The 72089-nt window shown below is 39.0% G+C and overlaps 1 pseudogene; it reads left to right on the plus strand.

Annotated features, from left to right (window-relative positions):
- The first annotated feature begins 43309 nt into the window (after positions 1 to 43309).
- LOC124507524 (60S acidic ribosomal protein P1-like) lies at positions 43310 to 43633 on the plus strand (annotated as a pseudogene).
- Positions 43634 to 72089: the final 28456 nt, after the last annotated feature.

The raw sequence follows: 72089 nt of genomic DNA on the forward strand, positions 1-72089 counted from the left end.
AGTGGTCAAAAAAGCTTGAACTTGTCGGTGTCAGCCGGGGCTGCTCAGTGCTTGACATTAGAAAAACTCTAAACGCATATCGCTGCAATACTAATTATGGTAATAGCAACAACAGGATCAGTGTTGTTAGACACTGAGGAGTACGATAGATAAATATTAATTGAGGCTTATTTTTAACCCAAACAGAAATAACAAAGATGGCGCTTGGCTATAAAACTAGTCATTACCAACATTTCTTGAGGCAAAATATACCAAGGAATTTCCTTACTCTCTCTCTTTCGTAATTCTGGCATCCTCCAGGCTCTCCCGTGTCCTTTAAAACTCCCACACCACATAACCATCTCCCACTGTTTTCTCACCTCACCTCCCTTGGGGGATCACTTTTAAATGCTATGATGTAAAGCGCTCACAATAGCAAGAAGTATCTGTCTCCTTAGGGAGAAAAGGAATAGTGAAATTATGACTGCCGCCTCTCCCCTTGCCCCCAACACTCTGGGGTATTCATTGCTATGCACAGCAGGAATCACCACTTCTAACGCAACAGGCATCGGGCAGCACACGGGTGTACTGAAGGCTCCAAGCCATGCTTCAAACACTCCACATGTGTGTTTCCCACTTTTGCTCCATTGTAAACCTGATCTTTGCTCTAACTGAGCAGCCATACTGTTAGTACAGTGTCTATCAGGTAACCATGAAGGTCAGCCAGTTGTAGGAGGGGGTATAGAAGATTGTAATTTGCTCGCTCCAAGAAGGTGCCAAAGGAGGGGCCCGGCATCAAGCAGGTGCTAGAGGAAAAGCACACATCTAGGGGCACATTTAGGAACTTTTCTCAGTGAATATAGAGAAATGCTTGAACATACTATACTTTATTTCGCTCAAACAAAAATGCCAAATTAGAAGCCTTCAAAAAACAAAGTGCAGTAGTTAAGGAGGAACTTTAATTCCTTCAAGCTCTTGTCTCCATTCCTAGTACACTTGACTCTCAACATGGGTTTCAACTGTGCAGATCCACTTGTACGTGGATTCTTTATAGTACAGTACTGTCAATGTATTTTCTCCTCCTTATGATTTCCTTAATGACATTTTATTTCTCTAGATTACTTTATTCTAAGAATATAGTATAAAATACATATAACATGCAAAATATGTGTTTACCGACTGTTTCTGTTATCATTAAGGCTTCTGATGAACAGTGGGCTATTAAGAGTCAAAAGTTATACTTGGGGCACCTGGGTGGCTCAGTCGGTTAAGCATCTGACTCTTGATTTCAGCTCAGTTCATGGTCTCATGGTTCCATGAGATTGAGCCCTGCATTGGGCTCTGTGCTGACAGCATGAGTCCTGCTTGAGATTCTCTTACCCTCTGTCTCTCCCTCAAAAATGAATAAATAAGCTTCAAAAAAGTTATACTTGGATTTTTGACTGCATGAGGGGTCAGGGCCCCAACCCTCATGTTGCTTGAGGGTCAATTGTATTTGACAGTCCTATGAAATCTACAAATCTGCATTTCTGGGTCTGGTCTTTAGATGTGCTCTCTCCCACCCAGGCCTCTTACTCTTGGTATAGACAGTTTGATTTTCTCTGGACTTTAAGGGAGATGGGACTAGAATCTTTCAAAAGGAATTTTACTAGGGGCACCTGGCTGGCTCAGTCAGAAGAGCATGCAACTCTTGATCTGGGGGTCATCTGTTTGAGCCCCACATTGGGTGTAGAGATTACTTAAGTAAATAAAAAAAAACATTAAAAAAAGGAATTTTACTAAGAAACTGAGAAATAAAAAAAGGAAAAAAAAACATAGACTAGAATGTCCTGTATGCATGTATATACACATATGTTTAGTACTTACTATATACTACATTTATATGTGTGTGTGTGTGTGTGTGTGTGTGTGTGTGTGTGTACACTATGTGGGAAGTAGGATGCTAAAAATGTGATTATTAAAAATTAACATTATTTTTGGCTGGAGGAGACAGGAAATTATAAAGTAAACCAATCACTGGGGTTTTGTTTGTTGGTTTTGTTTTAGAGAGAGAGAGAGAGAGAGAGAGAGAGAAAGAGCTAGTGTGCGTGGGAGAAGGGGAGAGGGAGAGGGAGAGAATCCTGAGCATGCTCCATGCTTAGTGTGAGACCAACACAGGGCTTGTTCTCAGGGCCTGAGTCCTAATCAAGAGTAGGTGGCTCAGCTGACAGAGCCCCTCAAGCACCCCCGAGTCACTGTTTTGAATGAAAAGACAGTGAAGGAGTGACATGAGTGTTATTTCAGACAGTGTAGTCAGTGAGGCCTCTCTGGGACCTGACACGAGGCTGAGACCTGCGTGAGGCCAGGGTGCAAAACACATGTGGATAGAAGATAAAGAACAACCTAAGGCTTAGTCCTGTGGGGCAAGTCATACCATCATACCCACATTACATAGGCGAGCTAGACGGAGGGAAGCAAAGTGACTTCTCTGAGATTCTGCAGCCAGGAAGTGGCATAACCAACCACACGTTGCATCCGCTGCTCTACTTAGATTATTTCCTCGTCAGCTGATTTTGGGAAAATCCAAAATCCTCTCTAAGCCCCACCGTTTCCATTGTTGTCATTTTCTACTCTCTTCTCCCCTCCCCCCCAAGAGACAGGTAATTCTTTTAAATTTTTTCTTTTTTTTTTATTAAAAAAATTTTTTACATTTATTTATTTTTGAGAAACAGAGTGAGACAAAGCGTGAGCAGGGGAGGGGCAGAGAGAGAAGGAGACACAGAATCTGAAGCAGGATCCAGGCTCTGAGCAAGAGGTCAGCACAGAGCCTGATGTGGGGCTCGAACCCATGAACTGTGAGATCATGACCTGAGCGGAAGTCGGACACTCAGCCGACTGAGCCACCCAGGCATCCCTACAGGTAATTCTTTTAAACCTCCCTCACCAGGCAGAAAGAAAACTCAGTGAAAGCACTCAGTGCTGACCTTTCTCAGAGTGGGCTGCTACTTCATTGACTCAGCTGCTCTCCCTCCCCCTACCAAGCCCTCAAAGGGAGGGAGTATAGCATTTACCTTTGCAAACCTGGCAACTAGTATGGCCCTTGGCATAAAAAGCAATGTAGAAATGAAGCAAGTAAGACATATTTGAGGGTGGGATTGAGGAAAGAAGGAAACCCAGGAAGGTAAGGAGAAAGATTTTTAGTTCATGATGCAGTTCAGTTTAGACAATGAGAATAAGAGACTGCAGAGACAAATAAAGGTGGCTTCACACAATTTCTAGACTTGTTACTAGCAGTGTCTTATCTTTGCTTCTTCCCTCTTTCTCTCTTTGAAAGCCAAATGCATTTTCAACATCTTAAGTGATTCAAGGAAGAAACTCCAATCTAAGTCCATCAGTAGAGGGGGCAGTGGGAAAGGGAAAGGTACAGGAAGACTGTCCTGGTCCCCTGAAATGACACCACAAGGGTGGCACTGACTATGGAGGTAGGATTAATGCAAATTACTGTACCTACTTCCCAGAGAGCAGTTGGCCCCAGAGCAGGTGTTACTTGGGTCCTAAGTTTCAAAGGCAGCAGTGAATGTGTAAATCAAGGAGATCTTGTGTCTGATTTCCTGGCTTTGCATTTCTCTTCATCGGTTGAGAGATGAGATTCCCTGTTCCCATCTCCACCTCTTTTGACTGGGGAGGTTCAAGGTGGTGCACCGATCTCTTAGGCCATTGTGAGGAGTAAATAAGTGAATATACACAAAGCATTGAGACTGGTGCCTAACAAGGACACAATGCATGTTAGCTGCAAATTTCATACTTCCTAAATTAGTAAATAAAAAATGATGGTGAGAAAACGTATATTGGGGCAAACACAGGTAATGTGGAGAGGAGGAGCGTCATTATGTTTATTATCATCATCCATCACAGTCACTGGTAGTGAAGAGGCTATGATTATTTCTGGAAGTTGTAGGTAGACTTGTTCATGTCCCCTCCCCCTTCATTTGCTTCCTACAGATTTCAGACACATTGATGCCTGAAACTTTTTGCATTGTCCTCTACTATCTGCTAAATTATTAATTTGTCGGGCTCCATTTTCCCCTATTTTCATTCATCATAAATCATGATGGTTGTGTTTATTGTGCATAGAAGTGTGCCCTCATAATCCCGGATCGCTTGATGTCTTAAACCCTGGGTCAACAACAACAACAAAGGCTTCTGACTCCCATTTTTCCCTCTTCCAAAATAACGGACAGAGGTGGAACCTAAACAATGAATGTTTTTGACCATTTAATTAACCCAGATCCCGAGGTTATTCGCGTGTCCCTACTAGAATTTCAAAGTGACCACGCAAGGATTTTTCCTGGGAGCTGTAACTGTACTCAGTTAAAAACATAGGTTCTGGAGGAACGGTTCAGAAAAAAGGCAGTTAATTGCAAAAGAAAACAAACACCCCCCCCCCCCCCCGCCCAACAAGCAAACCAACCAAACCCCACAACTCCCTTTAATGCCTGAAAGAATGACCTGCGCACAGTTTCCACGTGTAGGGGGAATGTTTTAAAAATGCAAAGAGCTCTCCCTTTCCTGCTAACCTAGCACCGGGGGCCCAGGAGGGCAGCGGTAGGTTAGAAACGGGGTTTCTGTGCCAAGTTCTGAAGAAAGCCTCTTCTGTGACAAATGGCCCTGAGGCTTGCTGTCTGCTTCTCCACTGTGCTCCAGCTATTTGCGTAGTAACAGCAGGTACAACTAACGTGCCCATGACATTGGGCCCCGATGAAACCTGGTCCTCGCAGACCTCCTCCGCGCTAGTCTATTAGGTGAGCCAGAGCGAGCGGTGCTCCTTGGGATTCGTGGAGAGTTAGACCTCCGGGACGAGGTCTTCTTTCTTTCCAAGCTCTTCTCAAACAATTTAATTTTCTCTGAAAAGAAATCGTCTCCTCATCCCGGAAATAGTCTCCATTTCTAGAAAAAGCCACTCATTGTCTTCTTTCTCTCCTGGTCCTCTCTCCTCCCAGGCGACAATTGCAAAGAGCCTTTAGTGGGAAAAGCTACGCCGCGTCTCCTCGCGGAGTCCGGGGTTCACCCCGGCGCTCCGAGCCCGCGCTGCCCTCCGCCGCCGCTTCGCCTCTAACCAAACCAACTCGCTCCAACTTTCCGCTCCCGGGCTCCAGCAGGGGTGCCCTCTGGGCTACCGACTGCGGAGCAGGAGCGACCCTGGCCCCGGGACCCCAGAGCTGCGCGCCCAGCTTTGGGCCGAGCAGACGCGCCCGCTACCCCCGGCCTCCCGAGCTCGCAGCACCGCCGTCTCCAAGCTCCGCCCGGCGCTGCGCCGCGCCCGCCCTTGGCTGCTAGCCTCTGGGACCCGCGTCTCCGGACACCAAGCCCTCTCAACTCCCACCCTCTCCACCCCTGGGGCAGCTCAGTAAAACCCAGTCCCCTCCTTTGCGCACGCCTCCGACCGCCCTCCCACCCCCTAGCACGAGCCCCGGAGAGAAAGCGCTGCGCGGGTCTCCCCATTACACCGGCCGCCGAGGGTCTCCACCACCACCAGCCGCCCTAATTCACGCTCATTCATATTCATCCTCGTTCTCATTCTCTCTCTTCCTCTGCCTCTCTCTCCAAAGACTCCTAACAAGACAGGCCGGGCCTCCTCGGTGGCACTCCCTTTCATTCATCGCCTCCCGCCACACGCACACACAGGCACACACACACACACACACACACACACACACACACACACACACGCACACACCCCAACCCAGACAGCCCACTCCACTTTTCAGACGCCCACCTCCTCCATACTCCCCTCCCCTAAACAGACTTCCACCCACTCACCATCTGTAGCCTCCCTTCCGCCCCCCGCCCCGCCCGCCCGGCTCCCCCTCCCCAAGAAGCAGACCTGCACAGTGGGAGGCAGGGACCCCGCCAGACGCTCGGGTCGAGCGCGCCGGACTGACCTCTGCCCGCCCGGGAAACTAACAAAGGCGGTGCGCTCGCCCGGACCCCGAGAGCCGCGAGCGGCGGCTGCGCGGCGGGGCGAGCCCGGGCCGGGCCGGGCGAGAGCCGGGCGGGGGCCGCTCCGGAGCGGGGAGCAGCGGCGCCGGAGGACGCGGATCGCTCCCCGCGCGCGCCGCTCGGACGCCGCCGGCACCATGGGCTGCTGCACCGGGCGCTGCTCGCTCATCTGCCTCTGCGCGCTGCAGCTGGTGAGTGCCCCGCGCGCCCCAGTCCCGGGATCCGCGCCTGCCCTGGGACTGGCCTCCACGGCCCCCGCCGCGGACCTGCACCTCCCGGCGCGGCGCGTGAGTGCCAGCCGGGGGCTCCCGCCGGCCCCCGCCTCCCCGCAGCCCCGACCCGCACTGCCCTCCGGCCCCGGGCGCTCAGCGGGAGGGCGCGGTCTCCCTCTGGGCCCCGAGCTCTCGGGGTCACCGCGCACCCAGCGGACGTCGCGCCGAGGTCCCGGGGCCGCTGCCAAGGCGCTGGAGAGCGAGCGATTTCCCCGCCCCTCTGTCGGACCACTGGCTTTAGCACAGTCTGCTTTCCTGCTGAAGTTTCCCCGGGGCTTGTGGGCTCTTTCTTCTCGGGATGATTTTTGTTCACATTGTTTAATTAGAAGGCGCGTAAGAGTGCTCAGGTTCTGAGGACACAGAAACGGCCTTAACTCCTAGCTCAGACTGGGGTGATTCTTACCTTCCGCAGTTTGAAAGGTGGTGGTCGAGGAGTCTCGGATCTCCAGGAAGGAGGTCTGGCTGTGTGGTTTTAAACAGAGTATTCCAGTCCCCGCGCTTCCAATTTCCCTTTAGATTTTGTTGAAGTGTTGCACGTTCAGACAGCGACAGACTGACAGTTGTCATCAGGGAGAGAACGAGTGAAAGGCTCCTTTGGTACAGTGGCTTGCCAGGGGAGTGCATGTACTGGGCGGTGAGAGATCCAGAGGGAAGAGGAAAAAGGCTTTCATTTCAGCGCGCGCGCGCGTGTGTGTGTGTGTGTGTGTGTGTGTGTGTGTGTGTGTGTGTGTTGGGAGGCTGCTTTTCTTAACATATGTCTATTAGGGACACAGACGGGCCCTGCGGTCTCTCTTCCACAGTCACTTGAGGTCAAGGCTACAGACCCATTGTGTCAGACTTTTGTATGTGAGAGATTAATAGACATCTCCTTCTCTTACACTTAAATTCTGTAGATGCTCTGCCGAGCCTTCTTCAAAGTGTTTGTTTTTGAAAGTTACATACATTAACTAGCAAGTTTTTCCTAGCAAGGGGAAAAGACTTCCAGCGAACTTTACTGACTAATATCAGCCCTTCCAAGACTCATTAACTGAGAGATGAAATAATGCTCTTTCTCTAATAGTCCTTGTTCCTGTAAATGTATTGAAAGGTCTCACTCTTGCCTCAGTGTTCCACTCTCCCATTAAAACCTCCCTCTAGATGTGCTCTTCCTTGTTTACATAATACATGCATAGTTTACGTATTTATAGAGTTGCAGTCAGTGACGACTTTTCTTTAAGTCCATGGGATAGTCCCTTCTGTCCTGTTAAGTAGCACAGGACATAGTACATAGTTTCTTGAAAAAATAATTTTAAAATTCATTTGGACATGAATGTTTCCTTTCACTAAAGAAAGGCTGTAGGATAATTTACAGTTTGGTTATTAGAAATGGACATGGCTTATAAATAGGAAAAACCGAATAACTATTTAGTCAACTCTTGAATGTGCAAGATTGTAGTCAGGCACTGTGGATCGTATAATGGCATAATTCTTTCTGTTGTACATGGAAATTACATGTAGGAGTTTTGATGCAGTGGATTTATCCATACAATTGTGATTTCCTTAGTTGATATTATAGTATTTGTGATGAAAATATGTTTGGTGTTTCACCTATCAGCCTGGAGTGCCTCCACTTTCCACATATACCTCCTCAATTGATACAAAATGCAACGTACTCTTCAAACTTATCTCAAAATTCTGTCTTCTCTATGAAGGCTTTCCTGGTGCTCCAGGTAAAATCAATCACTTCTTTTGTTTGAATTGCATAGCACTTTGCCTTTTCCTCTGTTGGATCACATTTCATCGTCTTAAATTATTTTATTTACATATATCTCTCATCTCTCGACTGTAAGCTACCTGAAGATAAAGATGAAACATTATTCATCTTTGCAAACCTTGCAAGTGCTTAAGAGAGCTCATATCAGGAGCTGAAAAGTTATTTGCTGAATGTTTGACTCTTAAAATTATCTTTTGAGAAAGGCACCCATTTCACTAGTTTGCAGATAAGGAAGGTGATACTCACAGAGTTAAACAACTTTTCCAAATCAATAGTTTTTACATGGTAGAGACGGGGAGAGTAAACTTTTAATAATTGGATCTCAGACAAAACAAAGCATGTATGTGTTATATTACATGTATTATTACATCATGATATTGTATATAATACATTATATATATTTAAAGGATGTGTAGTGCTCGCTGGACAAATAATAATGATGATGATGTAATGTTCTTTATTGTAAAATTTATATAGCCCATTAATTCTGGCAGAATCTTTTTGTTGAATTTGGTATACTCTTGGTTATGTAGATCTGATATGAATGCTGGTTAATGTTTTTATTTACTTTGAGGAGTAATAGGAAAGTGACACAAGGAGCCAGTATTGGAATTTTACTCCTTCCGGGACCTGATGTTGGTTCACAGCCTCAGGGAACCTCCCTGGGTGAAATTCAAAATGGCTCTCATAGCAAACTGAGGGCTGTTGGGGGGTGGGAGGGAGGGGAGGGTGGGTGGTGGGTACTGAGGAGGACACCTGTTGGGATGAGCACTGGGTGTTGTATGGAAACCAATTTGACAATAAATTTCATATATTTACAAAAAATTAAAATAGACTTTTATATACACAGGTTGTTATATATGAACCTCACGGCAACCAAAAACCTAGATTAGATACACAATCTATATAGAGAAAATAATTCAAACATAACACTAAAATTAATTAAAAAACCAACAACAAACAAACAAAATGGCTCTCATACAGGGGAGGCAAGGAGAGACCAAAGAAAGAGGCAGGCCACTCCGGATTGGTAGGTGGCAGATCCCTAAGCAAGGTGACTTATGTACGAAGCGGCTACAAGATGAGTAGATCTCCACCCCTGCCTACCAGAATCTTAAAAGTTTAAATGGGGCCTTAAGTGGGTTCATCCATGTGTACCATCGTGAAGGTCTCAACAACACATTACTTTCTCAAGACTGTGTCCTTGAAGTGACTCCCACCATGGGCAAGATGTATATTCCAAGGACAGGAGAAGTAAGGAGCCTTGGATAGCCCTGGCCCAGCGTAAGGGGCAGCTGGCAGTCATGTCCTCTCAGTGACCTCCTCCTTCAGCAGATGCTTTGCTGAATTGGGTAATCATTTTCACATGCTGGGAAACTTCAGGTTTTTTGTGTGCTATTGACAGGATAATGGCATAGCACATTCTAGGTTTAATATGTATTATTAGAAAACCTGCTCCACGGCTTTCCTAAACATAGACAATCAACAGAACAGAGTTACACCCTGATTTGTTTAGCATTTGCCAATTTCTTTGGTGTAAATATTCCCACCTTGGCCAGTTTGAAATACCATTACATAGTATTGCTAGCATACAGCTAGAATAGGCATAAATAACCTCAAAAGCAGGTGAAAGTAAAATACAGTAAAATAAGAAAGGATGTGTTTTTAATATTTATTACCTCTATTTTAATATTATTTATTTAAAATTAAGTTTATATTATTTAATTGTTAATAATGGCTCCATTTAACGACAGGGTCACAAAATCCTAAAAATATAACTGACTCTCTGAGCCATTGTAAGCCTTGTCCAGCATACCAGCGGGTAGAACCGGTAAAAACCAGGGAAAAAGATCTAGTGTTCTTTCCACTGAAACCAGCTGTCATTTTTTCTCTTTCATGTTTTTTTTCTGCTCCCACCAACTGTTGGAAGTTGGAGGTTATGAAGCAGTAAATAAGAGTGGGTGTTGAGAGGGGAATGGCATTTGGAACACACATTTGCTGAAAAGAATCTACATGCTAATGACTAGGAGTAACTGTGCAGGTCATTAAAAGATGGCCCATTAGCTCTTTCTAAAAGTTAAAGAAACAAGGGAAGGTTTTTATTATCTCACTCACATTTCCTCCAAGCCCAGCTCCAGAGTGAAACATCAGACTGGGAATAAGAAGAATTGGAGAGAACTCACTTGCAGGCTAGTGTATTTGGGTGAGATTTGGTTTGCAAAATCTCAGTCCTTCTTTCTGCTTTCTTCATTCTGCTGCTCTGCCCATCTCCCGTCATTACTTTGTCTCCATAGTTCTACCCCTAAGCAAATTTGTGCACTGTGCCCCAGATTTTACATTCATGTTCTAAATTCTGCTGAACGAATTTAAAGGGAAATTGAGAAGCATGAATGCATGTCCATAGAAAACTATGCAAAGTAAATCTTTTCTGAAAAAGCAATTCACCACTGTGTAACAGATTCATCAAGTCACCCAAGAACATTTAAATTCATTTTGTTGTTGTTGTTGTTGTTGTTGTTGTTAAGAATACTTTTCATTTTGCTTGGCTTAGAATAATGTGTATTCTATTATCACGTATGTGTAATCTAGAAATAAAAAAGAAACACTTAATTATATGCTTTTAGTAAATTACTTACAGTTGCTACATTTAAAGAAGTCTTAATTGCATTTTTGAAAGCCAAAAATTGGCTCCACATATCACTTCAGAGCCATCTTCTTATAGTGGCCCCAGTGAAGTGTTGAACTTCGTGGTTGGCAGAGAGCTTTAGACTTTTTTTTTTAATATATATCAAATAGGTGACTCAAAGACACATTCAACAGGATTTCTGTCCCTGGTTGTTGGATTACCAGAGATTTATTGCTACTTGCATCACTTTATGGAAAGGTGACAGCCATAATGCCTATTAGGCCTAATAATCAGTGGAACAAAATTCAACTTTCCCTTTACATATCTGTAGTAACAGAAACCTTTAGAAGAGTTATAGAAACCACACAGCTTTCAACACACAGACAGGCTGTATGTTTTCATTTTAGAGGGCATCCTCTCAAATTAAAGAAAACTCGTTTTTGTTTTTTTTTTTAATTTCTCACAGAAAAAACCATGTTAACTTTCTCTCCATCCCACATTCAAACTATCTTGTCACCACCGGTGACTCTGTAAGGCTGAACTAAAATGTGTTGAGAGGTGTCTGAATGATGATGGTGTGGTTGTGGTAACATGTTCTAAACTAAGTTTTATGAACCGTAGCGCTCAGCTGGTCTACATATTTGGCAGTGGATACAGAGATACATTTATTTTACTGTGTAGATACAATGACACTTTTGCTTTAACATGTTTTTCGTTTTAATAGCCCTTTTCTCCTGTGAAGTATCCTTGTTAATCATTGTTTCCATTCTTTTTCTATATTGACAAACACTGGTTTATCTTGCGAAACCTAGGAAAATTTAGGGAAATTAAAATTATGGCTAATAATGAGACTTTAGTTATAACATGATTGTTGAAATCCTTACAACATTCTGCATCAGTGATTTTTTTTAAACACATCCAGATCTATTTATAGCTTTCTTGTTATTTAAGTATACATTCAGAGTATTGAATTTGCTGGGGAAATATTGTATTCTTATGGTTTTGTCACAGGTTGAATTGTGCCCCCCACCCCCCAAATTCTTATGTTGACGTCTTCATCTCTGGTAATTTAGAATCTGGTCTTATTTGGAAAAAGGGTCATTGCAGATGTACTTAGTTACGTGAGGCCATATTAGTATAGGGTGGACCCCTAATCCATATGACGGGTGTCCTTATATAAAGGGGAAACTTGGACACAGGTATGCACACAGGAAGCATGCCATGTGACGAAGAAGGCAGAGATCAGGGTGATGGTTCTACAAGCCAAAGTTTGCCAGTGAACCACCAGAAGCTCGGACAGAGGCATGGAACAGATTCTCTCTTACAGGCCTCAGAAGGAGAGAACTCTGCCAAAACCTTGATATTAGTCTAACCTCTAGACATCTGGCCTCCGGAACCATGAGACCGTATAATTTCTGTGGTATTGTGTCATGGCAGCCCTCACAAATGAACACTAGTGTTTATTTTTTATTTTCTTAGGACATGAATCACATGTTTCTTTGAGTTTATCTCTTTGTGTATGTGCTAGTTCTTTTACTGGATTTGAAGTGCACAAAGGGCAAAGACTTTGATCGACTCACAGAATCTTCCACTATACCCTACAAAGGGTAAGCACTCAGTAAATATTTGGAGAATAAAATGATGCATAAATGGATAGCTAAACTTCATTGAATTTTTTAATGTGCCAGACATTGTTCTAGGTACTCTACCTATGTCTATGAAATCATATAGATTTCACAGAAATCTTAATTTCACAGAAATTAAGGCAAAAAGAGTTTGAGTAACATGCCCAGAACCATATAGCTGGTAAATGATGGAACCAGGGTTCAGATTTGGAGTCTGCACTCTCTTTAGTGCTTCTTGCAATTGAAATGATCAACAAAGTTCAACCAATGTTCAGAGTCCCTAAGCACTGAGTGTACCAGTGTGAATTATGTCGAAGGGCTGAAGGGCTGTGAACAAATATGTAAACAAAGATTATCTAATCACAAATGTTGTCAAGTGTCATTAAGATGAACAATGTCCTTCGTAGATGGGGTGGTCTGGATGACTTCCCGGAATTTGGAAGCGGAGTCTGAAAGAATGACCAGGAGTTAGTCATGCAAAGACAAGGGAACCATTCTCAGCGGAGGAAACCAAATGGGCATAGTGTCTAGTTTGAGAAGAGCAGGGTATGTCCCCAGTTGTGACAGGTGTCTGGTGTGGCTAGGGTGCGGTATGAGAGCGTGCATGCAGCGAGATGACATTGGACACACGCCGTGACACCCGATTTCCGTTAGGGAGCAATGTGGATCCACTGAGCCAGGCTCTCATGTGAGTTATGTTTGGAAATACCCTCACCGCTGAGTGGAGAACAGATCAGTGGGAAACGAGAGGAAATGGGAGGCAGGATGCTCTTCTGTTATTCTGAGCAAGAGATAATGCAAGTCAGACACGTGTCAGACGAGAACAGGTGGGGGAGAGTATGGACTTGAGACACGATGGAGGAGGTAGAAAGTCTAGGACTCGCTGTGGGGATTACCTCCCCATCTTGCGCAACAATATAACAGAATATATTTTACTAAAAATGTGAGAACTGGGTGTTGTGGGGGATGGAGGTGGAGGAGGCGTGTTTGTCTGGGGACATAAGGGTTCTGGGTTGGACACTTTGAGATTCTGATACGTAAGGCCAAGTAACCGTCAGGTCTATGAGCCTGGAACTCAGACGGTAAGACTAGACTGAATACTCAGATCTGAGACTCGCAAGCAAGATTGGTATTTAAAACCCCGGAGGAGAGAGTGTAAGGATAGATGGGAGTAGTATCAGAAACAGGACTCAACGTTGTAAAACTGAGAAAATGGAAATGAGCCAAGTGTGCCAAAATGGAAATATTTGTATGAACCTGTTATTTTATTCTTCATAAAATGTGAAGTGCTCTTGATTTTTTTAGACATTTTCTCCAGTTATGATCAAATCACTTTAATTCTGGTCACTTTCGTGTAGATTTTTGTTTTGCCTAGTATTTTGTTTTGTTTGTTTTGTTTTGTTTTCCCCTAAGAGAATAGTCCTTATCATAATATTTTGAGAAATAAATTGCTTTCTATCCCTAGAACTTCATTAGTGTTTTCTATTTAAAAAAAATGAGCTACTTTGTTCATATTTTTCACCATCCTGTCACGAATTTCACAATGTACATTTTGGGCGTCTAGGAAAGATTTGAATAATTATCTATCTATCTATATACATATATATGTGTATATAAGGAAGAATTTCAAATACTTTCTTTTTTTTAAGTTTATTTATTTTGAGAGAGAGAGAGTGAGAATGCGAGTAGGGAAGCAGCAGAGAGAGAGAGAGGCAGAGAGAGAATCCCAGGCAGGCTCCACACTGCCAACACAGAGCCTGATGCAGGGCTCAAACTCACAAACCCATGAGATCATGACCTGAGCTGAAATCAAGAGCCAGACGCTGAGCCAACTGAGCCACCAAGGCACCCTCAAATACTTTCAACATAAGAAATATTTTTCAAGTTTTTATTCAAACTCTAGTTAGTTCATGTATAGCGTAATATTGGTTTTAGGAGTGGAATCCGGTGATTCATCACTTATGTACAACACCCAGTGCTCATCACAAGTACCCTCTTAATGCCCATCACCCATTTAGCCCACTCTCTGCCCACCTCTCCTCTCCTCTAGCAACCCTCAGGTATTTTTTCTATAGTTAAGAGTCTCTTATGGTTTGCTTCCCTTCTTTTTTTCCCCTTCCCTATGTTCATCTCTTTGGTTTGTTAAATTCCACATATGAGTGAAATCATACGGTATCTGTCTTTCTCTGACTGACTTACTTCGCTTAACTCTAGCTGCATCCATGCTGTTGCAAATGGCAAGATTTCACTCTTTTTGTGTACACACACACACACACACACACACACACACACCACATCTTTATCCATTCATCAGTTGATGGACATACGGGCTCTTTCCATAATTTGGCTCTTTTTCATAAGAAATTTTGACTTCATATTGTTTAAGATTTTGGTATTAGAGACAAAAGTGCACATCAATATAAACTTTGCATGGTTTCCTTGCAAGAGTTTGCATGAGTGGGCAGAAGAAGCAATAGATCTATATATGTGTATTTTGACTGTTTTCCTTAAGCATTTTTTTTATCAGGGGAGGTATATCTTGCTTAAAATAGCAGGATTTCAAGTACTTAATAGCAATTACTTATTAAAGATAAAAGCAAAACTCAGAACAGAAAACACAAAATCTGAGGGCTTTTAAAATAAGATGACAAACAGTAGACGAGTGTATCTCCCCTTTCTCCCAAGGCCCCAGTGTTCAAATGAAACAATAATTGTGCTAGGAAGAAAAAGATGGGGCAAACAGATGACCAGCAAAATTGCAGAGTCCAGTAAGATATGAAGCATAGCGTATTTGAGAGAACAGAGCCTTAATCTAAGGCCGTGTGCTTTGTGCACTGCATAGAGGTGTTCTTGTAAGAGCTGAAATCTGACATTATTCTGCTTATCACAAGGGGCACCCTGGAGTGGGGCTGGAGCATTGGGCACCTTTGAGGTTTGCGTCTTCAGAGTTAGCTGCCTCATGCCATTGTGGAGAAGATATGGAATAGGAGAATAAATTCATTAATTGTTTTGAAAGGAAAGTTGACCGATGTATAAGTTAGGATTTATAGTAGTTTAGACAACAATGAGGAGATTAAAAAGAAAACCGCAAATGGTTATGTTTTTAAAGTTTATTTATTTTGAGAGAGAGAGAGGGAGAGAGAGCGAGAGCACACACATGGGAGGGGCAGAGAGAGAGGGACGGAAAGAGAATCCCAAGCAGGCTCCATGCTGTCAGCGCAGAGCCCATTGTGGGGCTCAAACTCACAAACCATGAGATCATGATCTGAGCTGAAACCAAGAGTTGGATGCTAAACCGACTGAGCCAACCAGGTGCCCCACAAATGACTATTTTTAATTGCTTATTTTGATTTTCTTGTAATACTTTTTATGTTACACTCGAAAGTAATTTTGACACTATAAGGTGAGATTTTCAAACCTAATTTTGAAGGTGTTCTCTATGTCAATTTTAGGGAAACCATGTGGCAAATACTTGATAAGGTGAGTGGACCTTCTTTCATAGGTACTCAAATATTCATGCTTTTAATCCCCATTAACACTAATTGGTATTAATGTGTGTGAATCTTCATGCATTTACCACAGAGTATAACGTTAGACTAAAAGATAGCACTTTATCGATGATTAGTATTCAAAACACCGGTTAAATGGTAGTACAAGCAAATGCCACATGGCACAAACTAATTTACATTTTTAATTTGGTACATTTTGCAAAGATACCAACATAAAATGGGACACAGGCCCTAAATCCCTTTAATAGAACTTTTTTATCTTCTGGTGTTGGTAGAGAATTGGAGAACAGATAGTTTAAGATGGGCATAAACAGTTCTTGCGAAAGCATTTCATCTTACTCGATGCCATAAGGTGAGAAAGATGAAGCCTTTGAACTGCTGCATTGCTGTTGTGTTTGGTGCTGGTTAGAGAATCCCCAGTTCCTTGATTTGGAGGAAGAGCATCTTGTCTATTGGGAACAGGAGATAAGGGGGAAGGCCAGTGGGCAGCAGGGGGTACTGACAGAGGTTCTCAGGATCAGAATTAGATGGCCTGTTGTTAAGGGAAGCAGGGCAAGATCGTGGCAGTATTAATGATTTTGTTCTTTTTTTTCCAGTTTTTTTTTCTTTTCTGCATAGAGGGCCACTCTTTAGAATGGTTTTCCTGATTAATTGTACTCCTGAATTAAAAGTAGAATTAAACGTTTCAGTTTCTTCTCTCCACTCCCTTCACGGATACTTGCATTATGATTGCTTTCCTACAGACACCCAGTTCCTTTATTAACAAGAAGTATTGCATAGGATTTTAGCTATCAGATTCTCGTAAGAGATATGAGCTCAATGGATGTGATGATAAGTCGTAAATATATTTCTGACGGTTTCTCTCTATTCCAGTAATTAGAGACGTGGCTGTACTTTGCTATTGATTAATATGTAGTATAATAAGTGCTTGCATGTGGCAAGCCCCAGGCGATAGAGGTTGACTGGTTAAATTGGTTAATTAAATTGGTACAAAGAAGAATGTTCTATACGCGGGTGATGTTTCCTGTACCGATAACTAGCTGTAACTGATCATAATTAAGAAAATGGGAAACCTAAAATTCTCGTTAATGGCAGTTCTTTATCAATTTGTATTTCAAATATAAATTCTCGATGAGGGAGGTCTTTCAAATGACAGTTTATAAAAGGTAACCTATCTTAGAGTTGAGGGGTCCTCAAGAAATTATCTACCACTGTCTTTAGCACCATGGCAGGACTATGCATGACTCTTCAATACTGACGACTGTCCTGGTGATTCTCAAATATCTCTGAGAATGGAAACTTTTACTGTTAGCAAAGTCGTCCTTATGTTTAAATCGAATTTCTTGGGGCACCTGCGTGGGTCAGTCGGTTAAGTGTCTGGCTCTTGATTCTGCTCAGGTCGTGTGACCTCTAGACTGTCATGATCTCATGGTCCTGAGATTGAGCCCCAAGTCAGGCTCCAGGCTGGATGTGGAGGCTGCTTAAGATCCTCTCTCCGCCTCTGCCCCTCCACCGTGTGTGCACATGCGCACCCCCGCACCCCCCAAAATAGATAGAATTTCTCTTGCTTCAATTTCTAGCTTCTCTTCTACACATTTGCCTTTTATCTGGATGAGGAATAGCAGATACAGGCAGTGACGTTCTGGAGCTGGCTTGTTCTAGCTGGGGAGAGTTCGCTGGTATGTTTCTAGAAATTCTGCAAGCCGGTTGTTAAACCCAGCCTTTATTAAAAATTAATTGCATAAACTTTAAATTAAATTAAATTAAAAATGCAACGCTTCCTGATTCTGCATTGTACTGTTAAGCTGTGCTGTCCGTTGTTACTGCAAGGTAGAGATTCCATATAACAGGATGCTATTGAGCATCTCTTTCAAGCTCTGCATCCAGTGAGATCATACTGGTAGCTAAAAATCTATCATGGTGGAAGTATTTACATCATGAAGATACACAAAACCCACAAATCAGGCCCTCCTGCCACCCCTCAGAGCCAGTTATTAAACATTTACCAGCATGCAACTGGGTAGGGGCTTTCCTCAGAAGAAAGCCAGTTTTCTTGTACAAGGAGGGACTGACTTATAAGCCCTTGATGTAACTAATTAATGCATGAATAGAAAGTATATTTCCTAACCTAAATGTTTTATTTATTGCTTTAAGTGCATCTGTAAGATTGTTTACACGTGATGGAGTTTTTATTTTCAAAAGTTACAATATTAACTCCTTTTATATAACAGCTTTCAGATCTCCCTAAGCACTATAGTTGATAACTGATTTGTAACTAAATGATCCAAAATTGGTAATGGTTCCTAAATTTCATTTCAGGTAACGACTGTACTCTAGGATCTTTCACTATGAGGGAAAGTCATTTCTGCCTAATGTGCGTTAATTGATTCCCCTGAGTGATGGCACTCCAATGCCCCAGCCTGGCCACCTGGCCATGTTATCGGTTCTAATTTGCTCTATCCACAGGGATGTCAACTAATCAATGGCAAAAAGTTCAAAATATCTTCTTGAACCACACCAGGTTCTTCCAGGCTTGGGATGGGCTTCAGTTTTCTGTTTTCTGCACATTGAAATCCTAAGTAGTCATACTGAAGGAGGCTGTTGGAAGGTGATTTATTTGAGCACATACTAAAAACATGTATTTTTAAATTTTTGTTATTTTTCTTACTAAATGTTATTTTTTAAAAAGAAATCATTGTTACAATATGGAACAAAGTCCTTTTGTGCCTCAGTTTCCTTGTTTCATTCTTATAACATCTCCATAAGGCAGCTAGTTAATATATTCCCATTTCCAGATGAGAAAACCGAAATATGGAGAAATGAAGGAGTATATGAAGCGGTATGGCACAATATGGCTTAAACCATGAGAAATGCAGAAACATGGATAACAAAATTTTGTGTATTACCTTATGACTGGATTAAAAGAGTGGTTTCTCTGGGCTCAGGCTAAACCTGTTGGAAAGAGTATTTATTTAAGCAAGTATTTTCTTTCCATACAATGTCGTTTTTCAAATGTTACCCAGGTGACTTAAGTAATAAGTAGAGACACCGTAACTATAAGAAATAGCTTTTATTTCTCTTCTGCTTCTGTTAGTACAAGGCGGCTTCCTCAAGACTGATACCTATATTTGGAGTCCCTCAGGAGACACTCCGATTTATCCTAAAACAAAAGAATAAAATGCAAGTGTTCTGCAGACCAGATAGTCTGCAATTTTTGCATGCTCTATTTTCTTCAACAGATAAACCACTTCCAAGATGCTTTTACTGTTCAGTTGTAACTTACTAATACCATCGTGACATCTACTCACAAATATCCTTTCTCTCCGTGAGACTTTAAGGCATTTTTTTTTTCTTTCTCTGATGGGAAATCTTTTTTTGGCCTTGGAGTGTATGACTGTCAAAGATCTGAACGTTACAGCCACACCATTCACTGACTGAGCATCTTAAATGCAGGGCCAATTAGAGGAATCATTAGATGAAGCCACTGAACAATTAGGAAGCCTGCAAAGATCCCCTAACAGCCTTTTCATCTGAACAGAGAGCTGTGGTTGGCAATACAGATGGAGTCGTCCTCAGGGATCTGTCCTCCACACACATGGTTCTGTTGAAGCGTTTCACACGTAGGAGACTTAACATTCTGTAACATTTCACAGACTGCATCATGCAGAGCAGCATTGGTCATCTATTATTAATATGTTTGTTTGACTAGTCCTGAAGTGTCTTTACACATACTTTTTAACTTCTTCACCACTGATTATATTTTTTGTTAGAGGGCGGAGGTTTGGGGGAGTTTGATTTAAGATGTAAGTAGTGGCTTGATTTTCTTTTAAGATAACTTGAAATTCAGGATACTAATTTTCTTCATACATATTTTTCCTTATTGATGACAAACCTGTTTGGTAGTTGAAAAAACATGCGTGGAGTCTAATTCAAGATCATATTTTTGTCTTATGATATCGAAGAAATAATATTATTTCATACCCAAACCGAAGAGAGAATTATTTGTGAGCATACTTTCAGACATTTGAACTTTATATGTCTTATAATTTTTGCTCATTATAAAATTTGATTTGATTTTGAAGTGTTGATTAACTGCCATCCTACTCCTTAAGGAAAGGTTTAAATGCCCTTAGCAGAATGGTAGTTAAAGCCCTTTTTATAGAAAGAAATACGCTTCTTTGGTCAATATGTATTGTGCGTTATATTTAACTAAGAGGTAATCTGAATTTAGATTTGGGTCAAGCAACAACTGCAGTGCCTATGTGCTTTCCATGACTCAAAGCAAAAGGAAGAGCGGCGGAGAACCCTTATCCCACAGGCATCAGAATTGTGTAATGAATGGTTAGCTGCTCTCTAGCCAGGACTCTCTCCAAGGTGCTCTGAGACACTGGAGGTTGACCTCCTAGGAGGCGGATCACAACTAGGTGGTAGGATTAGCTCTGTAAGAGCACCATTTAATGTGCTATAACTTAACCCAAGATAGCAGCAGAGTCAGATGCCATTAGAAATAGGTTGTTCAGATTGAACTAAATGCGAGTAAAAAAGATAGTGCAGGAAATCATGGCAAATTTTATAAACTTTATCTATGTAAGTGTAAGGAATAAAATCATTGCACATTTCTGGGAGTTTCTGATCATCAGACTTCTATTACGTTCACGTATAGGGGAAATGGTGCTTTTGGTGGGATTAAGGAACATATTGGTATATAAACTCCATTATATGCAATGATAACAATGTGCAAGAAAGTTCTGAAGATAAAGATCTTAACAGTAATAAAGTACAGGCAAAAGATGAGTGAGCATCGCAAGTTGGAATGCACAAATATAAACATGATATGTAGCAACTCACTCTTGTTGGCATTTATCAGATATATTTAAACAAAATAATGTGATAGTTTTATGTTCCTCATAGTGAAGTACTTTGAGAAATGTGTAGTCAAATGTAAAGGGAATGCTAATTTGGAAACAGTTCAGGAGGAAAAATGAAGGAATTCAGATTATTTAGCCTAACGGTGGATTATTAGTATAACAGGGAGCTGTCACGGAACTTTGAAAGGAAAATATGAACCCCCAGCCCGCCGTTTTCTTCATCCCTGGAATCATTGTCCCACTGTGTGTATTCTGACCCATCCTAGTTACTGAGCCAATGCTGACAGCGTTAGAATAGTACATATGTCATCTTTAGCTGTTCAGTTTGTTGCCAATAAGACTTTAAATCATATACCTGAACATCTTTTTTTTCTTAGAAGCAGAAAGAATAAGACAACACTATAGCGAGATGATTTATCAGTCAAACCTTTCCCGAGGTGTCCCACTTTGCTCCTTACCCACTTGGTTCCTCAGCTTTCTTGGTGGTTCCTAAGTCTGGCAACCGATTCTACCCTGTATTGTTGGCTTGGGCCTGTCTATGTAATAAGATGCAATCGATGTTAACTTAGCACCATATTTAGTTACATCTTTTTCTTGTGCTTCCTGCATCAGTCTCTTACCATTGTGAAAGATGCAGACTCTGAGGTTTATATACCAATTGTCATTACAAACCACCCTCGCTCTGCAAATCCCAGCTGCAGCTTGATCTGTTCAGCTGTCCATTGTGATGATAAAATTACAATGTAACCGCGCCTGGGCCACTGCTTCTGTGACCACCGTCTGCTTGTGTCACACCATGAGTTCTCTCCTCAGTTGTATTTTTGTAAATGTGACACTCTTATGGAGACACTCAGAGGCCACCTGGAACAGTGTTTTATGATCAGGCTTTTCCAACCATATGGCTGAGAAAGGAGCCATGTGACATTTTCCAACATGGCCACTTCCGTGACAAAAGAGAAAAAGTGTTGTCAGAAACTCGTACATTATGGTAGCACATGGTGTATAAAACAGGTGGATGAAAGGTACTATTACAGAAAATGAGTTTGATGTTAATTTAGGTATGTAAGTAATCAATTCTTAACTGTCTACTTCTTGAATCATTGTTTAAAATTACAACCGGGACTTTGAGAGTAGATGTGTGTTTCTTTCTGCTACTCCATTTGCTTTTCCATATCTATCTATCTATCTATCTATCTATCTATCTATCTATCTCAATCTACATCTGTGTCCAAAGGCAGGAGAAGATGGATATCAAATGCAAAGAGACCACATTCTCTCTTCTGCCCATTTGTTTTATTTGGCCCTCAATAGAGTTGATAATGCCCACAGGCATTTGGGAGGTGATTTACTTTATTGATTGAAATGCTTACTGATTGAAATGCTAATCTTTTCCCAAAAAGACTATCCTCACAGGCACATTTAGAAATAATGTGGGTTTTCCCCCCAGTTTTGTTGAGAAATAATTGATATACATCATTATATAAATTTAAGGTATACAGCATGATGGTTTGATGTACATGTATTATGAAATGATTATCACTATAGGTTCAGCTAACATCCATCTTATCATATAGATACAATAAAAAGAGAAAAAACAGAAAAATTCTCCTTATGATTAGAACTCTTAGGATATACTCTTGCAACAACATGGATGGAACTAGAATGTATTATGCTAAGTGAAATAAGTCAGTCGGAGAAAGACAAATATCATATGATTTCACTCATATGTGGATTTTAAGAAACAAAACTGATGAACATAGGGGAAGGGGAGGAAAAATAAGATAAAAACAGAGAGGGGGCAAACCATAAGAGACTCTTAAATACAGAGAACCAACTGAGGGTTGTTGGTTGGGTGTTGTGTGGGGGATGGGCTAAATGGGTGAGGGGCATTAAGGAGAACGTTTGTTGGGATGAGCACTGGGTGTTGTATATAAGTGATGAACCACTAAATTCTACTCCTGAAAGCATTATGATGCTATATGTTAATTAACTTGGATTTAAATAAAATTAAAATATATATGTATGATCTACTCTCTTCACTTTTTCTATGTCACATAACAGGGTTAAGCTGAAGTCATCATGTTGTAACTTGCATCTCTCGTACTTATAACTGGAAATGTGTGTCTTTTGGCCCACTTCCTCCAATCCCCCCTCCTGCCACCCCCCACCTCCAGTAACCACATGTCTGATTTCTTTTTCTGTGACTTCTTTCTTTTTCACGGGTTCCACATGTAAGTGAGATCATACAGTGTTATATGTCTGACTTTTCTTACTTAGCCTAATGCCTTCAAGGTCCATCCATATTATTGCAAATGGTAGAATTTCCTCATTTTTTATGAAATAACATTCCATATTATTATATATAATACTATATATATGATACTGTATATACTATAATACAGTATATACTATAGCATATATATATCTCACAACTTCGTTATCCGTTCATCCATCAATGAACATTCAGGTTGTTTCCATGTCTTGGTTATTATGTATGTGCTGCTGTGAACATGGGGGTGCAGGTATCTTTCCCATTTCAGGTTTTTATTTTTCATTTCCTTTGCATATATTCCCCAAAACGGAATAGCTGGATCACATGATAGTTTTATTATTAACTTTTTAAGGATCTTCCATGCTGTTTTCTATAGTGGCTGTACCAATTTACAATCCTCCAACAGTGCACAAGGGTTCCCTTTACTCCACATCATGCCAGCATTTGTTATCACTTTATTTATTTATTTATCAATTTTTTAATGTTTATTTATTCTTGACACAGAGACACACACACACACACACACACACACACACACACACACACACACAGAGTGTGAGTGGGGGAGGGACAAAGAGAGAGGAGACACAGAATCCAAAGCAGGCTGTAGGTTCTGAGCTGTCAGCACAGAGCCCAACGTAGGGCTGGAACTCATGAACTGCGAGATCATGACCTGAGCTGAAGTGGGTTGCTTAACTGATTGAGCCACCCAGGCGCCCCAGTTATCTCTTTTATTTTTGATGATGACTATTCTAACAGGCATGAGATGATATCTCATTGCGATTTTAACTTGTACTATCCTAATGAGCAGTCATGTTGAGCATCTTTTCGTGTACTGTTAGCCTTTCCTATATCTTCTTTGGAGAAATGTGTATTCAATTCCTTTGTCCATTTCTAATTTGATTATTAGTTTTTTGTGTGTGTTTTTTTTGTTTTTTTTTGTTTTTTTTTGCTATTGAGTTGAGTTCTTTATATATTTTGGATATTAATCCCTTATCAGATACATGGTTTGCAAATATATTTTTTCACATTCTATTGGTTGTCTTTTCACTTTGCTAACGATTTTTCTTTTTCTTTTTTTTCTTTTTTTTTTTGATGTATAGACGCCCCATTGTTTGGTCCCATTTGTTTAGTTTTTCTTTTGTTGCTTGTGCTTTAGGTGTCATATCCCCAAAATCATTACCAAGACTCATATTAAAGAACTTTATATCTATGCTTTCTTCTAGGATTTACATGGCTTCAGGTCTTACATGTAGGTCTTTAATCTATTTCCAGTTAATTTTTGTGAGTGGTATAAGATAGGGTCTAGTTTCACATTTTACATGTGAATATCCAATTATTGAAGAGACTCTCTTTTCTCCATTGACAATTCTTGGCTTCCTTGTCAAATTTAGTTGACCATATGTGCTTGGGTTTATTTCTGTGCCCTTGATTCTGTTCCATTTATCTGATTGCTTTCATGCCAGTACCATACTATTTTGATGACTATAGCTTTATAGTATAGCATGAAATCAGGAAGTGTGATGCCTCCTTGTTTTTTCTTTTAGAATTTCTTTGGGTACTTAGGGTCTTCTGTGGTTCCATGAAAATTTTAGGAGTGTTTTTTCCTGCTTCTGTAAAAAATACTGTTGGAATTTTACTGAGGATTGCATTGAAACTATAGACGACTTTTGGCAATATTAACATTGTAACGATATCTATTCTTCCAATCTGTGAACACTAGATACCTTTCCATTTAATTGTGTCTTTCATCAATGGTTGTTGTTTTCTTTCTGAATACAGATATTTTACCTCCTTCACTGAATTTATTCTTAAGTATTTTATTATTTTATTGTTTTTGATGCTATTGTAAATGGGATTGATTTCTTTGTTTCTTTTTCAGACAATTTATTGTTAGTATATTAAAATGTTACTGATTTTTTATGTTAATTTTGTATCCTGCAAAAGGTTTGGTTGAACCTTTATGATTTTCTACATATAACATCATATCAACTGCAAATAGAGATCATTTTACTACTCCCATTTGAATTCTGATACCTTTTATTTCTTTTTCTTGCCTGATTGCTCTAGCTAGGGCTTCCAGTACTGTGTTGAATAGGAGTGGTGAGAATGGGCAGCCTTTTTTGTTCCTGATTTGAGAGGAAGGCTTTTGGTTTTTTACAGTTGAGTGTGTTAGTAGTGGACTTGTCATATATGGGCTTTATTATGTTAAGATATATTACTTCTTTGACTAATTTGTTAAGAATTTTTTAACATAAATGAATGTTGAATTTTGTCAAATGCTTTTTCTGCATTTATTGAAATGATCATTGGATTCTTTTCCTTCATTACATTACTGTGATTTATCATACTGATTAATTTACATGTTTTGAAATATCCTTGCATCTCAGGGATAAATCCTATTTGATCATGGTGAATAATCCTTTTAATGTGCTGCTGAATTGGTTTGCTAGCATTTTGCATCTGTAGTCATCAGGGATATTAGCCTGTAGTAGAAATCATGTTTTATCAACACTTTGGGCATCCCTTAGCCCAGTCAAGTTGACACATAAAAATTATCATCATACAGCCATTACTGAGGCAGAAAAATAAAATAAGAAGTTTTCAGTAAATGTTTATAGACATACAATTGGTACATTCCACCTGCAAAGCAAACATTTGACATTTTATTTTTTAAATTATGAATTTTAATTATGTGACTTCACTTAAATATGAAATAAAGCATGTTTTATATCTTAATGATGTCATTGAGTCAGTTCCCCTCTTTTTTCATTAACGCTTAAATTTTGCACTCTAAATTAGAGTTTCTGAGAAGCTCTACATTGGTGAAACTTCTTTGGTTGCATTTTTTCAGTTTACATTTTCAGTATGTGGCATCAAAACTGTAATTAGGTGGTTTCAGATTCGGAGGCACAAGGAAATTTGAAACAATTCCAAGCTTTTAATATTGCATACTTCTTTCCCAATCAGTTTGGTGTGAGATTTTAAGTATCTGAAAGTCGGTGTATTCAAATACGCAGGGTAATTCCTGCATTATCATGTATGACGGCGGTGAAAATTAACAGCACCCTGGGGACATATTTCTCAGGATAAATCAGTCCCACAAAACTGATTTAAATTGAGTTCTTTACTTCAACAGGAGCTTATTCTTTCTTTACCCCCCTCCTCCTTCTTTCTTCTTCTATTCTTCTTTCTCCTTGGCCTTCTTCTGCCTTTCCTATCCTGTATTTCTTTTCTACCTTCTATTAACTTTATGTAGAAGACAAGGAGTTTGAAAGGCTGATCATATATTTTATAATGGTGCATATTTTTCCTGAGTGCCAATTTACTTTTGAACACTATTATTCCCATTCGATATACTTGTGGTACTTAAAATTAACTCATTTCTACCAACAAGATTATTTCTGAGAGTTTTTAGAGCCTCATGTATGGGATCACAACAGCAAATATGATTAGGTAGATATGAACCGAATCTCAGACACCATTACATTCATTCATTCTTCCAAGCATCTATTGATTTATTCATGAATTTATTCAGGTATAATTACCGAGGGCTACCCATGTGCTCTGCACAGTGCCAGACAATGGCTAAATAGGGCACACATAGCTTTCCCCTCATGGAGTGTGGTGTTTAATGATAAACAGAGTTTAGTTACAGTACATGTCTGAAGCACAGAGGATTATAACTTGAGTAATTGCTATATGTCTGAGTGTTTTTGGCTAATGTTTATAGTAAGATTGTGGTCAATATTAACATTACCTAACAAAGTGTTTGAAATACTTTTTATTTACTACTTAATCATTTTTATTTACTACTTCACTATTACTACTGCTACATGACTGTCTATGAGAGGACTTATGGGTGCCTCCTGGTTCAGTTGGAAGACCATGATCTTGGGGTCATGAGTTCGAGTCCCATGTTGGGTATAGAGATTACTTAACTAAATAAAACTTTACAAAAAAAACCATCCTTGTCCTGAGGAGTTTATAGTCTTGTGACTGGAGACAGTTAAGTAAATAGATAATGTCAATGTAATGTGCTAGGACACAGAACTAAGCTTGGCGTTCTGAGTAGGCATCTAACCCAGGCTAAGAACACGGCACTCAAGGGAGGCTTCCAAGAGGAAATTATGCTGGAACAAAGTGTGCAGGCCGGTGGCTCAGTGGCAACCAATTTGGATAAGATTAACTGATAGATACGGTCATGAGTAAATAATTTATGCACAGTATCATTGTGAACAAAGCAGAAGGTCAAACCATATGGGACAGGGGTAATATCTAAAAGAATGAGAAATGTCAATAAGAAATGTAGTTTTCTGATACAAAAACAATCTACCATACCTTCTCCAATAGAGAGAAAAACAGGTGTGAAGATTAAAAAAAATGCTATTGCACCGATGTGCTCTTTCACACATATGCTAAAATGTCTTAAGGAGTCCTAGAGTCCCAGAAAGTGCCTCTTGGCTCCTCAGAGGGGAGGAATAAGGGGATCCCAGTCAACAGGCCCGGACTCTACTCCTGATCTCTTTCTGTAGAACATAAAGGCTAAGAACACTTTCAGCAGAGCAGTTAAGACTCTATGTTTTAGAAAACACTAAAGTCCAACTAAGACTTTATTTGGGAAAGTGGTTCTACCACTGAAAAGAATCTTAAAGCCACTAGTTTAGAAAGTATAAGTGGTTGATTTATTAAGATGTAGATTATTTATTTTTATTTATTAAAATTTTAAAAAGTTCCTTATTAAAATTCTTGCTAGGAAGTTTCCAGATTTAAAAAATTAAGATTTTTCTCTTCACGTGCATACCTTCACATGAAATGATGACAAATAGATTTAGAAATATACACACATATGAAATAAAATGTGTTATTTCAAATACATATTATCAAAACTTCAGACATGTTCAAAGGGGAACATTGCATGAAAGAGCTAATCTCATAGTGTGATTTTCTAAGGGGACTCTTGAGAATTGTATAAATATTCCATTGAAGAGATGAAGTAGCCATCACTGCCCATTGTATAATAATTGTATTTACAGCAAACATTTTTACTATGTTGTGTTTTTTTTCCAAAAGTATATAACACTATTTTCTGAGTTAGAACAAATAATAAATAGAACTCTCTGTTTGTGTTCCACCCTTGAATTTTGGCTTGTGTAGATTATTCAATATCGTAGCAATATAGCAAATGACTCAATTTTCTTGCACAGCATTTTCCCTTACATGGAACCCATTTGTTTAATTTTTAATAGATTACTAATTCAGTGAACCCTGGTGAAATTTCAATGGGATTTCAGTGTTTTTAGGTCAAGTATTGGCAGTTTTTTGTATTTCCCCCTAATTATTTGCCACACCTCTATTGGCAGATAATATGCTACATTAACATGAGTGGTTATCTTCTCTGAATTATGACTCTGTGCCAATGTTCCAGATTATCACTTTTTTATTTTCTATTATTTGTATATATTTCTCTCCTGTCTTAAGGATGGAAGGTTCCTGTTCTACTTGTTTTTATATTCCCCACAGTGCCTGCACCCTGATTTACACATAGGAGCTCCTCAATAGATACCTGTTGAATTCGGAATAAGTGAGTTATTTTTTCCTATAACATCAGGATGCTTTTGGTTCCGTAAAACAAAACACGTGGGTAAAAGTTGCTTCGGTTAGTGTTCCTCAAAGTGTGATCCCTAGACTGGTATCAGCACACAGACTTCATTTCTGATCTGTAAGGAGCTAAGTACTTAACTAAGCATTTATTTTTTTAACATATTTTTTTAATGTTTTATTTTATTTTATTTTATTTTCGAGACAGACAGAGCGTGAGCAGGGGAGGGCAGAGAGAGAGAAAGACACAGAATCAGAAGCAGGCTCCAGACACCGAGCGTGTCTGCACAGAGCCAGATGTGGGGCTCGAACCCACGAACCGTGAGATCATGACCTGAGCCGAAGTCGGACGCTTCACCAACTGAGCCACCTAGGCGCCCCTTAACTAAGCATTTAGAAACATTTATAGCAATTTGAATTTTTCATGACATTCAAGTGTCTGACTATTATCCTAAGAACTTAACTTTTATTTTATTTTACAACAGTTTTTGTCTTCAACTGATTGAAAATTGAAAAAAAAAGTTTCTTTATTACAGAGTGTTTGAGAAAGCACACATTTAGACCCCGAGTGTGTATATTAATAAATCTCACATAACAAGAAATCAAGAGGGAAATAGTTGCTGGGGTTGGATTACCAGTTCAGTAGTGTTAGGGCTCTATGTTGGTGTTCCTCGAATTCCCTTTCTTCTACCCTGGTTACAATATGCCATCAGGGGTTCCAAGTCTTCTGTTTTCCCATGAAAATATTCATCTCAGACGAGAAAGGGGTAGATGGAAAAAAGCCTTTCTCTCTTGTAGCTTTCTTTGCATTTAGAAGGAGAATCTTTGGGTGCCTGGGTGGCTCAGTCGGTTAAGTGTCTGACTCTTAATTTCAGCTCAGGTCATGATCTCACGATTGTGAGATTGAGCCCGGCATCAGGCTCCATGCTGTGCACGGAACCTACTTGGGATTCTCTCTCCCTTTCTGCCACTCCCCTGCTCACACTCTCCCTTTCTCTCTCCCTCTCAAAATAAATAAACTTAAAAAATACTAAAAAAAAAAAATAGAGAATCTTTTCCATATTTCTCCCCATATTTACTTGATGAGAATTGAGTCATTTGCCCTCCTTCAGTCAATCCCTGCAGAACTCTCAAGGTCAAGTCCAGCATGACCCAACCTCTAGGCAGGACACCTCGCTGCATGAATGGAGCTAGGGTTCTCTCAGCAAGAAGGACCGGAGAATGGCTGTCCTGCATATTTCTCTAAAGATCTAACATTATCAGAAATTGACATAGCCACTGAGAATATTTCAGTAAGTCGGAATGTATAATATGGCTCAAGTTTATAGACTGCCTATTATGCTAGCTATTTTATGTTATTCTTCATATTTTGTACAACTACCCCTACACATAGCCAGTGTTACACTGGGGGAAATGAAATAGAGAAAGGTAAAGTATCTTTGCCGTATTTGGTTAAGTATTTGGTGCCATAGGGTGAGCAGACAGTGTACATGATATCAGAAACCTAGGGAGGTCTGACCCAGGAGACTCTGACTTGAGCCATGTCCTCTGTTAAATAGGTAATGTGAACCATCTTAACATTTCCAAGTACAATTATTGGCTTTCTGGCACATGGGTCTATACTTTTTTCTTCTCTGGTCACTAAAATGTGAACCCGCTCTGCTGCTATCTGAAAAGCACCCCCTATAACTACATCTGTCACTGTCATTTGCTGCCACCAGTGTCAAAGGCCCCCTCTCTTGTCACAGGGTTGGACCTAATTTGTAGATAGATGTATTCTCTGTAATTCTGAAATCTAGAAGACTGTTGCCCAATAAAACCCTTGTGCGTGGTGGATGAGAATAGCTTGAAACTTTACTAATATGTCAGTATTTACTAATATCTCAGCAGCACTCTGGCTTACCTAGGCTTTCATGGGCTTTCAAAAACCATTTTGAACCCTAAAGTGTGCCAAACAACCAACTTTCAACATTTCTTTACAACAGAGCTCTTTGGTAAGCTGAAAATTGCTCAGTTTGTGGAGTTTTCTCTCAATCCTATAGTTTCTCATATTCCAATTCCCTAGAAAATTGCTTCTGAGATAAGTTAGGTGATATATCTCTGGAGCAGTCCATTTTTTTTTTTTTTCATTCTACTGCTGATCTGGGCATACAATACTAATTATCTTCGACCATGTTCCTTTCTTCAGGTGATACTCTGTTCTAGTTAATACATGCAGCATAGCAAAGTTTATAGGGCTGTGAAAATAAGCTTTGGAACATTCAAGTTTACTGCCCCAATATGTGGATTTTATTATCAGTGAACATTTTAGCATTTATCAAGCTATGTGTGTCCACCTTGAGGTCTGTCTTCCTATCACAGCCATATATTGTCAATTATACTCAATTGTAAGTTACTTCAGGCCAACAACTTTGACATGCGTGGCATCTGATGATGCTCATTAATGTTGTTGATATTGCCTTTGGATGGAAAACTCCAGCATGTACATAATGCGTAATTAAATATTCTTATCAGATTCACCATTTCGTGGGAAGTTATAAAAACAGCACTTGGGGTAAAATAAGTCCATCTATCTTCTAAAAATTTCCATGTAGTTTAGGTTAAGTAAAATAAAGTTAATAATTTATGTTGAAGTACAAATAATGAAAAAAAATTAACGAATTCATTTTATTTTAGCTCTGGACGTCTACATGTTTTTTCCATTGTTTGATAACTCAAATATTAAATGTTTACTTTGAAAACATGTTACAATGTTGGTATTGCAATAGTGAAGGATGGTTATGTCGAAATTTAGGGTGTCTTGTGAAATACTGAAAAATTAGTATTAAAAACATAATATTTTTAGATGTCATAAGAAAATATATATTCCTCATAGTTTCCTAGTGAGTGTTGCACATGAAACACATTTAGAGTGTTCTCTCTCTAGAAAAAAAATTTCAAAGTACTTACGAGGCTGCATTAATTTTACCTAAAAACCATACAGAAAGTCAAAGATTGAAATTATAAATCAAAGTGGATCCCTTTCTACCTGGATTGGAATGCAGCATCAGTAAGATTTACTGTGACCTGAACTTTCAACGGAATAGCTCATGACAACAAGATAGGACCACGAATGAGATTTTTTTTTATTGCAATAAACTCTATGGCTTGTCTGTTCTTACTATTTTCTTTATGCCTGAGATTTGTGGCAGGCCCCGAAATTGGGAATTTTAGAAAGAAAGCTCTACATGGGACTGACTCAGGGAGAGAATTGAGAATAGCTTGGTTCTGTTGTCTGTGATGAGATATCACGGTGTGCCTAAGAGCTGAAATATGGTAAATTAACCTCAAGTCTGGACTGGTAGTATTAGGAGGTTTGCAGGGTAATGTGAGCTAAGAATTTCAATTATACTTTCTCAAGCCACTAACGTAATGCTTTCTTAATGCTATATTTTCCATGTAGTAAAGACTATCTAGAGTTATATTTTAATTCTTCTAAGATACTAAGGGTTCCATTTGGTATGCTAGCCCTGGAAAGGACTTAGAATCTTTTTCCTTTTTGTTTCTTTAATTATGCTTTAGAGGTCATCTACCATAATCCCTTTCTTCTGAGATTCAGAACTGATTTGAGCTGTCATGTTTCCTCAGCAGACCTGCTAGGGTGCTGAGATCCTGTGGTTCTTCAGCTTTATTCTCCACAACACTTAGTGAAAGTCCGCAAGGATCTGTGGTGAGCCAGAGGCAATTTGCCTCTCCGCTGTGGTTCGAGGCAGGATTGCTGGGTGTAAGTGTTGCTCTGCTTGCGTAGTTCAGCTGAGCAATTCATAAAAAGATGTGACTAATGATAGAGGCAGGAACTGTTGGTTAAGCTATGGGAAAAAGTCTGCCCTCCAGCCAGCCTCAGATGAAGTAGTGGGATCATAGTGTCTTCCCTGTAAGAGGTGCTCCGTAAATATTTGTTGCACAAATGAATGAAGGGGGCAGCGAATGGAGAGTCTTGTGGAGTGGAAGGAGACCCCTCAATAATTTTCCATTGGGATTTCAACAACATATCATCTCAGCTTGGTTCTTAACCCAGGGCACTGTGGCCCCCTTCCTTCCGCTTACGTAGGGCATTTGGAGTTGTGTGAGGACATTTTAGCTGTCACAGCGTTGGGGGTGGTGACGTGTGTGAGGTGCTACCGGCACTTACAGCTTATCAAAGGGCAGAGATGTGAATGCCTTTCAATGGACAGGGAGTCCTGCACAATGAGGAATTCTTGCCTAAATGAGTAAAAAGCATCCCAGTGAGGAACACGGAGTCTCCATCAGAGTTCTTGGGTAGGAAGGTTAGAGACATGACAGCCACCACCTTATAAAGTATCCAAATACCTGTTGGACAGATAACATTCAGAAAAAATACTTTGGTTCGGGCAGGCCTTTCGGTCTCTGTTGCAACCACTCAACTAGCCATTGTAGCATGAAAGCAGCCAGAGAGATGATACGTAACTCACCAGGTGTGGTTTTGTTTCAGTTAAACTTTATTTACAAAAAACAGGAGGGGGTTAGATTTGGCTCACGGGCCACAGTTTGTCAACCCCTGTTCTGTACTTAAAGAATAATTTGATGAAAATCCAAACGTAGTACTTTCTTATTATGTCTCTTCATATAATTGTATTGGTTTCAGCCATTCATTCCAACCAGCTGAGAACCTCTTAAATTTTAGTTATTCCAGTTCTGGTTATCCAATTAAAAAATTAAACTCCTTTTCACTTTGTGTCACCTAATACATCCTTCTATACTTTTAGCTATTTATTCTTCAAACCAAAGCAAAGGCACCTTAAACAGACTAAAGCCTAAAAATGGCTCTGTACCACATCTCATTTTTTAGTTTAAGATGGTGAATGGTCTCAGTAACAAATATGTTTGATTACCATGGTTTAACCATCAATTAATTCATGAAACTGCACCAAAGTTACATTATGCACTACACTTGGTGCTTTTCTTTATAAGAATCATAAGGGCATTGTACTGTATTTTCTCCCTGAAATCAAGATATTATGCCTAGGACAAGCTCATGCATACCACTCTGTTAATGCCAACAAAATTAATATTGGCCATGTAAAACCGACTTTTAGTAAATCATCCTGTTTACTCATATATTCTTGCAATTTGCCAAGAAGAGATGTGAATCTTATCAGTCTGGCCCCTGCACCTGCCCCTTTTAAGATACTTGCCCCAATGGGGTTTCCATACATTGTAGCATGACTACAAATGTCTGACTGTGGTCCTGAGTTCATGGTTAGGGGTCCGGTAGTGCCCTAGTTGGGAAGGAAGGAGTTAACAGTGGTCCTAGCTTTCTCCTGCCCTTCTCAAGGACAGCAGGGCCAAGTACTGACCTCCACTAGACATCCTGTAAATATTTCAAGGAGATTTAGTAACAGATAGATTATCTAACAAGTTCATATCTAAGAATTTTTTTTAACAAGGTATTCTTTGTATATCTTGACTACCTATTATAAATAAACCTGGAATTTATGTGATACAGGTGGCTGGAGAATGGTAGTCACATGACCTCTTTATCTGTGTGAGGAATGAAAAACAAAACAAAACAAAGCAAAACTAAGAAGCCCTAAACTGTTTTTCCCGAGACAACTTGTACACGTACACCCAGTGAGCACTCATCTGTTACTCCGAGACCAAATTGCATCCCATTTGAAAAAAAAAAAAAAAAAAAAAAAAAAAACCCTTCGAGGCTATAACTTAGTGGTGTAGAAACTCAGGGTATCTTTTTCCTGGGTTTAAATAGGACCCGATAGGTTGGCAATGTAGGAAAAAAATTCAGATTGAAGAGCATGGAAGGTTACTGGTATAGGTCTATTATGTCAGTTGTGATTTTTATTTTTTAAGTTAGTAATTGAGAAGTATTTTAGAGTGGTAACAAAGCTCTACATTGCTAGGCAACATCACTAGACTTAACAAGAGAAAACTGGAAATAAAGCAGTAGTTGTACTTCTGATGACCTCAAGCTCTGTCCTAATGACCATTTATAAAAGTGAGAGATGATGTACTATGAAGTATGCATATGCTTCATATTAATTTTGCATACCTACATATTCAGTTTTGTCTATTAAAATCATGCTTTTTTGCTGTGTGTATTAGGTTGGCATATTTCCCAATTTATTAGTTCATCTATTTATTTCAGGCAGAGTGCTAAGGAAAGTTAAAATTAAAAGGCTAGGAATTTATAATTCTAAGCAGTCATGCTTAAATTAATGAGAATGGCAATTTTCAATGCTTTCTTCAGTTTTGATTTAAGTCAAACATCACAGTAAAACAATTATTTTCACTCTTTTTAGAATTCAACTGATATTTCTATGCTTTATTTTCAGTGGTAAATAAATGCATATTTTCTCACTGTTTTTCTGAATTTTATTCTTCCTAGTACTCCATCCTTTTACCACATAAGATTGTATTCCTTTGATCTTTGACTTGTATATTTTTTCTTTTGATTTGTATAATTTAATTGTTAGTAGTAGTTAAATTTTATTGATCACTGAGTTTCAATTTTAATAATGATGTATAGGATGCCCTTTTCAGAAACTGCCCCCAAACTAACTACTTTTGAAAATCAAGGATAAAGACTATTGAATAGAAGTTTGTTATTAAAGAATAAGTGTATTTCAGCTGATGAACCTGTCAGAACAGTATTGGATAGAGAATTGTATACCGAAGACATATTTTTAGTGTATTTTCTGAATATATGTAATTACTAGTTTGTAATTGAACAGAAAGAGGTTTGTAGTTTTGAGCATCTGGTTTTCTACAAAATTAATTTTAGCCCTGGGCAGGTTTGTGGCGATGCATAGAAGTGTAAGTGGACGAGTATTATTGATGGTGACCACGTCAGTCACTCACTGTGCTGACCCTCTGGGCAGTCGAGTGTTGCCAGCTCTCCCTCTGTGGGCTGTGGCTTGTGGGTGATGACTGGCCTCTCTCCCTAGAAAGGAAGATGAGTCATTATATCCTTTATGTGACATAGCTTGTGTGGTATTAACATTTATCATCTTTTCTGAAATCATATAATATATGGTCATCTTTAACGTTGAGATGAAATGTATTTATATAAAGCTATTTTCCCATTTAGAAATCCAAAACAAGGGAATTTAAATCTTTTTTTTGTTTGTTTTATGGAAAGGATTAAGGTAAGTTAACATGGGCTTAGGATATGTCCTTGAATAAAGTTCACTTTATTATTTTTAAAATCCTGCTTTAATTACTTGTAGACTTCTGCTTCTGGCAGATGAAATGACTGGTATTGAATTACTTTTTTGACATAAACAACAGAACTCTGGACAAAACAGATGAGGCAATGCTTTCAGATGGTGTCTAACCACTCAGTGCAGGACTGTGACCTTGAGAGAAGAGAGACACTGTAGAGTACTTTCTGAAGGTGAAACAGGGTTTGAAGCCTACCCAGATGGCAGTGGTCTTGCTGATATGAGGAGGCAGGTAATGGGGGTCAGGACAAATTTGTGGAGTAGAATAGAGGGAGAGACAGGGAGACTAAAGAGTTGGTGTGGTTATGTCTCAAGACACTGGCTGTGGGCTGGGCCGCACATGCTCAGAGGGAGGCTCTGTGAAGGCCACCTCAGAAAGTCTGTTGCAGGACCAACAGATGAACATAGAGGTGAAGTTCTGCAGTCCTGGGAGGCATGGGGTTTCTGGCAGAACAGAGTAAAGAAGCCTCCCTGACCACCCTTCAGGCAGTTGCTGCACCAAAAGCCATGGTGTAAGCCATGGAGGAAGAGTCATTACACTCTAAATTAAGGGTCATGTGCTAGAGCTGGAGAATGAAACAAAGCAGATCTACTATATACAGCATAAAACCATGCACGACAGAGATTCTGCCATTAGTGTAACAAATACCAATGCTCTTTAAAGGAGGAAAGTGCAATTCAGATTCCCCATGACTTGATTCCATGATGCCCAGAATAAAAAAATAAATAAATATATTTGATATTCAAAGAACCAGTGCAATAAGTAAAAAAGTGATGCAGAGTTTAGAGGAAATGTAGACAACAGAAACACACTTCCGGGTGATCAAGGTGTTGGAATGAACAGACAAGGACTTAAGAACTCTATTATAAATATGTTCAGGAATTTAAAGGAAACCATATAAATGATGCTTGAATAGAGAGGGGGACTCAGCAGAGACACTGAAAGTGAAAGAAGAACCAAACAGAAATGTTGAAACTTAAAAGTAATATATTGGAAATGAAAAATTCCTGTAATGGGTTTACCAGCAGATTGCTCATTATAGAAAAGAACCAGTGAACTTAAAGAGAAGCCAATAAAAACTGTAAAACCTTAAGGAAAGGGATAAAGTGTTATAAGAAAATGAACAGAACCTTTGTGACATGTGGAACAATATAAAATTGATAGAAGAGAATGGAAAAAGGAGTATTTGAAGAAGTAATGATAGAAGATTTCCCAATGTCATGAAGAAAAGTCAACTTAACAGATTCAAGAAATCTGTAAACCCCAAGAAAAACAAATATAAAGAGAGCCACATGTTATAATTAAACTATTGATTACCTTAGATAAAGTTTTCAAAGTTGTCAGAAAAAACAAAAAGATACGTTACATATAGGGAATATATGTATACTATATGAATTATGGCTAATATTTCATCAGTAACAGCGGAGGCCAGAAAGACAATGGATGTCATCTTTAAATTTTTGGAAGAGAAAAAAGTCATGTGGTAAGTTAGTATGCTGCACTAAGTTAAAAATGTCCTTCAAAAGTCGTGATAACATAAAGACAATTTTCAGATAAACCAGATCTAAAGCATCTGTTGCCAGCAGAACTGCACTACAAGAAATGCTAAAGGAAACCCTTCAAGCTTGAGAGAAATGATATCAGAGAGAAAATCGGATCCATAAATAGCATAGAATAGTATCAGAAATGATAAATATTTGGATAAATATTTTAATTTATTTCTTTAAAAGACAACAAATGTAAAAATTATGGCATTGCATTGTGTGTATTATATCACATAAGATGTAAAACATATGGACAAGAAAATGTATGAATAAATGAATCATATTGCTATAAGATTCTCATATTTTACATGAAGTAGTACAATATTAATTTTTTAAGTAGACTGCAATAAGTAAAGGACGTGTTTATAATCCCTACAAAAACTATGCAAGATAGCTCGAAGAGGTGTAGCTTTGAACCAGCAGAGAAAATAAAATAAAGTAAATAAAGTAAATAAAGTAAAATAAAATAAACTTTCTTTAGAAAGTAAAAGAGAAGAAATAATTGTATAAAAATAATAACTGACAAATTAGCAGATACATCATGATGCTATAGAAAATCCTAGAAAACCAATAATTATAAACATTCCAATTAAAAGCTATATATTGTTAGACTGGATTAAAAAAAATCAAAATCCTGATATATACAATTAAAGATCAAAGAAAGGAGAGGGGCCTGGCTGGCTTAGTCAAGAGAGCACGTGACTCTTGATCTTGGGGTCATGAATTTGAGCCCCATATTTTGGGTATAGAGCTTAGTTAAAAAAAATAAAGAGAGATACATGGATCGATAAAGAAGATGTACACACACACACACACACACACACACACACACACACGTGGAATTTATGCAGCCATAAAAAACAAGATGAGATCTTGCCTTTTGCGACAACATGGTTGGACCTAGAGAGTATTCTGCTAAGTGAAGTAAGTCAGACCGAGAAAGACAAGACAAATGCTGTGTGATTTCACTCATACGGAATTTAAAAACAAAACAAATGAATAAACAAACAATTAAAAAGCAGAATCAGAGCTGTAGATACAGAGAACAAACTGGTGGTTGCCAGAGGGTTGGGGGAGGGGGTTGGGCAAAATGGGTGAAGGGGAATGAGAGGTACAAGTGTCCAGTTAGGGAATGAATAACTCATAGGAATAAAAAGCACAGCCTAAGGAATACAGTCAGTGATAGTGTAATAGTGTTCTACGGTGACAGATGGTAGCTACATTTGTGGTGAGCCTGGCATAACAGCATAACATGTAGAGATGTTGAATCATTATGTTGGACACCTGAAACTAATGTAACGCTATGTGCCAACCACACTCAAAGAAAAAAAAATTAAATGTATGTATAAATTCACCATACTGCTCTATGGTGTATTTGAAAGCTACTAAGAGAGTAAATCCTAAAAGTTCTCATCATAAGAAAAAGAAACATCGTGTATGTGTGGGCATCTATATGAGATGATGGATGTTAACTAAACTTACTGTGATAATCATTTTACAATATATCAGGTCAAGGTATTATGCTTTACAGCTTAAACCTATACAATGCTGTATACCGATTATATTGCAATACAGTGAAAACAATTTTAAAAATATCAAAGATAGAGACATGTACTGTGCCAACAACAAACATCAAACATGCTATGAATATTAGACAAAATAGAAATCAGAGAAAGAGTATCGCCATTTACAAAGGGAAATGTTTTTAAAATGATAAAAGAGTCCATTCAAAAAAATCTGAATGTGCATTCCGTTATTAACAGTTTGAAGATATATGAAGCAAACCAATAGCCCTAGAGGGAAAAATGGGTAAATTCACAATCAGCAATTAAAATAAATTTTTTTAATGTTTATTTAGTTTTGGCAGAAAGAGACAGAGCATGAGTGGGGGGTGGGTAGAGAGAGAGGGAGACACAGAATCCAAAGCAAGCTCCAGGCTCTAAGCTGTCAGCACAGCTGACGTGACCTGAGCTGAAGTCGGACACTTAACCGACTAAGCCATCCAGGCGTCCCTCACAATCAGCAATTTTAACAACTCTTCGTAATCAGTAGGAAAATCAGACAAAAAGATGATTAGTAAGGGTGTAAAATAGTTAACACTTTAAGCCAAATCAACATGACTGTTACTTATAAAACAATATACTAAAAACCTGAAAAATACAGATTCAACACAATCTCAATTAAAAAAATCTTAATTTTTTAAAACAAATTGATAAGCCAAAATGTAAATAGAATGTAAAGGACCCATATATAGAAAGCAGTGATGGTCAAGAAGAACAAAGTTGGAAGACTCAACCTACCTGACTTTAAAATTTGCTATAAACCTATAGTAATCAGGGCAGTGTGGCTTGGCATAAAAATAGACACACAGATTAAAGGAATAAAAAGTACACGATAGATTCACATGTTGCTGGTCCATTAATTTTTTACCAAGGCATGAAGGCAATTCAAGGGACTAAAGAAAATCTTTCCCACAGATGGTATTGGAACACTGGATCGACATAGGGGAAAATAAGACTTTTGACCCCTATTTCACTCCATTCACAAAAATTAATTTGAAGTTGATCATAGACATAAACATAAAAGCTGAACTTGTAACTTTCTAGAAGAAAACATGGGAGAATAGCATTGTGACCTTGAAAGAGGTAAAGACAATATACAGAGGCATTAACCTGAAAGAAAAAAAAATGATAAATGGTAGTTCATCATATGAAAAAAATTCTGTTTATCAAAAGACAAATTTTGCAACTGAAAAGGCAAGACACACACTGCAGAAAATATTTGCCTTATATCTTCCTGACAAGGGACTTTTACTTAGAATATTTTAAGAACTAATATAAGCCGATAATTGAAAGACAAATAGTGCAATTTAAAAGTGGTACCTGGTTGGCTTAGTTGGTTGAATGTCTGACTTGATTTCAGATTGGGTCATGATCCCAGGATTGTGGGATCGAGCCCCATGACAGTATCTGCACTGAGTGTGGAGCCTACTTAAGATTCTCTCCCTCTCTCTCTCTCTCTCTCTCTCTCTCTTTCTCTCTGCCCCTCTCACCCCCCTTCTGTGCTTTGTTTCTCTCTAAAAGATAAAAATAAAATGGGCAAAGGACTTGAAGAGATACTCACACAAGAACATATGCAAATAACAGTAAACATATGAAAAATATTCTCAGTTATTGTTCATCAGGAAAACGGAAGCTAAGATCACAATGAAATCCTATTTTCTGCTCTTCAGAATAGCTAATGCTAGAAGACAGACATCGCAAATGGTGGCGAGATGTGGAGCAGCTGGTGCACTCACACGTTGTTGGCAGAATGTAAGACAGTACAAACGCTTAGAAAAAACTGGCAGTTTCTAGGAAATGTAAACATATATGTACTCCGCTCCAGAATTCCACTTCTTGGTATTTACACAATAAAAATGAAAATATATGTCAAACAAAAACTTGTTCACAGTTTTTCTAGTGACTTTTTTCATAATATTCCCAAACTGGACACAACCCAAATGTCCTTCGAGGGAAGAAGGAGAGAAGAATAGAGAGAGCATAAACTATGGATACATTAATTAATGTGAGTGAACTTCAGAAATGTTATATGGAGGGAAAGAAGCCAGATGTAAACTTCTAGAAGGAAACATGGAAGTTCTTACTTTTATAATATGTTTATTTGAAGTTCAACGACTCTTATTGTGGTAGAAATCAAAATGGCAGTTCCTTATGGCTGGGGGAGGTGGAAACGAAGTTGAGTAGAATGTGGCAAGTGAGAACTTTCTGGAATGGTGGAAGTTTCTGGATCTTTCCTGGGTTGTTGGCTAATGCAGTGTATACATTTATTATAAGTCATTGAATTGTATACGTAAGATCTTTGCATTTCACTGTGTGTAAATGTTTCTTTAATTAAAAAGATGTTTAGGTATTCAGTTGTAGATTCCTTTTCAATACATTAAAGGTCTGAATGGTTCTGGTGTTTCCCATTTAAGAAAAAAATGTTTTTATGTGTTGCAGAGTTACCTGCTAATTAGCTTTCCTAGTGCATTTTGATGGCTACCAACATTATATTATACTGTCAGAAGTCTTAAGTCAGCTCTGCATTTTGTCCTTTCATTAAAAGCTGTGTTAGTGCAGAGACCATTTCTTCCATCTTGTTAACCATTATGTCCATTCTCTGTAATGGCCAATTGATTGTTAATAAATTTCTCATGGACTCCTGAAAAACAGGTAATTAGACTATTTTCCTTTCAAGGTCTGACTTTCCTTATCTTTTGATCTGAGCATCCTGTTCTGAGGATTTCTGGCTATGGGGAACACACACACACGTAATCCCCTGCTAGAGGTTCAAATACTTTGTTTACCAGGCAGATAATTTGACAGAATAGTCACGGGGCACAGACCTGTGAGCGGAAGATGCTTGGGCTGCCTTCGTGGCTCTGCAGGTTGCAAGAATGGGAGGAGGGCCCATGATGGAGACAAAGCAGAGCTGTGGAAACTACACCAGACAGAAGCTGCACTCATTCTACACCTTCCTAAAAGCAATCATCTGGAATGCTCTTCTTTACTGAGTTTCCAAATCAACTGGCGGTCTTTATGCTTAAAACTTGCAAGTGTGGTTACAAATTGGAAAGTACTTAATTTCAAGCCATGACTTATAATAGTTTACATTCTTGGTGATCCATGCACGAACACGTTATTTTAAACCTTTTGTATCTGGCATACTTTAAAAATAAATATAACAGCCCCAGGAAGCTCTTTGACTCCTTTAGGGATACATTTCCGTATTTTTCATAACGGATTGATTTAAAGGGAAATCACACAATAGGCAGCACCCTAGTGGCAGTGATTATGACAGTGGTGTGTTAAAATTAAAAGGTGAAAGGCCTCCCTGCCTGCCCTTCAATGAACTATGAACTCCTTCAACTTCTCCTTTCTCAGACCTTGAGACCACACAGCCCAGAACCCCACCTGCCTCCTGTACGTCTGAATGTGCTCCTCATCAGAAAGGCAGCCCTGAAAGGGTATGGGAAGGGGGGGTCTCTCTGCTGGGGGGCAGGTGGGCCCATGTGGCAATGGTACTGGCTGGCTCAGAGAAATGTGGAACTCTGGGATGCTATTTTTTGGTCATTGTAACCCCTGTGACTAGGACTTAGGGGAACACAGTGGTGGCAGTGGTGGCCATTTCTCTTCTTCTGCTTCCTATAGTGCTTGCTGTCCTTGCTGTTCAGCTTGACGTGGTAGACCCTGTGGCACTTAGTTTCAGAGAGCATGGCTTGTTCATGATCCAGTCGTAATGAAGCACAGTGGATGGAATTTCAGTAGGAAGAAGGGGTAAAACACGGCATGAATGAGATGCAAAAGTAAACTCTGAAACTGGAAAATCTCACATGTAGTTACCTACATGTAAGCCAATCAGAATCCCTAGATAGGTAGGGTATTGATGGCCTCAGTGATATCCCAGTTTGGTGGTATAGACATACATCTGTGAGCAAGCTGGTGGGGAAAACTGACCTTTAGTTTCCAGATTCTGTGTGGTGAAAACTGGCAAAGCAGTATTTTACAGCATTGGTCCACGAATGCACTAGAATGACTCTATAATTTCAAGTATATGACTATTTCTGGAAGAACAAAAGTGCTCTTCTAGGACCCTTCAATACTCATTATAAAACCTCTCCTTTTATCTTTTCCCTGATATGTCCCAGGCTTCACCAATGTGAAAGTCCCCAAAATACAGGTAATTGCTGGAGAAGAAAAAGGCACTGTAAAATTGAGAATGTATGCCTTCTAAGCCATTGATCTGAAGTTGCCAGCTATAAAATCTTGGCAAAATATTTCTTCTGCTAAGTTGTATATTTTATGATGGAGAAAAATCAAGAGAATACACAAATGTCTATTCGGCTCACCTAAAAAGACACCGTGGCTTTCCTCAGCTGCCGCTAAGGTGCTGGTCCTTCCGAGGAAGCTAAGGCTGCCTTGGGGTGAGGCCCTCACTTCATCCGATCACTAGCACGGCTCCCGCACCCTGAAGCGCCAGCTCCGCACTTGACCACACCATGGCCTCCGTCTCCTCTCGGAGCTTACCTGCATCTACTTGGCCCTCATCCTGCACTACCCTGAGGTCCCAGAGGATAAGATCAACGCCTTCATTAAAGCAGCTGGCCGGGTTTGTTTGCGAAGGCCCTGGCCAACGTCCACATCACATCGGGAGCCTCGCCTGCAATGTAGGGGCTGGTGGACCCGCCCGGGTGGCAGCCTGTGCTGCACCAGGGAGTGGTCCTGCCCCCTTCACCACTGCTGTCCCCGCTGAGAAGAATGTGCAGCAAAGAAAGAGGAATCTGAGCAGTCTGATGATGACACGGGCTTTGGGCTTTTTGACTAAACCTCTTCCGTAACCTGTTCAATAAAAAGCTGGACTCTTAAAAATAAATTAAATAAATAAATAAATAAACATCGAAAAGCTGAAATCTAAACAAACAAATAAATAAAGATACTATTCGCCTCTTTTTGGAAATTATGGCTTTTGTATATGTCATTATGAGGAGCTCTGATTTCTTTTAAGGTATTCCTGGAATAAGAATTGCAGTTCAAGGGGCTGAACCTAAAACCAGTCGAGACTGCAGCTAATTATGTGGAGCCCAGTCTTCAGAGGTTACCCAAGCCCTGTCCTGGGCTCTGTCCTGTGCTCCAGTCTGTCCTCTCCTGTCCCCGGCTAGGCTGTGCCTTAGGATGAATTGCCCTCCGTGCGTGTCTCAGAGCTCTCAGTACCAGCGCAACTGTTATTAATCCCACTGCCCATGCTTGATGTCATTTCCTGAATTTTGGATGAACCTTGACACCCAAGGACCTTTAGATTCCATCCCTGTCCAGTCCCTTCTCTGGAGTCAATAGACCAAGCTAACACACATCCCTGCAGAAATATCTGGACCAGGAAGGCTGAAAGCAATCACAGTTTTTCTTTATATAGAGCTTTACATGATTTATCAACTCAATTTTCTATACTTGTATATTGAGGGGAAAAAAAGAAAAAGAAAGGCCAAATTAGATACTTTTCTCCTAGAAAATTGAATGTGTATTATGCATGTGGACATATTTATTTATGATGTACGTTCTTCCATTTACTGGACTTGTGGTAGCTTTCATATCTTTTTAAAGTGCCAGATAAGATATTTATATCTGCATCCCAAATGTCTAGCCTAGTGCTTGGTATATGGTAGATACTCAGTAAATGTTTGTTAAATCAAATTGAATTTTAAAATAGTGCAGAGATGGTTTATAGGAAGGAAGTGATCATACCAGATGTCTGAATGCAATAGAATCTTATCATTGGGCCATTAATTTGACTCTGAGCTTCCTAAATTCAGCACAGTATTCCCTTTGTAATAAATGGTCCAGGATTTAGTTTCTGACAGAAGAGCATATAAACCTTACTTTGAAAGTAAAAGAATATAAAATTTATCTTAGCAGGCCAAATATAAAGAAGTGGTAAAACATAGTGTCCAGTATCTTTGACTGTGTTTTTCTTTTCTACTTACATAAAAGAAGATGCAGAAATATTTTTAAAGTGAATAATTCTTATTTCCACACTCTCAATGGTAGAAGGCACAATACTACACCTCATTTCAATGATGGAATTCTCTGTAGACTGGAGATAATGCTGTCTAGGAATCCTCTATTTGTATTCCAATTTAATATAATAGGACTTGTATAATTTAAATGAATGGTTTCCTATTAAACTATCACTTTCAAATATTAGTATTCCTGGCAAGTTCCCAGTGCCAGTCAGTTCGCAATTCTCCAGCAAGTACCTGTAGCTCAGCTAGTCTTGGTTTCTGATTGACAGAAACGATCTCAACATGAGGAAGCACCACTGACAATCAGTGATGGGTGGATTAGGAGCTTGACTTGTGTCCTTACTTGGAGAGAAGCCAGTTCATTTCAGCACAAGATTGAGACCCAAGGTGGGTGCCTGGGTGGCTCAGTCTGTTGAAGAAGCCACTCTACATTTTGACTCAGGTTATGATCCCAGGGTCGTTGTGGGATCAAGCCCTGTGTCAGGCTGAGCATGAACATGCTTGAGATTCTCTCTCTCTCTCCCTGTGCCCCTCTCACCTGCTTGTGTATGCACACTCTTTCTCTCTCTCTCTAAAAAAAAAGATGGAGACACAAGGGAGCTTTCATGGGGAAGCTAATGGAAAACAAGTCAGTGGCCCTTCTCTGCACTTAGAATATAAATTAGAATGTAAATACTTGGACATATGTTTTCTACTGTTTGTTTTTTAGAAAATTTATTATGGAATATTTCTAAATTCCTTACAGATTTCTTTTCAGAAAATATTAAATAGGAAAGAATGAAAGGGAAGTTTCATTGTATTTCAAGTCAGACAAAAAAATTCCTGGATTATTCCTTCACGACCTACTAAAATTTTGTTGGTGGATCTCCATAGCGTAAAGAGGAAGTACAAATTCTTTGCATGCTCCTTTCACTCCAATTCTATTCTTGCTGTCTCTGTCTCCCTTTACCCATCCTCCCCATTCTATCTCGCTGCTCACATTCCCTGTGAAGCACACGCATCTCATCCCAGCGGTCTGTGCTTCATGGTGGCCTGCTCAGCCTTTGGCATACCTGTGCTTTCTAGTCTCCACGTGTTTTCTCACCTAATGACTTCTTTCTCTCCTTCCCATTCTCACCTGTCAATGGCCTGCCAAAGACTTCCAGTTCAACACCCCTATGTTTATAGTAGCATTATTTACAGTAGCCAAATTACAGAAGTAGCCCAAGTGTTCATCGATAGAGGAATGTATAAAGAAGATGTGATATATATATATATATATATATATATATATATATATATATGAATATGTGTGTGTGTGTGTATGTGTGTGTATAGGAATGTTATTCAGCCATAAAAAATTATGCAGTCTTGCCATTTACAATGACATGGAGAGAACTAGAGAAAAACACCATATGATTGCTCTCTTATGTGGAATTTAAGAAACAAGTGAACAAAGGCAAAAAAAGAGAGATAGTGAGAGGCAGAGAGAGAGAGAGAGAGAGAGAGAAGCCAGAAACAGGCTCTTAACTATAGAGAACAAACTGATGGTTACCAGAGGGGAGGTAGGTAGGTAGGTAGGGGATGGATGAAATAGTTGATGGGGATTAAGGAGTGCACTTGTCATGATGAGCACTGGGTGATGTATGGAATTGTTGAATCAGTATACTGTGCACCTGAAACTAATACAACCCTGTATGTTAAATATACTGGAATTAAAATAAAATTTTAAAAAAGATACTTAAAAAAAAGACTTCCAGTCATAATTTATATAGTTCCTCCTTGAATCCTCTTAGTAGAGTAAATCTTTGCATTTGATTTATCCTTCTATAGTGTCTTTACCACCACATTATTTCTTGAGGTGTATATTCCTGTTCTACACACAAGATTGTAAATTCCCAGAGAACACAGTATTTTAATCAGCTTTTATTCTACATAGTCCAATTCCTTGCTCATAATAGATTCTCTGAAAATATTTATTGAGGTGAGTTTATTTGAAGAGCTTTGACAAAAACTACCTTTCCTCATTCAGCATTTCTAATTTTGAATTGCACAAAATATATCATAATGAAAAATTATGAACACTAAGCACCCTGCTCAGGAGTTCATTAACAGATATGTCTTTCTATTCTGAAATTTTCCTGTAGAAATTGAGTCAAAGAAACCTATGAATTGCGTAGTTAGGATTCTTGAGAGGACTCGAAGATTTTACCCTTCCCAAAATACGCAAACACATACCTTTTTCCCTTTTGGGTCATATTCCAATATTTGTATCAGTTTGTTGTGAGTGAACTTTTACATGGATCCTTGGATTACTTTTCTTTCCTGGAAATCCACGTGGCCTCTCTTCCTCCTCAGACTTTAGGAGGTCTAGCAGGACCAGGGTTGGTTTGAAGGAAAAGGATGCAAAGGCTTCAATAGAATGATTTCATTCCTTGAATATGTTTTTTGTATGTTTCAACTCAATATCACACTGGTAGGCCTTACAGACCAAATCAGAACATGTATATAGAGGAATATATTCTTGTCTAGGACATGGGGAGTATAGTTGATTCTTGGCTCATGTAAGTAAATTAAATAATTAAAATAATTAATAACAATCAGTTAATAATTATTTTAATAACTAAATGATTGTATTTATTATAATTTATTTTACATAACACATAATAAAGTTGATTTGGTAGTAAATAATTAGTAAATTGAATGAGTAAATTAAAAAAAGTAACACTGACTTTTATTTTTATAAGGTTTAATACCCAACAAAAATGCATTAGTGAAGCCGATAGGTGGGTTAGGCAGTCTTCCTAATAACTGTAAATTCACTCTGACTCCAAGACAGTAATATGTGTTTTGGACATAGGCTGACTTGAGTCTGAGTCCTGGTTCACTGACTAGCCATGTGACCTTGGGCAACGTAACAGCTTCTGAGCTTCAGTATTCTGATCTATAAAATAAGAATATTGACACGTATCTTTGGAGATTATTCATATGCTTCTATTTCACAGCTTTTAGAAAGACATTCTTAAATGCTTTCATATAAAATTTAAAATCACTTTATCCAGTAAAAACATCCTACCTGCTGGTTTCTAATAAAAGCTGGATTCAATTTATGTATAAGAAAACTCCGTGTGTGTGTGTGTGTGTGTGTGTGTACATGATATTAAATCTGTCCATCCAAGAAAAAAATGATATCTTTCCATTGGTTCCCATCAAGAAGATTTTCATTTTTTTTAATAGAATTCCTGTCTTTCTTGCTAAATGTGTTCCTTAACATTTTCTTGTGTTTTTCCATTTTTTTCCACTTGACAATAAAATATATTCTGATTTGTATTTTCAAGTGCATATTCTGAATAGAGAAAAGCTATTGATTTTGGTACATTTATCTTGTATCCCAGCATCTTACCAACGTTTCATATTAATTCTACCAGTTACTTTATGGTAGATGGAGACACAAGGGAGCTTTCATGGGGAAGCTAATGGAAAACAAGTCAGTGGCCCTTCTCTTATATTTTCTGATCTTATATTTTCTGATACTATCAGAAAAAGTAGCAATTTTATATTTTCTTTTTTCTAAACATTTGTATAGATTATTTAATTTTCATGATTTATTACATTCACTACTAGAACCTCTAAGACAATGTGAAATAAAAAGGGAATAGTGGCCATTGCTTTCAGATCTCTGATTTCAAATGAGATAAAGATAATATTGAGTTAAAATTGAGGATAATATATTCTCTTGTTTTTGCTAATTTTCTTCTCTTCCTATTTTACACAGTAGTTTCATTAGGATTAAGTGCTAATTTTTTTTTTCAAATGCATCCTTAACATTTGAAAGATGTGACCCATGAATTTCCTTCCTTGAATTTGTAGATATTGTGGATTTTGGTGGCAGACTTTTGGTTGCTTACTCAAGAGCCATTCCTCCTTCTCCCTTTTTATCTTGTTAATAGAACTCCGACTTATACCTTAACCTAAACTATACCTTAACTTATACCTTGAGGAAAAGGGTGGCCTCTCCCATTCCTAGAGATGGTTAGTGTTACCCCTGAGGTAATTGGCATAATTGACATCCCATTTCCTTTTGCCAGAGCTTACTCTAAATCCAGGCCAATGGCATAGTGTAATCAATGAGACTGAAGAAGAATCCTTTTATGATTAAAAAAAAAAACGAAAAACAGATCTTCTGGAGAAAAAGCTTTTATACTCCTGCCTTCATTCCTGCTTGGCCTGTTGTGTGAAGAGATGATTCTGGGAGCTGCAGCAGCCCTATTACCACTGTGAGGAAGTGGAGAATAAAGACAATGAAGAGTCAGTGTTCTAAGGATGGCAGAAGAGAAGGTTAGAAAACAGCCTGGCAGAGATTCTGGGCAACTGAACCAATGTAGCTGCTGATTGTGTGACTTCTTATTCTGTATGAAAATGCTTTATTTGTTCAAAATCCCAACTCCTTTATGACCTGGTCCCTGGCTTCCTCTCGTCCTACAGCTTTTCCTTGTCACATTGTGCTCCAGCCTCACTGGGATTCTTGCTGTTATAAAACACAGCAAGAATAGTCTCAATTCAGAACATTTGCTCTCACTTTTCCTTCTGCCTTGCTAAGCTGCCCAAGGTATTTGTGGTGCTCCCTGACTCTATTCAGGTCTCTGCTTGCTTGTTGCTTCAACAGAGTATTTACAAGACGTTTCCCATCATGTTCTGGTTCCTTAGCCAGTTTTATTTTCCTTCAGGAATCTTTTCCATATGAAAACACATTATGTATGTATTTTATTTACTGTCTTTCCCCAATATAATCAAAGTTTCATGAAGGCAAACACTGTATGGCTTGATTTATTGTTGTATCTGAAGTACTTGGAAAAATAACTTGTATACAGTAAGGCAATCAATACATAGTTGTTGAATAAATGAAAATATGTTTATTATGAAGTTATCCTTTTCCTCTACCTGCCCTCTTCGTGAGATCACTTGAATTGCTTTTACTTTTCTAGTTTTCTCTATCTCAAGGTACACCAGTGTTCCTCCCCTTAACAGTTCTAGGGTTTACTGAGCTAGTTTGGTAATCTTCATTGTACCCTATATTAGACTTTCTCTTGCAGTGTATCTCTTCATCTTTTCAATTTCAAGGTTCTTTATTAAGCTTTTTTTTCCTTTCCTTTCTTTTCTTTTTTTTTTTAACAAATTCTCAGCCAGCTTATCTTTACCCTTTTTTTGTAAAGGGCAAAGTCCATTGCTCACCACTGTTTCCTCTTCTCTTTATACTCAATATCAATGTCCTTCAGCTCAAGACCACAAGGAATACACCTGTAGTTGAGCAAGTTGAATTTATTTGTGATGATGAGGCAGCTAATACCGTTAGAAACCATGGGGAGCTTTAGAGGATGTTAGAAAGAATCTACAGAATTTGCGTTTAGGTTTAGGGATTTGGAGGATGGTTTAAGGAAGTATATTGGATACTGCAAGGAGCAGGTATAGTTCTATGATTGGGCATCTTAATAACTCTTATCCTCAAGGAGGGTGGATGTGAGTGAGGCTGTAGCTGTAATTGGTAAAGTAGCCCCATCATTGGTATTAGCTAGGAAAGGAATATGTCTGCTAATTTCTGGTTTGGACAGTGCTCATATTTTGTTCTGAGTTCGTATATGATTACAGGGTGGCCTTGTTTTTGACATGACCTTCAGGGAGAGGGGCCTTGTCTGATGCTCGGGTGGTGTGAGATTGTTGATGTTCAAATGGAGAATGCCAAGATGTGGCTCTGAGCTACACAGGGGGCTGCTTTCCTCTTTCTGTTACCTCATCTTTATATCTCTGTACTCTTTCATTTGTTATTCACTTAAATTGATTTAAGTATTTTTCTCCTGTAAAGAACATAGATGGTATAGTACCTGAATTTTGCTGTTCTCCAATTGTCTTCCTTTTACGTTGACAAATAAATGATATAAGATTTTGAATTTCATTCTTTCCTTTTAGTAGATAGTAAATAGTATTCCACTGATTTCTAGGGTCTATAGTTGAAAATAGTCACATGACACTTTTATATTATCTCCTTTGTAGACAGTTTATTCTTTCTGCTTGGAACATTGTAAGATATACCGTATTTTTGAAGTTTAAGAAATTTTCACCAGAATTTGTCTGATCTCTTTTCTCTTGTTTTCTTTTCATACTTAAACTAAAATATTGTATTCCATTATTTGTTTAATTACTGTGATTCTTACAACTGTTTCTTTTTCTCCTTCCAGAACTCTTATTTTTTTATGTTAAATCTTCTGTATCTGTCCTCTAAGTCTCTTATCTTTTTGTGCATGTGTGTGTGATATATGTGTATGTATATAAATTGTGTGTGTGTGTGTGTGTGTGTGTGTGTATTAGTAATTTTTTAAACCTTTGTGATTGTTTTCAGTTGATCTTTGGGTCCTAATTTGGGTCTCAAACAACTATATTCTCCTTACATTCATGTACTAGATGTCTAATTAGAAAATCATCTTTATTAGCTGCAGAACATCTTTGTGGTGTTGTTGAATCCTTTTAGTGCTTTTTGTTTTTTTATTAAAGTTTTCTGCCTTTTCCAGGAACTCTGTTTCACTGGGTATCCGTGTTTTGGCCACTGAACTCCCTTAAATGTGTGTGTGTGTGTGTGTGTGTGTGTGTGTGTGTGTGTGTGTCTGTGTGTCTGTGTGTGGTTGTGCTCTTTTTTGTCTGCTCATTGTCCAGATATCCCAAGTACTGGTTTTACATAAATAAAGAAAAGGAAAATGTTGAAGCAGTTTGGCCATTCCTCTTTCCTAGAAGGAGCTTTCTTGTTCCCCACATCCTCAGTCTCCTTGAAATCTCCCTGCTTCAGCGGTTGGGGGAACTCAGCTCACTGGTTCAGCTACTTCTTACTTTTAGGAAGGCCAGGGTGATGTGACCCTCATGTGGGGAGCTGATTTCACTCTTCCCATAGGGCTCTACAGGTCTCTGTGGGCCACATTTATGCTTCTTACTGTTGGTCTCTGCTTGAGAGTGGGGATGTGGTACTGTACCAGCCATGTCCAGAGACCTTAGAACAGCCCAAGGCCTTCCTCACTGCCTACAGACCCAGAAACTATAGGCTCTGGAGAAGCTGCCATATTGGAGTAGAGGGTAAGGGAGCTGCACTTTAATTTCCATGTTCCCATAATTCTCTGTGTAATATCCTTCAGAGCACAATCCTATCTTTCTAGCTACTCTATTTGGTTGTCAAGTCTACAAGACATAAAGTAAAACTTCTCACAGTTTTTTTATGCGTTTTGTTAAGATTTTTTTCAATTAATTTTATTTATTTACTTATGTATTCAACAATGTTTATTGGATACTTTGGCCACCAGACCTCTGTGTATTGAGGCTACAGCAGTGAAGAGACAGGCAAATCTGTGCTCCCATGGAGTTATGCTCCTAGTAACTTCACACCCAGTGCAAATGTTCTGCTTTAGCCAAGGCCGACTTGCACATTAGGGGACTAGTACATATTTTTGGTTGATCTGTGAGACCACATCAGATCATTTCAGAAAGCACCCCAGTTTTAACTAGAGCAAAAATTGCCTTGTCTTAATGTTTGCTGTGATTTTTAAAGTTCCATTTGGGTTAAAAATATTTCTACGTGTGGAGAAAAGAACACTGTTTATGAAAATACAAAGATATAGGAGGACTCCTTAATGGAGAAATTGAAGAAATGGATGCTGCGAAACTTGCTGTTATTTCCTGCTGGGATACGATTAAAGGTGGAAAAAAGGAGAAATAGGAAGAGTCTGAATAACTTGTAAGAGGCAGTCGTGTGAACACAACTGCCGGAAAAGCATTTAACTAAATTAAATGTATCAGTGGGAACTATCTACAGCCTGTTTCATCATGAACCATCACTAATTTGTAAGGGAATTGAATATGATGGGAACTTTGAAAGTGCTATCCCGGATAAGCATTTAAAGGAAATTCCATGTGGCTGTATTCAGAAATCTTGGAGTTCATTATCTCATATTCAGGGTTGGCTGTAGCATATTTACTGGAGTAAGAAATTAGAGATATTCTACAATTATTGTAATTAATATCTTCAAAAAATCAAGAAAGGATAAGAATTTTTTCAAGTGATTGAAAACTTGGATTTTCAGTTAGTGTTAGAGAAAGTTAGACTTGTAAATTTGCAAATCTGCATCCAGAGGAGAGAAAATAAACACGTTCCTTTGGTGTCCAGTTGCTATAGAAAGGCCATCTGCCCACAGATGTTCATCAGGTAGGGGAACTAGAATGTATCTAAGTATTTGTAAGTTGCCACAATAGCATCATATATTTAAGAATAAAATGCCTTTCCTCTACCTTTTTAAAGCTACAAATTGAATTTGTACTTCAATCACATCAAGATTCCTTTTTGACAAGTCAAGTAACTATAATGGATTTTCTCCCATTCAGTCACAAGACTTCTCCCCGCCAGGTTACATTGCAATAAAATGGTTAATCTCCCCACCCACTAATCTGTTTCTTACCTCAAACAGTAAGAAAATTACTGTTTGTAATTTGATGTAAGAAAATTAAATACTATTTATCAGTGTAAAATAGTGGAACAAAATCATTACTAAATCCTTTGGAGTTTATTAAAATAGCTTTGTAAAGATATTTTTGAATTTAAAAAGCTAATAATCATCAACTCACATTTTCAACCTGTCCATCTCTTGCTTTCATGAGAATAACCCCAGCCAGAGTGTATTATGAGTTTAAATATGAATGTTAGGAAAAAATATATTTTTCAGCAGTATGAATGTCACTTACAGATGGTGAAAAACATTTAATTTCTTACCTCTTTTATTGACAATTTGAAACTGCTTAGAATATTAACATGGTTAATGATATTTTTTTCATTTTTTGGTTCCCTAAATATTTAGAAATATTAATCTCTATGGATTTTCTTCAGTATTTCTAAAACCATATATGTCCTAAGAGAACTTTCTGCTACAAGATGTCTAATGTTGGCTGTCAACCTCAGTACAATTACAGATACATTTTTTCCTGAATCAAATACTGAGGAGGAAGGGAGTATTATTTTATTAGAGCCAGTGAGTTTTTTTCTTTTTGCGTATAAAAGTGTTTTTTGTTTTTGTTTTTTGAGGGGGGTGGGAGTAAACCAAAATTGGAAGATAAGAAGTAGTTTTAAGTTTTTAAGATTTGTTTATATTATTACCACTTTAGTCAAAGTTTCATGAATGGCTACTTTTGATTTTATGTGAGAATAAACTGATATTGATGAGAAAGATTTATTAGGAAAATTGAAGATTCTTTTAAGGGTCCTATTGTCCTCAGAATATACTGAGAATAGTTCACGAAAACTTTTTTCCTAATTTTTAAAAATTACATCTAGCTCTATGTAAAATAGAATAGAACATTATGAAATTAACCCAGAGAGCTAGTATGTTTAGGCCAAGAAGACAGAAATTGGTTTAATTATTGAGCACAGGCTAATGTAGCTGGCCAACCTAGACCATGCATCATGTACAAAGTATATCTCAGGAGTATGTTGAGTGAATTTTTCAAATAATTTCTCTATGGTTATTAATTTACCTGTGCCTAGTGGATACAGGAAAAACATCAACTGACCCTTGTTTGGTGCAATGTACATTTGTAGTCTTTTTTCTCAGTTTTTGAACTAGTTCTAAGAGGAAGGTACAGACGTTTACCACCTCAACAACTGAGGCTTCTGGTTGATATGCAGCTTGTCCAAGACAAGGAGTGGCCATTTGATTTCCAGAGTCTCATTCCTTAACCCAAGTGCTTATACTGCCTCCCACGCTTTCAACCCCAGCTTTGCACTGCCCTTTCTCTTAGTGTTCTGTGGATATATGCATAACACTCATTTTCACCCCTGCCAATACAGGGCCTGGGAAGGGAAATCATGTCTGTTCAGATGTGCAGAAATACAGATTAGAGAGTTCTTGAGTTCATGATGGAATTGTCATTGAGTTGGCAAGGCCTGGCACCCTGTGAAGCTCGTCACATGCACTCAGAAAACTGGAATATTGTCCAAATTAAATCATGTCTCTACCTTCTCTTTTGTCCACCTGAGCTTCATTTTTTGTTTGTTTTTAATTGAAGTATAGTTGCCACATTACGTTACATTGTTTCTGGTGTGTAACATACTGATTTGACAACTCTATATGTTATGCTGTGCTCACCTCAAGTGTGGCCAGAATCTGTCACCATACAATGCCATTATGATACCACTGACTGTATTCCCTGTGCTATGTGTTTCATCCTCACGACTTACTCATTCCATAACCAGAAGCCTGTATCCCTGTCTCCCCTTCATGCATTTTGCCCATCCCCTCACGCCCTTCCCCTCTGGCAACTGTCAGTATTTATGGGTTTGTTTCTGCCTTTTGTTTATTTTATTTTATTTTTTATATTACACATACAAGTGAAATCATATGGTATTTGTCTTTCTCTGTCTGACTTTTTCCCCCTAACATAATACCCTCTAGGTCCACCCATGTTGTTGCAAATGGTAAGACCTCATTCTTTTTTATGGCGGGTAATATTCCTTTGTGTATATATATATATATATATATATATATATATATATATATATATATAGCGTATCTTCTTTATCCATTCATCTATCAGTGGATACTTAGGTTGCTTCCGTAGCTTGGCTATTATAAGTAACACTGCAGTAAGCAAAGGGGTGCATATGTCTTTAAGAATTAGTGTTTTTGTTTTCTTTGAGTAAACGCTCAGTGTTATAAATCCCGTGGAATTACTGGATCATATCCTTCTATTTTTAATATTTTGAGAAACCTTCATAGTGTTTTCCACAGTGGCTGCACCGATTTGCATTCCCACCAACAGTGTGTGAGCGTTCCTTTTACTCCACATTCTCACCAACACTTGTTATTTCTCATCTTTGATTCTAGCTATTCTGACAGGTGTAACGTGATATGTCCTTGCTGTTTGGATTTGCATTTCCTTGATGATTATCAGTGTTGGGCATCTTTTCATGTCTGTTGGCCATCTCTATGTCTTCTAGATACCAAATGTTTTCACTCATATGTGGATCCTGAGAAACTTAACAGAAGACCATGGGGAGGGGAAGGGGGGAAAACGTTACAGAGAGGAAAGGAGACAAACCATAAGAGACTCTTAATTACTGAGAACAAACTGAGGGTTGATGGAGGTGGGGGGATAGGGGAAAGTGGGTGATGGGCATTGAGGGGGCACCTGTTGGGATGAGCACTGGGTGTTGTATGGAAACCAATTTGACAATAAATTTTATGTGTGTGTGTGTGTGTGTGTGTGTATGTTCAGGTCCTCTGCCCATTTTTAAATCAGATTATTTGTCTTTTTGGTGTTGAGTGAGTTGTAAAAGTTCTTTATATATTTTGGAATTAACCCCTTATTGGATGTATCATTTAAAGTATCTTCTCCTGGGACACCTAGGTGGCTCAGTTGGCTGAGCAACTGACTTCAGCTCAGGTCATGATCTCACAAGTCCTGAATTTGAGCCCTGCATTGAGCTCTCTGCTGTCAGCACAGAACCCCCTTTGGTTCCTGTCTCCCTTTCTCTGTGCCCCTCCCCAGCTCCTGCTTTCTCTATCTCAAAAATAAATAAAAACATTAAAAAAAAAACCCTTCTCCCATTGAGTAGGGTTGCTTTCTTGTTTTCTTGATGGTTTCTTTCACTATGCAAAAGTTTCTTATTTTGATGTAATCCCAATAGTTTCTTTTTGCTTTTGTTTCCTCTGCCTGAAGAGACATATCTAGAAAAGGCTGATGTCAAAGAGATTACTGTGTCGATTTTCTTATAAGAGTTTTATGGTTTCAGGTCTCTCATGTAAGTCTAATCTGTTTTGACTTTGCGTAGGGTATAAGAAAGTGGCTCAGTTTCATTCTTTTACATGAGCTGTCCAGGAGACTGTCTTTTCCCCATTGTATAAGCTTGCCTCCCTTGTCATACATTAATTGACCACAGAAGAGTGAGTTTACTTCTGGTTGAGCTTCATTTTTTGAACCTTCTTATTTAGTTACTAGTTCGTAATTTTACTAATTTTCTGTCATATTCATTGAAAATTCTCATGTTGTTCAAATGGGACCCTTAAATTTCCTAACAGTTACTGAGTTTATAAATAAAGAGGATCATCTGTGTGTTCTGAAATCTGTTAGTATCTTCGTCCTCTTCTTCCTGTCTTCTCCTCCTCTTCCTCTTCCTCCTCCACTTCTTTCTTCTTTTTCTTTGCTAGGAAGAGAGCCTGTCAAACGAGTTGAGGTCTGAGCACATTTACGGATTCTAGAATTTCAAAAGTACGGGTGAGAATCTGTCTAATGCAATCTTCTCATTTTAGAGGTTAGGAAAGTAAAGATCAAAAGAATTATCCAAGATCAGACAGCCAGTTTGTATCACAGATCAAATCTAGGGCTCTATTGATCTTAATACAACCTTACCTGATGAGGGATTGTATCTAAATGCATTAAGCTCTCATTAAATTCTGCATTTATGCATCAGTGATTCCTTGAACACGATACGTTTCAGGTACTTTGCTTGCAGGGCTGGCTTCATGGCTGTGTGACTTGTGTGGCTGCCCAGGGCCCTGCGCTTACTTAATGCTCTGCAGTTGCCATTTTGAGATTCTTAATAATTTTTTTGGGGGGGGGGGGGAGGAAGGGGAAGAGTGCAAGGTGGGGAGGGGCAGAGAGAGGGGGACAGGGGATCTGGAGCAGACTCAGTGCTGCCAGGCTGACAGCAGTAAGCCCAATGTGGGGCTGGAAATCACGAACCACAAGATCATGACCTGAGCTGAAGTCGGAAGCTGGACCAACTGAGCCACCCAGGCGCCCCTCTTAATAATCTCTTAACAAGGGGCCCGCATTTTCATTTTGCACTGGGTGTGGCAAATTTTGTAGCTGGTCCTGCCTGCTAGACATTGGTGACACAGCAATAAACATTCAGTTTGTTTGTTTGTTTATTTATTTATTTATTTATTTATATTCATATTTTTATTTATTTATTTATTTAGAGGAGCTCACGGTCTAATGAGGAGCTGGACACATAGAAGCACTAGGACTGGAGATGAGGGAGTAAATTAACTTTGCCCAGAAGGAGAAAGGGAATTCCAGGAGAAATCAAAGGAGACAAAGGGCTATAGAAATAAGCCAGTGTTGCAGTGACCAGTTGTAGTGAGTGCGGTAGGTAAAGTAGTGGAGTTGGGAAAATGTGTCAAGAGAGAAGAGAGCCTGGAGGACAGAAAGCTGAAAGTTACTACAGTTGTGTCTATCTGGCAACAGTGAGGGGTGAGCAAGTTCAACAGCCATGGGGGTGGGACGTTTGGAGTTTGAATGTGTAGGGTTGATGAGAAGTTGGAAGAATGTGCAGAAGGGAGGGTCAGGATGACCCCAAGCATTCCTGTCCTACTGGCAGGGTAGGTATAAATGCTGTTAACCTAGAGAGGAAGAGAGGGGGGTTGCAGGAAATTGAATATATCCGTGCTTGTATAAATTTACTATCACCTGCTTCACCACAGTGTTCAATGTTTCTGTGAATTCCCAAACTGCAGTGACTTCCACACATTGTCTACCTTCTTCAAACCTTCTAGGCTTTTCTGTCTCATCCTTCCACCCTCTACCCTCCACTCTCACACACTGCATACTTTTACCAAGTGAGAAAACAGAAGCCACCAAATCCCCCACGTCCCCACCATCTATCACTGTATTTTCCCCTTTCTACTCCGAGCCCACCTTTTCAAGGGCAGCTTGTCTACTCTTGCTCCCATAGCTTCTGGTTTCTTAGATGGGATTTTTGTTCCTCTCAAATTCTCTCCCTTTCTATTGTATCATTCCTCTTAATGATAAATATGCCTTTTTATCTACCATTTAAAAAACACAATATCCTGTGTTCTACCTTATAAGAATATGTTTTTTAGGAGTCGGTGTCATGTCACTTTTTCTAGCAAAGCCTCTCATTTCCTAACTTAAATCTCCTCCAACAGTTACAACCCTTATATTTGCCCTTCATGGCATTTTCATAACTTCAGCTACGTATTTATTTAGTGTGTTGCATGTACCTCCAAGACCACAAGAAACCCACGTGCCCAGGGGACCGTCTGTTTTCTCACTGCTATATCGCTACCACTCACAGAGCCCTTGCGATAGAGTAGGTCTCGGTCAGTAAATACTTGTCGAATGGATGAGTGAACGAATGAGGAGAAGTTTGGGGATGAAGAGAGAATGTTTTCCCTGTGTTTCTAAGACCTTGCTTCTCTGACTTGAGGAACCCATGCTTGTCTCTTACAGCGAAGCAATCAGTGTTTGTGTACTAACATTAAGTTGCTGACAAAGCCGGGTAGGCGTTTGTTCAGTTTGGTCATTTCTCACTTGTGAATAAAGTGGTTTTGAGTTTGTGAAAAGTATGTGGTTCTGTCATTTTTCAGCTTTATGCATTAGTGTTTTGGCTTGGCTTGGCTTATGAAATTAGTGCTGAACACCCTGCAGAGGAAAGAACCTCCTTCTCCCCCGTAGTACTTCCGTTCTAGGAAATAGTCTGAGCTTGTTGCATCCTTTATGTAACAGACTTTATGAAAATGTCCATATATGGCATATCACAAAAGGGTTTTTTTTAAGTTACGTTCAAAAACGTGACACTAATCGAACAATATGTGGATACAGAAAGGCTCTGTTTTATTCTTTTTGCCACATTTCTCTTCATTTAAAAAGAAACACTGTACTTTGTTATCAACTTGGGGGTATATTTTTAGCTAAAAAATGTGCTACTCTGAACGTGAATGTTGATCAGGAAATTGTAAATTAGAGTTTTGAGGAATGATGGTGCTATCTGGGTTTAAAACTGTCATCAGAAGAAGAATCACTTCCCTTTCGTTGGTAGGATGTCATTGGCTAAGTGATGTTCACATTCTGTCGTAGCTGTAACAGCTTGATGCTATTGACGGGAAGCAACATTTATATCATCCATTTGGACCCTAGTTTGTATGGGTGGTGGTGGCTGTATTGTCCGTGTGTATGTGAATTGGCAGGGATCGGGGGAAGCCCTCCTGAGAAGTGGCTATGCAGGGGCACCCAGGTGGCTTGGTCGGTTAAGGGTCCGACTTCAGGTCAGGTTATGATATTGCGGTTTGTGAGATCGAGCCCCTATCGGGCTCTGTGCTGACAGCTCGGAGCCTGGAGCCTGCTTCGGATTCTGTGTCTCCCTCTCTCTCTGCCCCTCCCCTGCTCACACTCTGTCTCTCTCTCTCTCAAAAATAGACGTTAAAAAATATTTTTAAAAAGAAGTGGCTATGCAATAAAAATGAAAAAAACAGTTATAATAACCTGAAACATAATTATATTATTTTAATTCAAAATAGACAAGGAGAACCCTTTTGGAACAGATGTATAAACAAAATTAAATTAAAGGAGAAGCAACAAATGAAATTATAATCTTACTGACATATCACTTATCTCTATCTGGGGAACATAATTAAATAAAGTTAGGTATGGATTGTAATAAGATTATCCACTCAAATGGAAAAGCAAAGACAGACTTCAGCAAAAAGTTTAATTTATAATTACACAAAATAAAAATCATGGTCAATTTGAACCTTCTAAGCTTCAAAGTATATAATTCTACAATTAAAAATAAGTCATGAAATAAAACTATTATAGTTGGGATAAATAAAAGTTTAAAAGATTATCCTATTTAGTTAAAATAAGTCTCTTTATTATAATTTTTAGAATCTATCCTACTTTTAGTACTTGATGTCCAATGGGGAAAATGGCAAAATACCTTTTCATATAAGTAGCTTAAAAGACTTAGAGAAGTCACAGTCAGCTAGCAAGGAACATTTCTGGCGGGGTGGAGAGTGCGATGGGGTCAGAGAGTGCTCTGAGAACTTTTGGTCCTTTGAATCATTTATATGATCCTTAAATGTGTACTTTCTTTTCTCCTTAGGCAGATTTTGAAGTTCCTTTAATATAGGAGCCATTATGAAATATAAATTATAATGGAAAAGAGTGTACCATAAGAAAATAAAGTGTATAATCATAGTAAACTTCACAGAAATGGTGAAGGTCTACAAACAGAAGCCTACCAAACCTTACAAAGAATAAAGATTTTAACGCACAAAGAAGCTTGTCATTACTCTATTTTGCAAATATTAAATATATAAAAATATGAATTCTCTGCACTCTAATTCATATGTTTAATGAACTTAAATCACAATCTTAAAGAGGACATTCTGTAAATTCAAAGAAATTCAAAGAAATTATTTGTAAGTTCACTTGAAGTGAACAGTATTGAAATGAAAACTTAAAAAATACCAAACACTGTTTAAGCTAGTATAGACATATTAAAAAAATTCATTTAAACACAGACTTTTCTGGTTTGGGCATAAATACAGGGCTCTAAAACAGGACAGTTTTCCTAGCAGTATTTCTTCACATTTTGGAATTTTGTAAGTTCTGAAAGAAGCATTAAAAAGATGAAAATGAAGGAGGATTACTTAATAAGTGGTATGCAGCACTGATTGGAAATTTTGGGGACGATGCACATAAAACCTTACCTGAAGTTGTCAGTTTCTGCAGGAAGACAATCCTCTATTTTTTTTAAGACTGGTAAATTATAAAAGAAAGCATCTGTGATTAGATGAAGAGTAAAAACTGTGTGGTGAAAATGAAAAAGTCAAGAAGATTAATATTTGCAACAGTATAATGAAGATATTTTTATAATGAGTTCAAAAAATAAAGAGAATTGTGAAAACTCACTAAATGAATACCAAAAGTAGTTCACTTTGACATTTCTTAACAAATGAAAATAAGGCAACTATCCAACAATAAAGGGGATACTCAAATAAGTTATGGAATATATTCTTCATAGAAGAATAGGCAGGATTTTTAAATAATGGTTGAAAACAATTAGGTAGCCACAAAGAAAAGTGCTTGGTGCACGGCAGTAAATGAGAATGGGAAACACCAACTGGGTGCAGTCTTATTACTGTGATGTAAAATAATGTCCAAAAACACAAGAAGGGAATATACACACGTTAGGAAAGTTGCATAAAGACTGTAGGATATTTTGCTTTTATGCTTTTAGAAAAGATTTCTTTGTCACCATTTTATAGTTTCCAAATTAGGACTAATTTAGAAATAACTTTTTAAAACTTAGAAAGTTTACAAGTAGGAATTTGAACAAGTTCATGTACTTGAATAGTAGTAATAAGCAAAGAAAAAAATCATAAATTTTTTGTTATTTATTTTGAGATGGGGGAGGGGCAGAGACACAGAGAGAGAGAATCCCAAGCAGGCTCCTGAGTGTCAGCACAGAACCTGATGCGGGGCTCAAACTCATGAACTGTGAAATCATGACCTAAGCTGAAGTCCAGAGTCAGACGCTTAACTGACTGAGCCACCCAGGCACCCCATAAATTTTTTATAATTATTTTTATTTTCAAAGGTTTTACTGCACACATAAATATAATATATCCCATTTGAATACCATGCTAAATATCAATTTGAAATAGATATTTTTACTACACAAGAAAACACAAGCGGTATCTTTAGGAGTGGATGATATAAGTTGTTAAATATATTTTTAGCACGAAGAGAATAATTATTTTGTTTTTCATTTCAATGGATATCCTATAGTATTATATGAATGGATTATTTTATTTAGGATTTTCTTGTAGAGAGCCGTTGGTGAAAAATCTGGGTGTCCTTATTTGTCCTTTTTTACACATCTTGCTTGTCTCAGAGCCAGCTTCCAGTGTAGACCCATTTAGTCTCCTGTGTGAGAACCAACCCCACAACCTGCTTTTTGCTTTCTTATCCACTGTCCTTTTTTCTCAGTATCATTTGGTTCATTTGAACAGAATAAAATTATAGAAATGAAATCTGGCTTCACCTATTCTGTACCTCTTTCCTCTCCATGTCTTTCCTTCATGTTATGGGATCCTCCTAGGTGCTGGGTGGTAGGTGCTAGGCAGTGACTGCAGGGTGAAGGACTTGGGTTGAACTGTTTTGGAATACACGTTAATCTGGGAACTAAGTAAGGGAGCCTAGGTCTGAATTCCAGAGCGGCGAGTCAGGAAGAGGCTAAATCCAGGAGGGAGTTTGGGAGGTAGAGAAGAAGACTGAATTCAGAATAGGGAGCCAGGAGATTAGATTATACAAACACAGGTTCTAATTAAATGGGAAGAGGACAGGGCTAGAAGGCTCCAGAAGCAAAATAAAGAATGAAGAAACTTTCCTCATGTTTTTATTCGTGCCCCAAGTATTTACTGATTGCCTGCTCTGGGCACACCCTGGACAGGACTGTGACATTGTGATGATGTAGAGTGATGGAGTGTGAGAGCCTGAAAAGGGTTTATGTAGAGAATGGACAAATAGTGAAATTATTTATTTTAGATATGACATGTACATGTGTTGGGTCGGCCTGAAATGGTCTTACATGCTGTGATTGGCCTTTTCTTTCAAGGAAAGTTAAGACAGCACTAAAAATACATATCATGGGTTCAGGAATGAGGGGAATTTTCTTTACATAAATAGTTATCTGGATCTTGTAATGCTTCAAGTGATACATGTTGGGAATCTATATATGTTAATGATATAGTTACCATTATTTTCTGATAATGTTCAATGTACTGGAGTGTGTGTGTGTGTGTGTGTGTGTGTGTGTGTGCGCGCGTGTGTGTGTGTGCGTGTGTGAGTGTGTGTGTTTTACTGCAAATAGACCTTTTCAGTTGCTAAGTTTCAAGTAATTTGTATTTCCTTCTTTTTTAATAGACATTTCTTAGCAACGAAGTGGTATATGTCAAAAGTACACTCCTTTAGCATATTTTGCAATGAAATATGTCAATCAAAAAGCTTTGATGTTCCATATTAGTTAGGCTTTTGAGTCCTAAGGAATGTGAAATTAGGCTACTACTCTTCATTTTTGTTAACTCAGCCATTTAAAATACTCATTGGCGCACTTGGGGAATCATTAAGAATTATAGCTTCTTAAAGTGCTGTCCACTGCGGTCCTGCTCCCCTTGTCCCGCTGCGGGTCCGAGTGAGTTAGGCTGAGCACTTGCTCTGTCTGACTACGGTCAAGATTTATGGTTTGTCTTTTAAATGCGTTAGCTATAACTCTAGGCTCTGACTAACAATGATGACAATGATGATGGTGACCATAGCTACTGCCACATTTCTGGAGGACTTATTTCTCCAGTAGGAGCATTTCAGCTTGAGCCTTCTTGTCACTTCCCCACTGGGAGTTGGGGAGGATGGATGGGCAGAGGCTTGCAGTTTGGGCACACTGTATAAATTGTGGGAAAAATGAGTTTTTATCACTTGATATATGTTTGGTAAAATTAGAGCTTACCTACCATGTCTTCCAGGAAGTAAAAGTCAAGATCCCAATTTCAAGTAAAGATTATACTTTATGGAGATATTTTAATGATATGTCATATAAATGAGTAGTAACATAGCACCTATACATCAATAAAAGCTTCTATGCTTGTGAACTCATGAAGTTGATTCTTGCAAGTCCTGTGAAGTAGATATGAAACGCTCAATTCAATCATCATGTTTTAAGGTGAGGGAACCAAGGTATAGAGAGCTTAACTGACCTACTTGGAGCAGGTCAGCTAACTTGGAGGAGCCTAACTGACCTACTTGGATCTTCCTACAGGAAGATCTTCATGTAGGGGACCCCGAGCTGCATGCATAAATTGTATTTAAAAACAAAAACATTGGTGCCTGGGTGGCTCAGTTGGTTAAGCGCCCCGCTCTTGATTTTGATTCAGGACATGATCTCACAGTTTGGGAGTTTGAGCCCCACATCAGGCTCTGTCCTGACAGCATGGAGCCTGCTTGGGATTCTCTGTCTTCCTTTCTCTCTGTCCCTCCCCATTTACTCTCTCTCTCTCTCAAAAATAAATAAACATTAAAAAAAAAAGTATCTGGTTTTCATGTTACTCTATCAATTGCCCTTTGTCTCACTGAGTCTTTAATAAAGTCTTAATATTTCAGAACTGACATATAATTAAATGAAGATATATTTAAATTAAGATATAATTAAATTAAGCATCCTCACTTGGCCCAGAGTTATGAAGGGGAGAAGAGGTCAAGGCTTGTGGTAGCAGGACTCACTGAGAGATCTCTACAGGGGAGGAAGTGTCGGGTCCATCAGGGCTGGCTGCCCCAGTCCTCACCACACTTCTCCTTGGAATCTCTGGGAGGTTCGAGGTCTTATTTTACAAAGTAAGTCAAAGATACCCTTCTCCAGGGAGTAACCCCGCTCCCTTTGTTCATCCTGGCACTCGCAATTGTGGGGAGCTGCCCGGCCTCTACAGTCTTATACTCTATTCTCTCAGCCCCAACTCCCACCACCCCTGCTTCTCAACCTCGCTGAGATATCCATGTCAAATCCCTTCTCAGTTATTCCCTTCCAATTTCCTTACTCATCTTGGGATGTTTTCCCCTTCTGCCTTGACTGTGATTCCCCAGTTCAGCTGTTCATTCATCTGCCATTTCAATGCCCTTTATCAGTCTGCTACAGCTACCCTGCAGATTATTAATCCTGTATCAGTCCAGCTGTCCACGTGCACTCAGGGTTTGGACAATGCGAGGAATATAACACTGTCTTTTTAAAGTTTATTTATTTATTTTTGAGAGAGAGAGCGAGTGAGCTTGAGCAGGGCAGGGGCAGAGAGAGAGAGGGAGAGAAAGGACCCCAAGCAGGCTCTGCACTGTCAGTGTGGAGCCCTATGCAGGGCTTGATCCCATGAACTGCAAGATCTTGACCTGAGCCGAAATCAAAAGTCAGATGCTTAACTGACTGAGCCATCCAGGTGCCGCAGAAAAAAACACTGTTATTGATTGTTGCTGATACACATTTAGAGTCTACAATTTAACTAGACCCATAAAACTTTTACAGGGATTATATTCTTGTTCCAAAGATCATGCACTCACATTCCTCAGAATGATTATTCCAAATCTTAATGGATCACCTTAAGTACTTATGTCACTGACAGCTTCTCTCATGCTGAAAAAAAGACAGGCCTGAGCTACCTTAACTGCTCACTCTCAGACCTCCAGATACATCTACATTCATAGTCCTTCTCCCCTCCTTTTCAGAAGGATGGCAGTGGTGCCTTGTTTTTTTGAAGTCTTTCCCTAATGTCAGCATGATTAAGCACCTTTCTCATACCTGTTGGCCATTTGAATTCCTCCTTGTATGATGCTTGTTCAAGTCCTTTCCCAATTTTTCAATTTGATTTTTTAAATTAATTGATATTAGGGTTTTTTTGTGGATTCTGGATATAAATCTATTAGTATTTATATAGGCTACAAATATTTTTTCCCATGTGTGGCTTGCATCTTTACTTCTTAATGGTTTCTCTCTTGTATATTTCAACCTCTTCCTTTTTCTGCTGCCTCCTTCACCTGATTCTTTCTAGCTGTTAATCTGTGTATTCTTAAAAACCTGTGTCCAGTTGCCTTCTTGACTTCCTCCACTTTGGTTTCTCAGATGAATGCAGTCTTCTTTTACTTGCTATTCTTCTAAAGCTGCGCATAACAAATGCTTCCTTACCAACCAGTCTGTAGATAATTTTAGTTTTCTTTTTCCTGCTGGTCTGATTTCACCTCCCAGGAGCATTTTACAATGCTGACGTCTCAGTCCTGCTTGACAGTCCTCTGCATCCACTGACTTCGCCTGTCGCCTGTCCTGACTGTCATCTCATACTTATTCAACACTGATTGAACACCTGTTGTGTTCCAGGCTCATGGAACTTAACCTCATGGACTCTTCAGTCAAGTGGCAAAAACTGACCCTGGAAAAGCAGGATGTGGTTCAGGATGCAAAGGAGAAAATATCTAGGCTTTGTGGGAATAAGAAGGTCCCAGACTGGTTTAGCAGGTTGTAAGGCTTCCCCGAGGAAGTGATGTTTCTGCTGAGACCTGAAGGAAAAAACAGTGTGGCCTATATCAACCCACAGCACTTTGTAAGACTGAAGAGTTATAAATTGTAAATCTGTTTTTTTCCAGTATTGGGGGCTCATTGAAGACAGGTATGGCTTACTTTTTCTTGTATTGCTAATACCTGATGCTAAGGCTCATCAATAGTATAGGGGCAATGACTCAATGAGTAACCGAATTAATGCATATGTGATGCTGATTTGGAGTCATACCAGATATATATAATTCTTGCCTCTTTAATCCTGAGTCATATGAAATTTGGGGTGACCTTAGTATTTGCAAAATACATTTGAAGGAGCACAAGGCTGAGAAGGCTGCAAATATTCATAGACGCTGCACTTGTCTATTCTTGTAGTGAGGCCCATTGCTGTTTTTTCTACACAGCACTTGGCTTTAATCTTCCCCATAAAAAAGTGATTTAGTGGGTTCCTATCCCTTGGCTCTAGAGCCTGGCCATTTGGTCTAGGTCAGTAATGGTCCCAAGGGAATAACGTCGTGCCACTGGACCATGAAGACTCAGACACAAAACATGTTTCCTCTGATATATTTCTCCTCCGCTGTCCTCAAGTATCTTGTAAATAATAGCCTTTACACATTATATGCCTTCTCCGTGCCAGATACTGTACAAGGTGGTTTGTTAATATTATCTAGGACCTCAAGTAATTCTGTAAGACAGGTATTTTTATAGATCAGTAAAATGAGACACAGAGAAGCTATGTAAATAGTACCAGATCACATCGCTAGTAGTGGTGGGAAATTTGAGCTGATGTGTCTTTGCACAGCCTCATCACTACACATCTCTTTTCAGACTCTGCACTGATTTTTTCTCTGCAGTGAGTTCAACCTGGTTCTCTAAGGTTTCATTTGCTCTTTGGAGACTGAAGTGTTCAAGAGGAAGTAAATCTGATTTAATCTTCATTCATTCATTCATCCCACAAAATGTTTTGTGCATCATGCCTGGCTGTGTGTGTTACATGTCACGCCATATGTTGAGGTTATACAAAGAGGAATATTGCACAGTCCCTGTCTTCAACGAGCTCACAGTTTATAGGGAAGGAAAGCCAATAAACAAGCTGTTGCATTCAAGAAGATAAAGACTACCATGGAAACATACAGGGTGTGGAGTATAGCACAAGCAGTGAGCAGAAATTTTTCTTGGGATGGTTGACTTTGGTAGGTTCCTTATAGTTACTCTCACTGGTCCAGGGACCTCTAATTATAGCCCAACAGGCTGAAGTATAGAGCTAGACTTGTCATACAAAAAGACAACACGCTTAAGTGCCAAGGTGACATAGCTTGGCCTGCAGGGGTTGTAACTCTTCGAGCTTCTCTGCACAGGTCTACAATTCCAGGTCCCCACACCGGTGGGATGAGCAGAGAGGCCAACCTTTGGCTAAAAGGGACTCTTCTGGCATGCTGTGAAGTGCACGTTGTCACAGGTCCTCTCCGTCACCGTTCTGTTCCTTGGTTTATGCACCTCCCACCCATCAGAGCCAAGCTGTGGGTGACATGGATGCTGCCTTCGTGAAGAGTACACCCCTCCACCCCCAAGCACCTGACAGCTGTGTGATTACCTTCCCCAGGAGATCGAGGGCTTCTTGCAACTTACAATCTCTCAATAAGTTCTGAGGAAAGAGCAGAATCAGGATTTAGTCACTTTATTGGACTCAAGCTACACGTGGGATGAACTAAAGCTATTCAACTTGGGGAGGGAAATGGAAACAGTCAAATTTTTCTGTTTCAGATGACTCTGCCTTTCTGTCTATCCATCTCCCTCTTTCTCTCTGTCTCATCAGTACACACACACACACACACACACACACACACACACACACACACTGTGGTTGCTATTTGCAAAACTCCAAAATCAGTCCCTCCATTTGGGTCAGTCTTTTAAAAGGACAACAGCATATTAAAGAACAATGGAAATAAATATGAGTGTTACCTCATGCATAATCGAAGTTGAAATCAAACCAGGGATGTCAGGAGGGCCTTAAACTGTGGATTTCATCTTCAAAAGCCCTACTGAGTGTTACCCTATCCCCTGTAGCCTTTGGAAAATTCTTGGTTTTCAGCAGCTGCCACCACAGGCTGTCCCTAAAATAGCCTGAATGCCACTCCTTACTCAATCTGAGTGTCCCCACTTCCCTAATTACCCTACAAGGCTTCCAAGATGAATAAAAACATGTTCATTTAGCACTGCCCCCTTGACATGTTCAGAATTCTCAAACGAAGCTATTCATTGAGGCATGACTTGGCAGTGTTTTCTATTTCAGGTTTCGCCAAATGGGTAAACCAAGGGCATTCATGTGGGTTACCTATTCATTAGGAAGAAAGCACTTCTCTATTCTTGCTCATTAGACTCTCCTACTTCCCTAAACCACATGAATAAAAGGCACCCTTTCTTCTTACCTCAGCTGGGTTCCCAACTTCTTTTGCAGTCCTTTTTATCAAAGGGAAATTTACAGGTCAGTATTTCAAAGAGGAGGCATTATTTCTTGGTGCTATACAGAAAAATCATTAAAGTGTATTACACAAAAGCTGTTTCTCTTTAGCTTTTTTTTTAAGAAGTTGTATCAATAACAAGGAAAGTGTAAACATTGATTTGAAAATATCATTTTAATTAACGTTATGCTTTGTTATAGTTATAGACTAGCCCAGGTTAGTGACCATAAGGCATGTAACTATTTCCTTTGGAGGGTTGGTTGTGATTTCTGGCTTTTGTCTGTGTTTTTGCCAGGCACATAGGAGGTACTCCTTGACTATTCGCTGCATAATGATGTAGTTCTTATCCTCTACATTATTTCTGAGATGAGAAAACGCAACAGTAGATCACCAAAGAACATGTTGCAGAGTTTATTTCCTTCTGAGTGAATAACAGCATATTCTTCTTAGTAAATAAAAGCATAAAGGAAAAACAATGATGGCAGGGTTTAACTTGATAATAATAAATTATCATTTAGGGCATCTTTGTCAAAAGATTCGTGTCTTGTGTTGCTCATCATCCGTGGGGTTTCTCTTACAATGGTGATGTTATATAAAAGTTTGGGCTGTTAATTCCTCCCGCTTGTACCTTTTAAGAACACAGTGACATCTTGACAAGCTCAGGTAGCATATCACTTGAGCTGCATACCTGAACTCTAACGGGTGGAGTGAGTGTACAATGAAAAAGTTTTGTTCCCAGGTCATGATGCTGGACTCCTTGAGACCTTTTTTGTTAAGTTTATTTATTTATGAGGGAGACAGAAATAGCATGAGTGGGGGAGGGGCAGAGAGAGAGAGAGAGAGAGAGAATCCTAAGCAGGATTGATGCTGCCAGCACAGAGCCTGAAGTGGGGCTCGAACTCACAAAACCATGAGATCATGTCCTGAGCTGAAACCAAGAGTTGGATGCTTAACCAACTGAGCCACCCACGTGCCCCTGGGCTCCTTGAGACTTTTATTTATTTTTTTTTATTAAAATTTTTAATGTTTATTTATTTTTGACAGAGAGAGAGAGAGACAGAGCATGAGTGGGGGAGGGGCAGAGAGAGAGGGAGACACAGAATCCGAAGCAGGTTCCAGGCTCTGAGCTGTCAGCACAGAGCCTGATGCAGGGCTCGAACTCACAGACTGAGAGATCATGACCAGAGCCGAAGTCTGCACTCAACCGACTGAGCTACCCAGGCGCCCCTCCTTGAGACTTTTAAAAACAAGGCATAGAACTCAACTAGAAAAGGGACAATTGGGAAAATGTGTTCTTCAGTGTTTGATTTACTGTTTCTTTTGGAAAGAGCTGTGCTCTTTGGTCACTAATTCTATAACAATGAAAATGAATTGTATGAAACAAACTGTTGAATGATCCCTGGATGAGTCTGATAATTCTGGGAGTGTTCCAGTGTGTGAGCTAAGCTCCTTGTTCTAATTCGCTGAAGTCATCACAGGACTCTTGAAATTCAGCCAATGACTGAGGACCCACTCATTTCCTACCTTATGCATTTTTTAAATTAAATTTCCCCCCAAAAGGTGTTTCCTAACAGCTAACTCTTCTTCAAGGTGCCCAAGTGAACTTTTATCCAGACCAAATAATGCTAGTTTTGCAGAATAGATTGCCTTAAAATGAAGACCCTTTTGGAAATTGTACCTTAATGTGGTGAAGGGATTTGCATACATAATTTGGAAGCTATGGAAAGATATAGTTGATTTACCAAAGAATAGCATTGACAGGCACTCTGTTGCTTTTTCTCAAATTAGATATAATACATTTTAGGTAGGAATCAACTTATTTTTCAAAATTTCAATGTGAAAAATAAGATAGCTTCAAATTCTGAGTTGCTAGGATAGCAGAATCTTTCAAAATCCATATTGCAAATATTGTGTGATTGATAAAAGAAATACAGCACCTAAAACTCAAAATTGGATTTTAGGAGAAAATAGAAGTTGAGTTAGGGAATTACGTAATGCATGCAGATGGTAATGTTAACAAGAGGGTATTGCAAAAACTTCAACAACCTTAAAAGCTCATCTTAATGGGGAGTATGGTTATTAATTCGGATAGACACGTACCAGTAAAGTTCACAAAGTGCCCACTGACTTTGTTGTTTCTCGTTGACAAATGCGCTCCTAGAAGCCACTAATTTTTAAAAGGCAACTAACTTTTAATTTCCTTTCTAGACAAAATGGAAACTGTTCCTCTTTGCATGTTCCTTTGAGATGTCTGTCCAGTGTCCTGTAAATTTCCCCAAGGTCTGAGTAGGATGATGCTGCCAGGCCCTCCTTCTCGGTCCTTGGGCACTAACATGTAGTAATGGATGAAAAAGAATGAAAGGTTGATCTCTACTTGCCTTCTCCTTCTGGATTCTAAGAATTTGTGGTCCTTGGATATATTATTAGGTTTAGGACCTTGATTCATTGTCCTGTGTCACTTTGACAAATGGGGAGTTTGGCCTCTGAACTCTGAGGCTTCTGTACTTCTGTCTAATGGCCCAGACATTGCCCTGAGTTCTGGTGAATCAGTGTGGACACAACTGAGAATATTGTAAGAACTAGGGGACAATAACTCTTCCTAACGTAGCACTTCAATCTATTTAGCTTTTTTTTAGTTTATTTATTTTCAGAGACAGAGAAAGAGGGATAATGTGCACACATGTGTAAGCAGGGGAGGGGCAGAGAGAGAGGGGGAGAGAGAGAGAATCCTAACCAGGCTTCATGCAGTCAGCACAGAGTCTGACGTGGGGCCTTATCTCACAAATCAGTAAGATGGTGACAAGCCGAAACCAAGAGTTGGATGCTTAACCAACTGAGCCACCCAGGTGCTCCTGTTCAGCTTTCTTGAACTATTCACATCACTCTTGGAGTTTTGATCTATAG

Source organism: Lynx rufus, unplaced genomic scaffold, assembly GCF_022079265.1.
Source record: "Lynx rufus isolate CCGP_SWC_20201006 ecotype Redwood Valley unplaced genomic scaffold, mLynRuf1.p SCAF_12, whole genome shotgun sequence".
NCBI classification, from domain to species: Eukaryota; Metazoa; Chordata; class Mammalia; order Carnivora; family Felidae; genus Lynx; species Lynx rufus.